The sequence below is a fragment of the Sus scrofa genome, chromosome 5, assembly GCF_054392235.1.
Source record: "Sus scrofa isolate SSC_HxYL_T2T_F1_AM1 chromosome 5, Sscrofa_HxYL_maternal_Yorkshire_Landrace_v2.0, whole genome shotgun sequence".
In the NCBI taxonomy this organism is placed as follows: Eukaryota; Metazoa; Chordata; class Mammalia; order Artiodactyla; family Suidae; genus Sus; species Sus scrofa.
In genome coordinates, this window is record NC_139387.1 from 54,316,533 (window position 1) to 54,380,844 (window position 64,312).

Sequence of the window (64,312 nt, forward strand, 5' to 3'; positions counted from 1 at the left end):
TATCACTCCTTCCAGGTGCCAGAGGAGAACATGATGCTCTCCCTAGACCAGATTCGGGTCCTAGGTAGTAACGATAATTAACATATGACACTCCCTGTGCTACTGTTATTGGTCCAGCAGTAGACATATGTCCAATGCTGGCTCAAGCCAACTGAAGGAATCTGATACCCCCTACCTGGGGAGAAGGGTCCCACTCTCTGCCACTAGATATGAACCAAGAAGAGTGTAGCTTACCTGGTGTTTGGCAGCCACCTAATGACCATAAAGAAACCAGACATGGGATGGTAGAGTGGAGAAAATGTGGGTCTTCAATGTTGTATGCAAGTCCCTGAATTAACCTTGGAGCATCTCTGAACTCAAAGCTTCCTGCTACATGAGATAATAAATTTCCCTATTGCTTAAGCTGGCGTGGTGGGGGATTTGTTTCCAAAAGGATTTCAAGGAGACAATGACCAACTGCCAAGTGCGTGGGCAGATAATAATTACTGTGAGAGTTCAGGATGGGGAGAGTTCACATCAGGCCAGAATGGTCAGGATAGCATTCAGAGAAACAGAGCCTTTAAAAATGAAGAAAATTTGTACAGAAAGAGAGGCCGGAGAAAGACACTCCGGGTAAAAAACAGGAGATGAAAGAAATTTGAGGATCAATAAAGGAATAGAGGGTGCAAAGTGAGAAAGGAAAGGTCAGATTAGATTTTAGAAGACCTTGAAGATCAAGCTAAAGTACCAGGGACTCTGATAAATAGGCATCAAGGCTACCATAAAGATTTTTGAACAAGCAAATTATCTGTCTCTGCCTGAGCATTTGAAGCCAGGTCCACCCACCAGCACCTTACACTCCTGCTGGCCCTTAAAAACATTTTCAAACATTAATGGGTGTTTTAAGCAAATGGCCCACCATGCACCACTGCCCCTTCACCCTCACCTGCCTACACTTTGGTCTCTTCTGTCTGGCCCCACACTCATAGCTCTGAGATTCTGACTCTGATCTTATATCTTTGACTTCTGCAGATTAGTTTCTCATCCTACTCACCCCATCATTTAGTGCTGGTTTCTTCTCTCTCATGAACTCTGGGGTAGGGTGCCTGCTGTGCCGAGTCCCGTTGTGTTCTGTGTTCATCACTGGGATGCTTTACTTCCTCACGGACAAATCTCTATTCCCAGGTACTCAGGAGAGAAGTAAAGAGGGGATGTATGTGTAACTGAGTCACCATGTTGTACAGTAGAAAAAAAATTTGTTTTGGGGAAATAACAATTAAAAAATTAGCAAAAGAAGAAGAAAGAAAGAAAGAAAGAAAGAAGAAAGAGAGAAAGAAAGAGAGAGAAAGAAGAAAGAGAGAGAGAAAGAAAGAAAGAAAGAAAGAAAGAAAGAAAGAAAGGAAGGAAGGAAGGAAGGAAGGAAGGAAGGAAGGAAGGAAGGAAGAAAGGAAGGAAGAAAGAAAGAGAGAGAAAGAAAGAAAGAATTTTCAGGAGTTTCCTTGTGGCACAGTGGGTTAAGTATCCAGTGTTGTCACTGTAGTGAGCTGGGTCTTTCTGCGGTACAGGTTCGATCCCTGGCCTGGGAACTCCTTCATGCCATGGGTGTGGCCAAAAAACAAAAAAAAAGAAAAAAAGAAAAGAAAAGAAGAAGAAGAAATAATTGTCAGAGGCTGTAAATGTTTCACCTGTAAGACACCTACTCCTTTAAAAAAGACAAAATTTTCAAAATATATTTCAACCTATCTTTTAGTCATTTGGTAGATTCTATATGATATGCTACTTCAAAGTGTGCTCTCATGTGGATTAGAAATATTAAAAGCAAATCTGAAGAGTAGATTTTTGTGACATTGCTTCTTAAAAAAAAAAAAGAGGGGGGGGAGGGCTTCAGGTAGAAATGACAGTGCAGAAGCGAGTCAGACATGGTTGTACCCATGGTTGTTTTAAGGGAAGTCATATCAGGAGTTAATATATGTACTATACAAATAGCTTTTAGACATTGTCAAGAAAGACACAAGCTACTCTAGTTTAAAAAATGTGTAAATGGCTAACCAACATGAAAGGGTGCTCGAATTCCTCGAAATGATGGGGATGCGAATTAAAAGAAAATGCATCACCTTACTAATACCTATTACTTTGGCAAAGTGAAAAAATAGCTCTACTACCTATTGCTGGTGGGAATGTAAGGCAAAGTACATGCATATGTTACTGTAGGAAATACAAAGACTTACAGCCTTATTTGGTGAGGGCAAAATGGCAATATCTCTTAAAATGAAAAATACATATAGCCTTCAATCCAGCGAGCTGCTCCTGTTTTACCCTCATAGAAATTAAAACAATCCAAGAGATGTAAGTACACATATATTTTGCAACGCTATTTGTATGAGGGAAAAAACTGGATAAAAGAGAATACTCATCAAAAAGAAGAACTGAGTAAATTATAGAATGTTATATAGCCAGTATAGTCTATTTGTGCTCTATCAGCTCATGTGGATGGAATTACATGAGAGAGAATAATGGCTCTGATTTATCTAGTACCTACTAAATGCTAGGCACAGTTCTAAGTGTGTCACATGTATGAACTCATTGATCCTCATAATAATCCTATGAACTAGGTATTACTATAAAGAAGTTGAGTAATTTGTCCAAGGAGGCACAGTTAGTAAGTGGCAGAGCCAAGATTTGAACACTTAGGAGTGTGGAGTTTCTGAAATGAGTGGAGTAGGGAGAATAAGAGGGGAAATCTAATGTAAAAACGAAAAGAAATGCTTCAGACTTCACTTTTTTAAAAAGACAGCAAGTACAACATAATAGCATTTATGCATTATAAAACCGTATCGTGTGTGTATAAAGAAAAGACTTTTTAAAAATGAAAAGACATGGAACCTTAGGCTTAGAAGGGAATATAAAAATCATGTAGCACAATCACCCATCTGAGGCTTGAAGTACTTCCATAGTATCTGTGCTCAGTAGTTGGCAAACATACTAGGATGAGAAAAAAATTATTTTTCAGATAGCCCCTATTTTCTTTGAATCTCTAATTTTATCAATTGTTTTATCTTTGTTCTATCACTTGGATATCTTACAGAATAAACCTGTTCTTTCTTCTACACAGGAGCCCACCAAAATGTTTTAGAGAAGATAATGCATCACCCCTAGGTATTCCCTTTTCCAAGTGTCTCATTTCTTCACTGAGCCTTCAACTTGGTTTTGAGTTTCCATTAAATAGATCATTCCTTTACAAATACAATTTAGTTTGTCTGTATCTCCTTTTCAAGCATGGTCCTCACAGTTGAACACAATACTATAGGTATGGCTCTATGTATTTGTTTTCAGATCCTATGTTGATGCAAACTAAGAGTGTGTTACTTTAGGTGATGACCAAACTGTTTAGAACTGTTGGTTCAAAATGATGTTACTGTCAACAAAAAGCACTTCTTTGTCACTGCAGAGCTCTCACACACACTTTACATCAAGTGTTGTTTTTCAGTTGCAAATGACATCATGGAACAATCCTTGTCGAGAGACTGGAAGTCAATTACTTTATCTAACCCCAGTTTCCTCAACAGTAAAGTAAGTACAAGAACTCCACTATAGATAGAACTGCTTTAAGGATTAGAAATAAGGAGTATTGATGCTAGTCCATATAAGTACATAATAAAAATAGTTTTTTGAAACAAGTGTATTGCCATTAATAGATAATCTAAAGCTCACTATAGCAGCCGGTGCCATTTGGGGTTGGGCTTATAACCTCTTTATGTTAACTCTTCACCCCTGCTTCCTAGCAGTTGCCGCCAGAAATATCTTCTGATTAATGTTCATCCTTTGGGTAAAATAAGCAACTAGTTATTTTTCTATCTAATTTTGCTTTTCTCCAGCAGTCCTTTGGCTATTTTGCTTAGAAAGAAGGTAGCTTTTTTTTCTTGAAGTCAGAACTTTTACCTATTGCCAACATTATTTTATTTTTTCGCAATTTCACAAAAGTCACCAATATTGAATTTAGTGATCTCATGAACCAGGAGAGTTCGGCTCATTTTGAGCATTTAAGGGAATCAGAGCACTTTCTCTCTAAATTCCCATCAATTTCACTTTCACCAAGACATTCTTCCTTGTTAAAGTAGCTCTCTCTGTCTCTCCCTCCACTTACTGATTGATGATTCTGTCAGTAGGGTAAGACAAGAATTTGTCACATGCTCTACTTTCAGCCAAATGAGACTCCCTGCAGATGCCCTCCTGGTTAGAGGAGGTTTCTAAACTGTGTTGAGATCTGAATCAAGAAAGTGTCCTTTCTGCCAGCTGGCCCCAAGTTTGTTCTGTTTCTTAAAACCACCCATATGCCAGTCTGGTGTTCTCATCCTCATACTTATACAATTCTGCACTTCTACAAGGGTGTACAGCTTCTTGAAAGGCAGGTAAACTGCATCTGCTTCTACATGGTTAGATCATTTTTTCATCTATCGAGCCCAGGAAAGTTTCACTATCCATCATCCCCCTTCATGTCCTTACTTCTCTCCTTAGTCAGGTTAAATTCTATTATTAAAACAACTCACAAGCATCTCAGATCTCTTCCTCTTTTTTTCCCTTCCTCATACTCACCTGGTTAAACTCCGGTCTTGATTACACCCTGCAGTATTGTGCCTATATCTTTAAGTCTTAACATTGCTGGGGTGGGGGGAAATCACAGAACCATGCTGAGTAGTCTCACTTAAACTCATGACCACAAACCTCAAGTGGGCACACAGCACTGCTTGGCACCACCACATCATTTCTCTAGTAGTAGATTTGTGACTTTCTTAGTTTATTTTTTCATACATCTCCTCACTCTTCAAATCCCCAATGTCCACTCCTCCTCCTTCCCACTGACCTTCTTTGTACTAATGCCTTTTCTGTCCATTTTTATTTGTTACTTCCTCTGCTTTGAATGCTCCTGCCAACCCTCTTAACTTCATGATTTATGCCTTCATTTTATCATATCTTTCTCAGGACTTCCCTAAACAATTTAGCTAGGAGGGCACCCTCCATCAACTCTTTTTCCTTTGTGGTATTTATTTCTACCTGAGTTGTGTTATAAATATATATTTTCTACTTTTAGCTGAAAATTTTTAAATTGTGTTCACTTTTATAATTTCCACATGCATATTCTTCATTCTTTCTGGATGTTCCATCATATTGCCATCTACAGAATCTACCCTATTGACTTTGGATACCTGTCTCCTAAGCCCCCCATCCTGCTGTACCAAACTATACAGGTTATTCTTAATGTAGGTTGTATAGATATTATCCTAAGGCTTCACTCTTCTGCTAAGATGAATCCACTCTTTTCTAGATAACATGTTTAGCTCTTTCATAGTTTACTCGCTCTTTGTGCTTCTGGGAACTAGAGCCTCTAGACTCACAGAGCCCAGAGTTATAGGGACAGGAAGCATACATTTTACAAATGGGTCACTGGGAGTGATGATAAGAAGGACCACTCCTGCCTCTCCCCTTATTTTCTAGACCCATTTATTCTACTTATTGGAGGCACACAAAAGTATAATAGTCATTGATTTATGGCAGCTATTCTTTAAAAGGATTCTCCATGATAATTAAGCCCTAGTACATCCATTATATATAATAAATTAACTTTCCTCCTAAGAGGGTAGTATAGAATTAGCTATGGATTATCCTTGAGAAAATTGTCACTCCAATAATTTTTGGTGTGGCTTCAATATCTTGTGGAATTCTGATTGAAAAAGACTGAAGGGATATCCTCTACCCCAGAGGATAACTTCTCACCTACAAAAGGTAGTATCTCCAAGCAGGCACTATACTTTCAAAAGACCAGTTTATTACTCTATCCAGCTAGCATCTTCTTGGTGGTACAGTATATGATACAACTAGTAGATGTTATGGTCAGATACCCAATGCCGCATTTTGCCATAAAAAAGTAGTTCTCAAACATTAGTGTGCATTAGAATAATTTGGAAGGCTTGTTGAAGACTTCTGGCCTGCACCTCAGTCTCATTCAAATTCTTGGGTGGGATCCAAGAATTTTCATTTCTAGTAAGTTACCAGGTAATGATGATGCTCCTGGTTCAGGAACCACACTTTGAGAATCATTGCTGTAAAGTGAATTTATTGAGCCAATGTATTGTTATACAAGATCCTAAGTCAGTGGATCAAAAACTCTAAAAATCTTTCGAATAGTAGTGCATGCAGGCTGAAGCCCTGGGAAAAGCAAACCCATACTCAGAATACATACGACAGTCCTTCCCAGGTGGAAAGGGTCCAATATAATCAACCTGCCATCAAGTGACCGGTTGATTCCTTGATGGATGAGATCACATGAGGGGCCTAGAACTGGCTTCTGTTGATAGCAGATTGGACATTTGGCAGTAGAGTATCTATACTGGCCTTAGTGAGAGGAAGTCCATATTAATGAGCCCATGAATAGCCTCCAACCACACTTCTATGGTACTCCATTCACACACCCATTGTGTCAGCACTGGAGTGACTGATTACAGAAGTCTGCTGATGTCAACTAGCTAAGTCATTCTGTCTAGTTGATATTTTGTGCTTTTGTGATTGATGCTATCTGGTATGTAGGTAATATATGATACAAAAATTTTCACACTTTGTGTTCACTCCCATAGATCTATCCAAATCATCTTCTTGAATTTGTTGAGATTTGTTTTATGGCTTAATATATGATCTAGCCTAGAAAATGTTTTATGTGGGCTTGAGAGGACTGAATATTCTGCTGTTTTATGAAATATTCTGTTTACGTCTATTAGGTGCATTTGGTCTATCGTGTGGTTCAAATCCACTGTACCCTTATTTATTCTCGGTCTGGATGAGCTATCCATTGTTGAGAATGGGACAGTAAAGAGAGAATGGGGCCAACTATTACTGCATTGCTATTTACTTGGTCTTTTAGTTCTGTCAGTATTTGCTTTTTCTATTTAGGTGCTCCACAGTTGGGGGCATAAATGTTTATAATTGTTATATACTATGGATGAATTGACTCTTTTATCATAATATAGTGACATTCTTTGTTTCCCATGACCATGTATTTAGCTTAAAATGTATTTTGACTGACGTAGGTCTCTGCTTTCCTTTGGTAACTCTTTGCTTGGAAGATTTTTCATTTCTTCAATTTCAGCCTAAGTATGTCATCATGGCTAAAGTATAGGCAGCATATTGTTGGGTCTTGTTGTTGTTGTTGTTTTATTTTCCTTTTTATGCACTCAGCCATTATATATCTCTTGATTATATAATTTAATTTAATTTACATTTAAAGTAATTATAGGTAAGAACCTAACCATTGCCGTTGCCATTTTGTTAATTGTTTCCTGACTGTTTTGTAGTTCCTTTGTTAGTTTTTTTTTTCTTGCTCTCTTCCTTTGCGATTTGATGACTTTTTGTGGCAGTATGCTTTGATGCCCTTATCATAATCCTTTGTATACTTACTACAGGTTTTTTCTTTTTTGCTATGGTGAAACTTATCCTATTTTAAGCTGAAATCAATCTAACTTTGATAGCATAAAGAAACTCCTATACTGTTACTTCTCCTCTCCTCACATTTTAGGTTACTGATGTTACAATTTACATCATTTCTATATTGTGTTATCTACTAACAGATTATTGCAGTTATAGTTTCTTTCTTTCTGTCTGTCTGTCTGTCTTTTAAGGACTGCACCCATGGCATATGGAGGTTCCCAGGCTAGGGGTTGAGTTGGAGCTACAGCTGCTGCCCTACGCCATAGCCACAGCAACTCTAGATCCAAGCCACATCTGCGATCTACACCATAGCTCACAGCAATGCCGGATCCTTAACCCACTGAATGAGGCTAGGGATGGAAGCTGTGTCCTTATGGATACTAGTCAGATTCATTTCTGCTAAGCCATGACAGGAGCTCCTGGTTTCTTAAGATATGTTTATTTTTTAACTGTTAAATTAGAATTGTAAGTGATTTGCACATCACCATTATAACATTGTAATTTTGACGCTCTATTTAGTTTTATTGATGAGTTTTACACATTCATATGTTTTTACAATATTACTTAGCGTCTTTTCATTTCAGCTTGAAAAATGCCCTTAGCATTTCTTAAAAGGCAAGTCTGGTAGTGATGAACTCCCTCGGCATTGTGTGTTTGGGAAAGTCTTTATCATTCCTTTATTTCTGTAGGACAACTTTGCCAGGTATAGTATAAAAATATATTAAAAATTTACAGTTTTTTCTTTCTTTCTTTTTTTTTTTTTTTTTTTTTTTTTTTTGCTTTTTTTTTAGGGCCGCACCCACAGCATATGGAGGTTCCCAGGCTAGGGGTCTAATCAAAGCTTCAGTTGCCAGCCGACGCCACAGCCACAGCAAAGCAGGATCTGAGCTGTGTCTGTGACCTACACCACAATTCATGGCAACACCGGATCTTTAACCCACTGAGCTAGGCCAGGGATCGAACCCACAACCTCATAGTTCCTAGTCAGATTTGTTTCCACTGCGCCACAATGGGAACTTCTCTTTCAGTTTTTAAATATATCATCCCACTTTCTTCCAGCCTGCAAATATATATATTTCTGCTGATAATCCACTGACAGTCTTACTGAGGTGCTATGTCTTCCTGTTATACTTAGAAAGGAATCCAAATTCCATTACTCTCAAATGATCAGAGCCTTGTATTTCTTTTTAACTTCATTTCTTCCCACATTCCCTTCACTTACTATCTTCTGGCTACTCTGGCTTATTTCCTGTTTGAAATTTTCCAGGTAGGGTTCTTCCTCAGGGCCATTGCGAATGTGGTTCCCTTTGCATGGATCATTCTGTCTCCATTTCTTTATGTTATGGATCCAGCTCATAACTCAGGACTTCATTCAAATAGTACACCCTCAGAGATGCCAACCTTGACCACCTCCCCATCAAGCGTGACTGCCCGCCTCACTACATCTCCAATGGCAGTCTCTCAATCTTATAAATTTTCTTCATAGTACAAATCACCATTTAAAATGTTCTTATTAATTGAATTTCTATCCTGTTTATAGTTTGTCTTTCTCCCTCCCAGTTCTTACTTAAGCTCCATTATTGAAGGGCTCTTGTCTCTTTTATTCAGCACTCTATTCTCAGCACCCTGACAAAATAAGCACTCCATTAATATATGTTGAATAAATAAATCAGTAAGAAACTCCACCTGATTCTTGAATCCCATTCCACCCAGATCTATTAATATGTATAAAATTAAGCCCAAAGATGTATTTATGGTTCAGCCATAGGCCTTCCAACAAGCCAACCTCCACTCATCACCTCCTAAGCACATACAATAGTTAGTCTGAAAATCCCTTGGCCATCTGGGGAAGATCCAGCCTACTTCTTGAACCCAGTCACTACAACCTGCTCTGGGAAATTCACAAATTGTTCCTGCCTCTCTACCTCCTGGCCTCCTGCCTTATTCCCCACCTAAGATGTGCACTTGCTTTGAAGTTTCCCCAGGCCCCTGTAACGGAGGACCAGATACCTGTGTCATAATCTCCAGCTCCCCTGGTTCTATTCACTGATATTGAAGCCTGATCTGCATCACACACTTATAACTCACCAGGTCTTTTCCCTTGCTATTTCTTCTTGCCGTGTGTCTGCCTGCCACCCTCCATGGTAACAGTTTTCTCAGGTTCATCTGACTATTTTTCTCCTTTCCCCACCATATGAGTTAAAAGATTCCTGGTTCTTTCAGTTTAGCCTCTAGGCAGACACATTCTTTCTGACTGTGAAATGTGAGCCAACCATGGCCAAGAACCCAGTATTCCAGTATCTTAGGCCAATGAGCCCCATATCCAAATCCAGTTCATCAACACTATCTAGACAGGCAATCATTGATCTCTTAGCCCTTTCTCTTTTATCTCGAATACACAGTCTCGGTAGAATTAAGTGATAACAGCACCTGTATCCCAAGAAATTTTTTGTTGTTGTTCAAGAGTTTATATTCTTCAAAGACTCTTTTCTGAGAACCTATGATTTCTCTGTTTTCAGACTCAAATGCTGCCTCTCCATTTTCTCTTTGTAGCAGCCAGGTTTCCTGTGGACAGGTCTGGGCTTTGAGCGTCTCTTCACAATCCATTCTGACACAGGCCAACAATTTCTTTGTCCTCATACTTTCATATATCTTAGAGATTTTTCCATCAGATAAACCAGAACTATCCATGCTTTAAAAAAAAATGTAGCTCCTTATAGAGTTGAAATCCTAGAGTCTGGAGATCTACAGGAGAGCTGAGGGAGAATGAGAAGGTGAGTACAAAAAAAGAAATGATAGAGGAAAATGAGCCCAGTTCCTAGGCAGGAATTAATGTGCCCATGGATTATCTGAAAACTTTTAAAGTATCCAAATGAAAATGGAAGAAGCAATGAGGTCGGCTCATGCACTTTTTGGCCTTTTATTGCATACCATAAACTTTGCAGAATAATCTGTCTCTGAATCAAAAATTTGTTGGAACATCTGCCCCATTTAAGTCATAGATACAATATTAAACGATAATAACTACTGGGAAGATAGAACATCAAGCTCTTTTCCAAATTGATTAGTCAGTTTATTTTATGTTAGTCAGTTTATTTATGTAATTATGAATGCAGCTAATGTCTCAAGCTGTAAAGCTACAGCATAAAGGTGTTTGAAAATACAAGTAGTTCGAAATATCTACCACCAAGAGAATAGAATCTAGCAGCATCGTGGGGTTTAGAATCAGACCTAGACTCAAATGTCAGGTCTATTGTGTTATTAGTCTATAGTATTCAATCTCTATGAACATTCTTAGAGTCATAAATAAGAATGAAAGTGAAGACCCCTCTCTGGGTTGGTCTAAGAATTTAATGACACATTCTATAGGAAAAAGCACCAGTACAGTGCTTGATACCTGAATACTCAGTGTTTGTTTACTCTTTTTCCTACCAGATGACCAGTCCAAACTCTGAGATTTTAGGCCCCCTATAAGTATGAGACATTCATAGCTACATCACTTTAAAAAACAGGAGGAAATTGTTTTGTTCTATCTCCCTAAGAGGTCATTGGTTAGAAGGACCCTTCTATACCTACTCAGTAGTGTTTAGAAAAGAACATCTCAAGTTTTGCTACCAGTGGAATGTATTTAATATTGGAATATAGGGGGTGTAATAGTATCAACATTTCAGACCAGTGAAAATTTCAATTTGGATTTCAAATCAGAAAAATCTTTTTTTTAAATGAATTATCTCCTTTGTTATTCATTCATTTATTCATTCATTCACTCATTTATGGCTGCACCCACAGCATGTGGAATTTTCTGGGCCAGGAATGGAACCCAAGCCACATCAGTGACAATGATGGATCCTTAGTTCACTGAGCCACCGGGGAATTCCAAACCAGAAAAATCTTAATCCCATCCAAAAAGCGAATACATAGAAGAAAAGTATTAGAAGTAGATGAATTGAAACTCAGTGAGAGCAAAATAATCAGGTACACTAATTCTGTTTGTTTTTTATTTTTTGTCTTTTTGGGGCTGCACCCATGGCATATGGAGGTTCCCAGGCTAGGGATCCAAGCAGAGCTGTAGCCACCGGCCTAAGCCACAGCAACGCAGGATCTGAGCTGTGTCTGCAACCTACACCACAGTTCATGGCAATGCCGGATCCTTAACCCACTGAGTGAGGCCAGGGAATCAAACCCACGTCCTCATGGATGCTAGTCGGGTTCATTAGCCACTGAGCCATGACAGGAACTCCCTGATTCTGTTTATTTGTGTAGTGATGAAGGCCTGGATTTTCATGTCAAATCTCACCCCATATCCTTAATTTGCTGTAAACAAATTTTGTTTTAAATTCATGTGAAGTAAAACGTAAAGCTATGGTTCTCATTTCAAATGAGGGGCTCAGTCATCTGCCCCAAAACATTTGGTTGTCTCCATAAAGTTAATGAAGCAAAACCTCAGGAAGAACAAAAACCATGGCCCTGGCCAGTGTGCCTTCAGTCTCCCCTCCTGGTCCCACAGCAGCCATCACGCCATGTTACTCATGCCCGCTGACCTCGGATGTGGTCTCAGAATTGCAGCCAAGGTTGTGGAGTCTGGCCCAGAACAAGGGAAAGCAGGTGAGCATCTCTGGTCACAAGTCTCCTGTCTATCTAGGTGTGCTACACGCCGTGTTGGTCAGGGGTAGAGATGGTTCTCACGGGGATGAGCAGAAGCATGCTCGATCAGAGGATGCCAATCCACATTTGCTCCTGATTGGCCCCTAAGAACTTGCTTCTCTGTTTATGCTCATACAGCTTGGACTTCTTCCCTCACCTCCCTGGATATCACTGACTTTGTTCCTGCTCTCCTGAAGGCCAGGTCTGTCCCTCTGTGGTGCACAGCTCTGCTTCTCCCCTGGCATCCATTTAACTCCAGACCTCCCTCCAGATGCTCACGCAGTGCTGCTTTTCTCCCCTGAACATAGGTCTCAGGCCTTCCCCGACAACCCACTGCTTTCTGCTACTCCTCCTGGGCAGAGCCTGCTGTGGCCTTAGCAGGCAGCCACTCTCCGCTGTCCTCACCTGGTCTGATTAACCCAGTTCTGGGAAGCTGCTCTGTGGGGCCCAGCCTGGCCTGCCCTGGCCTTGTCCGGCCTTGGCACTGGGGGGAGAGGAGGTCTTCGAAACCCACAGCTTTCCTCAAGGGACAGCCTGTACCTGAGTCAGCCCACGCCAAAAAGGCAGTCTCCTCTTCCTTTTCTGGATTTGTGGTTCACTCGTTATTCCTCAAGCCTACCACAGTTGCCTTGGCAGCAACACACCCTGGGGCCTGCTGGGAAAATTCCACACTCCGATTTGGCACCTGTTCCTGGGAGCAGACAGGCCTGAACTGCTGGCGAGGGAGGCAGGCATGATAAATTAGATACTGAACTGATCAGGAGTCCCTTTCCATGACAGTGGCCTGCAAAGCAGTGTTAGGGAAATGGCTTCTTTTCTTTCTTCTGTGAGCAATAAATCCCTGGGCCCCAGGACGGCCTCGACTTGGCAGGTTGACACCCGGATGATTTCTGATGGCCTACGTGCCGACCGCAAGGCAAGCCTGAGCACTGCCAGCTCAGCCCCCACAGAGAATCCCTTCTCTGGGGATGAGAGGTGCCGTTCCAAACCCCAGCGAGCTGGAATGTGTCCACCCCTACCCCTTGCATGCAGCTACAGAGAAGAGTGGTCAGCCGAAGCAGAAGAGCAGAGGCATGGCCTGTCTGTGCGGGAAATGTGAGTATGTGCTCTGAAATCTGAGACACGAAGGGAAATGTGGCCACGGAAGAGCTGTGGTTCCAACACTGATAAAAATGTTCCAAAATCCTGCTCTGTCATATGCTTGATTACACTGATGCTCAGGATGACAAATGAGGTTCCATCTTAATTACAGCTTGGGAGAGGATGCCTAGACGGTTCTTTGACTTCTGTTTTATTCTGTCCATTCCAAAAGAGCTACTTCCAAAAAGGAAGGAATGAGGAGACATAAATAACACTCCATGGACTGTCTCCTTTGCTCCGGAAAATCCCCTAAAAGGTTAATGTTGCGTCTCATGCTTCTGGGCACGTGTGGGTCACATGCTGGGAGCTGGGAAGCAGCTCCAGACTCCTGCTGTGGTGATGCCCAACCAGGCGGAGAGAGGAGGATACCAGGCAGCGCAGACGCAGGCTTTGGTCGGCCAGCGTTGACTGCAGGGTTACATCCATGACTAGCAATCACATGAGAGAATGCTCCATTTCCTTCCCTGGGAGAAGGCTGGAGTGAAAGAGGGAAGGGCAGAGTGATTATAAGGTTTTCAAGGTGTTGAGAAGGGAGAAAACCCCTCAGACAGTGAGGAGACAGAAGCCACTGTCTGCTTCAGGTGATGCTGGAAGCATCAGAATCCCCCAGGAAAGGGGGCACTTCCATTCTTGGCTTGGCACGTGATAAATTTCCAGGGCCAACATCCTGACCAAGCCATTCTGTGGCAAAGAGAAAGGAGAGGAGGAAACAGATCAAACCCCACTGGAGACTGTCTCATGGGAAAAAGCCAAATAGCTGAGTTACTCTATTTCCCTGTAGTCAGAGCCCAAGCCTTCCCACAACTTCACAAGCAGTAAGAGGCCAGGGGACTTGGCCAGAGTCTTTTTTTTCTAAGGGGCAGGAAGTGGCTACCTCCTACTAGAAGGTGTGGATTCCTTTGGTGAGGAAGTCAGTGGAGAAGGTATAGAACTCACCCCGAAAGTGCTAGAGACGGTGCAGAGAATGCAGAGAATGCAGCAGGAGCAGGTTGGAGACAAATATGACTTTAAAAGCATCTGCCCTAAGCAGGCTTATGCAGAAAGGGACCAAGGCCTCTGAGGGTAAGAAAAGCAACAAGATGGGGTTAGTTTAGCACCAGGGAAAACTCACACCCCGCCCCCTGCTTCCCCAGACGCCTCCCAGCCTCATGCGGTTCTCAGGCATCCACAAAGGCTCTTGGATCCTTATGGAATCTGCTCCCACTGCAGTTGGAGGTGGGCCGCGTGCCCGGATGCCCTATGAATCACCTGCAGCAGGAGGAGAGCGTCACTCTCCCATCTGCTGCCCCTGCTCTCAGCCTCCAAGTAGGGCCGGCAGCTGGGTGTGGGTCATGGACCTTAGCCTTCTCTGCTCTTCTGCCCCGCTCACCGGAAGTGGTGGGCAGCCAGATGGCTAAGCTTGCTGCTCTTTGGCTCCTCAGAGTAGGAGCTTTGTGGCTGGAGAAGACCCACAGCAGATGCAGTTGCTTGTGAATGCCATTAGAATGGGTCCCTTGGAATCAGGAAGTAAGCAGTCTGTCTGGGGACAACAGGACCAGCTCCCCTGGGGCTTGTGGCCCAGGGATGTAGCACAGGCGTAGCCATCGGAAGAAGCCTGTTTGTGTCTCTTTGTTTGTTTGTTGTTAGCCATTTGGGAGGGGCAGGCTGAGGCAAATTCCTATTGAGCTTTGGCTTCTATCAATATGTTTCAACCTGACTACATTTATTTAGGGAATCAGGGACCTCTGGGGGGCCTTCTGGCCTGGTCTCTTGCCTACAGGGAGGTCTGTGCCTTGACATCAAGAAAGAAGAGGAGTGATTTTTAGCAGCAAAGATTTGTCCTCCTCCCACCTCCAGCATCTATCTGCCAGATGCCCCGAAAATTTCACAGATGAGTTTCTCTATTGACAGTAATATGTCCTCAAATGAAATTAAATTTATAGTGGTGGCTTGGATTGATTTTTTTTTAAGTTATCGATTGCTTAGTATATCCCAGTGACCAATGAAACTGAGGCTTAGAGAGATTTATTAACTTCCCTGCCGACATAGCTAATATGAAGGAGGATCTGGCTTGGAATCTACATCTTCTCAACTCCTAATCTAGCACTCTTATCCTAATGCCATAAGGAAGGGAAGGAAATAAGAAGTCTGAGCTTTACAATCTTAATTATGAAACTTCTTTTAAAGTTAGGCACCATAGGCAATACATATTTGCAAAGGGAGTTCCCATTGTGGCTTAGTGGTAATGAACCCGACTAGCCTCTCCAGGGTTTGATCCCTGGCCTTGCTCAGTGGATTCAGAATCTGGCATTACCCTAGGCCGGCAGCTCCAGCTCTGATTGGACCCCTAGCCTGGAAATTTCCATATGCTGCAGGTGTGGCCCTAAAAAGCAAAAAAAAAAAAAAAAAAAAAAAATTGCAAAAAAATTTTTGGCCAATAAAATTTATATAATCAGTGCTTTTAAAACTTAGGAAAGCAATGTTTTACAAATGATGGGAGCCTGGTCCTGAAATCTGGTCTTCTGATACTCTGCTTAGCAAAACCCTTTTCTTGGTCACTCACATAATAATGAGTATGAAGCCAAAGAAGTGTGATCCTGGGGAAAGAGGCTCCTGGTCTCTCCTATGGTGAGGAAGGCTCACTAAAATGGTGATGTGATCCACTGACACAGTTTCTTCAAGAATCAGAAAGCACTTACAATTTCCTCGGCTGCAACTTTTGAGAGATGAGACCAAAGCCTCTTTTCCAGTTAGTCCTTCCCAGCACATCTCTTCCCTCAGAGTTGGCAAACCTGGGACTCCCACAGCCCTGACCCATGATAGTCAGAACTAATCTGGCATGGCTCCTTTTCCCGCTGACCTTTGGGTTGACTCAGAATCCTTCTCAACCCAGCACTGAGGACAGCAGTGTCAACAGAGAGAAGTGATATATGAGCTGATGCCCAGTTGCTGGCATGGTTTTACCTGCTCCCTTTGCCTCAGAGGGGCATCAGAAACTCCCACTGTTCTCTTCTACCTGCTTTCATTTGACTGGGGCAGGGTCACAGATTTACTTAGGGTACATGGAGATGTGTAGACAAACTGTAGTTTCATACTGTGCTCTAGTTGCTCCAGTGGACCTTGCTGGACAATGGGGAATGGACAGGGAAGAGTTCTGTACTTTAGACTAGTGCATCTCAAACTTTTATGTGCATCTGTATGAAGCATCTAGGGATCAGCTTAAAATTCAGATTCTGCTTCATGAGTTCTGGTGGCAGTCCTGAGTTCTGCATTTCTAATGAGCTCTCAGCTAACGCTGTTGATCTCAAGCCCACCCTTTAAGGACTAAGGCTTTTGGACACTATGATAAACTTAGTCTGGTAATAAATTCCAATAGTCTCCTCATATAACTCTTCAGTCTCTCTTACATTAAAGACTTAGTCCCTCAGAGGTCCGTTGGGACCACATGATGGGGTGGGAACATGATACCTAGAAAACCACATGGAATCTTCTGGATTATCCCTAGACTCTGTTGTGAAGTGGCTGGTCTGGGCTGCTCTACCAACTGGTGACCACTAAGGTTTAACTAGTTTCTTCTCTGGGCCTGATTGTGTTCAGACTCTCAGAAACAAATTTGATAAACTGATCTCGTGAAATGTTGTGAATGACATTGACTTTCTGTGCTGACATAGGGAATCTATGAGGATCTAAAGAATTGTAAGCAAGATGGCAGACTAAAGATTGGGGGGTGGGGGTGGGCTAATATCTCTCAAATCACAGGCAGCTACCTAGGGATAAGACCACACTAAGTGTTCAAGGGCTCCAAGCCTTAGTTTCTCTTTCTGTAAATCATAGCCATACTGCAAGGGTTTTGCCCTACACACACACTGTACTTTTTAGAGTCTTCCCACAGCTGCAAGGAAGCATAGTGACTCTGCTTTTGGTTTTACCTCAATCCAAGCAAAACTTGAACTCTGCTGTAGTAAGAGGATCGATGTCAACATTAAGTGTGCCTGAGGATCCTAAACCCCAAATCTTGAGAATTCCAGAGCTAGGGCAAAACTTAACGGTAGGTGACTTTCTATAAACCAAGACTTAGTCATCCCTGAATCCATTTCTTTCGCCAGAAACATTCATTAAGCATTTAAATGTGATACACGCAGATCAGGGCACTGGAAGTGAGTCGATCTTTTTGAAGAAACAGAACATATCAAGTTCAAGACCACAATTCAAAGACACAAATTTCTAGTTGCCTTAATTTTAAAAAGGAATATAGCATAATTTCATTCTCAAATAAAACTTAATTCAAAATGGTCTTAAGTCTTATTGAAAGCTCCTCTAAGTAACATGCTGAAGAGTCCCTGACATTTTCTCTGGATGCTGCAAACCAGAGGCTTTTAGAATGCTCTACAGATTGCTGATGAGAGCTCCCATTTACTTGCAAATTCACTTGACTATCAAAAGTGAAATGAGGAGAGGAGCCAAAATCTTGTAAATAGAAAGAGGTCATTATTGCACTGATGGAACCAAGGCGCTCAGACCTTTCTACCAAACTAATGAATTCTCCCTGCTCCTTTTTGGGTTTTTCACATTTTGGAAAGAAGGGGCAGACAGATTGGATGGCTTGCCCAAGGCCACAGAATGTGCCACTACTGGGAGTTTGGAATGAGACATATCGTTCCTGGCTCTCAGGACCTTTCTCTGACAGCCCTACCTCTTTCTGGCTGCAGGGATCCTGGGGTGGCTACAAAGACAAAAAGAAATGAATTAGAGAGAGTCATGCAGCTGTATTATTGTTACAAACCTGTTTTATGTGACATCTGCCCCTTGTGAATTTGCTCAGTAGATGAGGAAAGCTAAGGATTTTTCATTATGCAGACAGCACCAGTCCTGGAACTGATGGGAGGGCTGCCAGTCCTTGAGTCGTTGAAAAGGGAATGCTGATGGGCCTTGCCTGAAACCCTGTCTTGGCTTGAGCCAACCAGGTCAAAGGCAGGCAACTCAGCCCTCTACTACAGAGCAGGAAAGTAACTCAGAGTGCCAGCAATCCCGGTATATGGGGGTATGGGTGACATACTGTGAATGAGCAAGTGGATCTCATCCTTGACAACCCCCTGCCTCTCCTAAAATGTTGACCCAGTTCACACCATGAAAATGAGTCGCCTCGCACATTCATAACCCACTACAAGGGGAAGACAGTCCTAAGCCTCACATCCCTTCATCACCTCTGGCTAATCCCCAGTCTTTGGGACTGGATGGATTCTCGTCTTCAGGCAGTCAACACCTGGCTGGATCTGGGCCTGGAGCAGACAGTCCCACAGAAGCTGTGTTGCCCTTCACCTCCCTGCCCATCACTCAGGGTTGGGAATTCCCATAATGAGCACAGCCTGAGGGGTGGCCTCTCCCGGGCCCCTCAGTGAACCGTGCCTGATGCTCCAGTGCCCGTCCACTGCTCCGGACCCTGGGGCTCATCTGGTTGAGCTCAGCCCCTGTAGCTGCGTTGCTTCCCTTCCATCCAAGCCTTCGTCTCAGCAGTCTCCTCCTTCCCACCAGTATAACAGTTTTGGCACGTTTAGAAGGATGCTGTCTCCCACTTCAAAAAGGTCAGTGTGGAGCAAGGTGCAGGACTGTGTAACAGAAGCCATAGGAGTAGTGTGGGTGGTGGCAGAGTGAGTGATACAGGTTGCCTTCCCAGCACTGTACATGAGCTGCCTGGAGAAATGGCCTGTATTACCCTGTGAATAGAACATGTGCAGCTGGGGCCCCTTCCCTGGGTCCTGCTCTTTAGAGGTTGCTGCTGTGACCCTCATGTAGATGCATGAGGGTCCCCAGGTCCCAACAACCACACACACTGTCCCTTCTGGCCGCTCTCTGGAGCCCTGCAGGTCCTTTCAAACAGCTTAAGGACTATTTTCAGGACCTACCCTGGGTCTTTTCCCCAGGTCCAGCCCTGATGAGTGGATGCCAAGTGCTATGTGTGGAGGTGAGTGGAGGCGATCTGGGGTTATGGACAAGGGGCTGGGGTCTCCACGCAAATGCACAGGTGCCTCTCCTGATACGGCTTTAGAACCTCTGTGTGCATTCCTGCCCAGGAGCCCATGCAGGTCAGGGCTTAAGAAACCCCCAAACTTTCTTTTCTGGAATCATTTTCTATGGCGCATCAACTAGGTCAGCTCATCAATACTCATGGGTTATACTAGCTTCCTGCTAATGATGTTTTAATTTATACTTTTTTCTTTGTTGAACTTTAGCATATCTACTTGGTATTCCCAGTTAGATGGATCAGATTCTCAAACATTTCTTTTTAGGGCTGCACTTGTGGCATATGGAAGTTCCCAGGCTAGGGATCAAATCGGAGTTGTAGCTGCCAGCCTACACCACAGCCACAGCAACGCAGGATCTGAGCCCCACCTATAACCTGTACCACAGGTCATGGCAATGCCATATCCTTAACCCACTGAGCGAGGCCAGGGATGGAACCCTCATCCTCATGTATATTAGTCAAATTTGTAACCTGCTGAGCTACAACGGGAACTCCCTCAGATTTCTTGACTTCCCCTCCACCCCAAATATTGTGTTCCCATCTCCATTCTTTTTCATCTTAGTAGATGGTGTCACTATCCACACCACTGCTCTAGCTAAAGGACCTGGGAACATCCTCCCTGGATCCTCCTCCTTTCTCCCCTGTTGAATCCACTGGCAAATTCTATTGGTTCTGCCTCAGCTCTTTCCTTTCTCCCTTTCCACTGCCATCCCTTCCTTTTAAGTTAACATGGCTTCTTGCCTGGACAACTGAAATAACTTCCTAACTGGTTTTCCTGCTCCCACTCTTGGCCTCCTACAACCTCTTCTCCAGCGTGACAAAAGTGCTCTTCCTTCCATGTGAAATGAGGTCATGCCTGTCCCGGCCGGCGCCTGTGTATAAGGGGGCAATGGCTTCTCACGCCTTATGGATATAGCCCTTGCCTACTCCTCCATTCTTGACTCGTGTCCCTCCTTCTCTTTCTACCCAGGCCCTTCAGTTCCTCCAATGCCCTTGACTTTCCCACACCTGGTATGACCAGCATGCCTGGCACGACCAGCAGTATCCCATTGTGTGGTCTCAGTTTAAATATCACCTCCTCCAAGAGCCCTCCTCAGCAATCCAGCTCAAAGTGGTACCCACCCCTGCCCCCTGCATTGATTCTCCTTCTCAGGCCCTCGTTTTCTCCTTGTATAGCACTTATTATATTTTTAAGTATTATTTTAAATTATACATTTTCTTTTTTATTAAAATATAGTTTACTTATAATGTCATGACAATTTCTGCTGTACAGCAAAGTGACCCAATCATACTATATATATGTTCTTTTTCTCATATTGTTTTCTATCATGTTCTACCACAAGTGATTGGATATTATACAGCAGGCCTTCATTGCTTATCCATTCTAAATGTAATAATTGACATTTACTAACCCCAAACTCCCAGTCCATCCCATTCCCTTCCCCTTGCCCCTTGGCATCCACAAGTCTGTTCTCTAGGTCTGTGAGTCTGTTTCTGTTTTACAGATAGGTGTGTTTGTGCCATATTTTGGATTCCAAATATAAGTGATATTAAATAACGTATTTTCTTTCTTTCTTTTTTTTTTTTTTGTCTTTTTTCTTTTTAGAGCCACACCCACGACATATGGAGTCACAGCCATAGTAACACCAGATCCAAGCCTCATCTTTAACCTATACCACAGCTCACAGCAATGCCAGATCCTTAACCTACTGAGCGAGGCCAGGGATCAAACCCACAACCTCATCGTTCCTAGTCAGATTTGTTTCTGCTGTGCCACGACAGGAATTCTTTTTTTTTTTTTTTTAAATAGCATATTTTCTAACCCTGCTATCCTACTAAACTCTAAGCTCTTCAAAGGCAGGACCATGTCTGTCTAGTTCATAATTCGGTCCCCCTGTGACCACGGCCATGCAAGGCACATGCAGTCAGTGCAGGGGCAAAACTCATTGTAGGTATACTGAAGGCTAGGACAGGATTGACAGGTGTGAGAGTCACACAAGTAAGAATCACATCTTCTACATCCCTCAGGGACCCGGGCCTAGTCATTTTTCCACACTCCAAAGGTCAACCACTAATGGCTCAAGTTCCCTTTTCTCCTGATCTGTCATTTTGGTTTCTAGATACTCTGTATGTGTTCTCAGAGAGCCCCTTTTAATCCGTTTTTATAGAAAGAATGTAAGGTGATGGCAAAAGCTGAAGCTGAGAAATTCCACTGGGCCTCAGTTACTGAGAGAGACCCGTTCCCACCCCGAGAGCAGCAGGTTACAGCTCTGGTCGGGGGCAGCCCCGTCCTCAGAGAGCCTGCTGGGGTTGCTCAGGCGCAGAGCTTACAGAAAGCCTCTCTGTTTGGGGTGGGTTTTCTTCGCTTTGTTTTCTTGTGTGCTCCGTGGCTTGTTCCTAACTCGTGGCCAATCACCACACTGCCAGATGGTGCGAAAGATTTACCGGAATTTCGTTTTCAAATAAACCACAAGCTTGGATGAGCTAATGTTGTTCCACATAAAAAAGCCACAAAACTGGACAAATTAGCGTTGTTTCAAGAAAAGAAACTTGTCCAAGCCATCAGCTCTGCCCTTCCCAAAGGGCTCTGATAGCTGCAGTAAGACACTGGGGGCTGGGGTCATTCTCGTGGGAGGCCACCACACCAAAGGATGGGTGGGGGGGGCACCCCTCCCTCTCCCGCTGACTCTACAGAATAACTTGGCAGTGCCGTGGGGAATTTCATTCTCCCATGGAGCTGGATTGTTTCTGTCAAGTTCATCTCAGTTACACCAAGGATGGCAGGGGCTTCTTCCAGCCCGTCAGCAACGGCTGCCATGCCCCCTCGAACACAGACTGGGCTTTCCTGGACAACAGGTCATCTGATGGCTGTCCAGCAGGGATGTGAAGGCAGATGATTCATACACCACAGCTGCAGGGGGTGTTCCAGGTACCCCCACTTCTGCCCCCCACTCTCTTAGCAGTAATGGCAATATAGCCTGGTAGATGATGCTTCCAAGATCAGAATCCTAGAGGCTAACCCCAGCTGCACCACTTGCAGCTGTGGGGTCATAGGCAGGTTCCAAGCCTCTAGGGAACACTGTTTTCTCTCTCATGCTTTAGATAGAGATAATAATACTAAAACAACAGGGTCATCTTAACAATAAAATTCAGATCAAAGTGCCCGACATATACTGAGAGCTCCCTAAATATGGAATTTTTATGGGGTCACGAAGATGATGGTGCTGATTGTGTGGCTGCCCCCTCATCCTACAGGACTGAGATCCAGTCTCAGAGGCAGTGTGTCATCTGCTTCCTGTGGTCAAAATACCATGAAGTAAATCAAGCCAAGAAAGGAATCAATATCACTCAACCGAAAGAGCACTTCTAAAAGAATCTAAAAAAATGGCCTTGTCTTTTAGCCTTTCTTTTCTCGACCAGACATCACATGAGGTCCCTTGTGACCTTTATGTTAAATTAGAATTCTATGAAATGGCACCAACTCAGAAATTTTATATCCTGAATATATGTAGAAATACTCTAAAGGGATATCTGTGATCTGGGTCTTGGAACTTCATTTTGTTCCGTGGGATAGAGATATCTGGAACTTATCTAAGCAGAGATTCAGGTTCATGAACTTGACAATAATAACAACCAAAATAGCTACCATGAATTGAGTACTTTCCAAGCTAAAAAATTTTGTGCCCTTTATTCTATTGACTCTCCCTATAAATCAGCAATATTTTCCCCATTTTACAGATGAAAATACGAAAGAAAAATTGCACTGGTTGTTAAAAGGCCAGATCTGCTTGACTGTAAGCTCTGCTGGTACTGTTCCACCTCAGTATGATTTTGGGGAGTAGAAGTCACTAGAGAGGAACAAAATAATAATGATAATAATGGTAATAGTAATATCATTATCATTATTGAATGTTTAAAAATGATTTAAAATGAGCTATGAGTTTTGCCTTAGACCTCATAACCACCCTCTGAAGTGGTTTTACATTACAGATGAGGAATCCAGGCAGAGAAGCTAATGATACATCAAAGCCACTTAGCTGGTGGTAGGTCGCAAAGCTGAGATTCAATCCCAGGCAGTTTGACCTTGACCTCTGGTCACACAACTTGTCATAGGCGGGGCTCTCAGCCTCTGAAGCTTTGCACACTGAGGAAAACATTCTTTACCTCAGTCACCAGGTGGGACACCTTGAAGCTCTTGTAGCATCACCACAGCAGAAGGTAGACCCACCGACTCTGTAAGAAACCCCTGTCTAAGCACATGGCTTTGGGTTGTGACTTGCTGAAGAGGGACACTAAAGGCTGCGACTTCTTGCCGGACAAGTTGAACAGGAATCCCAGGGGGTGGGGAAGGGGGTCATGAGAAATCATTTCTTGATGTGAAAAGACTACAAAGTGTTACTGGATTTCTTAGAAACATGAAGAGGGACACATCTTTTCTGGTCCATTTTCCCCACGGGTTTGTTTGTTTTACCTCAGAAAGTGATAAACAATGGAGCATCTTAATTTCTTTTTTTTTTTCCTTTCCGGCTGAAACCAAACATTTCCGTGTCTCAGTTGGTATAAATAATGCCCCTCCCCCCACCTCTCAGATTTGTTTCATGTCTGAGGGTTCAAATGAGGTTTGGAGAAAGCTCTGTTCATTTCAAAGCCTCTGCCTTCACCCTGACATGTCTGGGGCCTACAAGAAGGTGCCCAAGAGAGAAAAATCCCTGTCAGGTCAGCCACAGGCTGAAATTAAGCGTCTCTTCTCAGACGGCCCAGGCAAGTTTCAAATGCCCCGAAAGTCCCTTCAGCAGCTCCACGTGGAGTCTGGTGGGGGCTGGCATTTCAGGGCCTTCTGTGGTGTTTTCCCTTCCCAGGGCTGACCCCACCAGCCACTGACTCACCACTTACCATTCTTTACTAGAAGTTCCGGATGAAGCAATGAAGGAGAGAAATCCACTGTTTCTACTCCCTAAATCTGACCATGACTCATTACTCAGCAAACACCCAATGGTTCCACATCCTCCTCCAGAGAAGGAGGCGCGGGGCCCGTTACATAAGCGGCCGTCTACAGCTGCTCTTGGGTAATTGAAAGTGAAGCCCTTCTGGCTGGGAGTCTGACTGGGAGGGACCTGACTCTCCTGAATCTCCTCACCCCGTGATACCCATCTTTAGAAGGGGAGAAACCCTCTCAGGAGAGGGCCCCCCAAACCACCGTGTGCTGTGGGGGTCTGTGTTTTGCATAGTAGCCCTGTTGTTTGGAATAGCCTTGTTAAAACAGGGCCCTGCCACCGTGTCTCTAACTTTATCTTTTGACAAGCTGGAGCTGAGCTTCGACAGGCAGAATCTGCCCAGCATGCTGAGCAGAGGAGGAAATGTGGTGGAGGTGGGGGGATGGGGAGTTTCTGTTCCCAGGGGACCCACCCAAGAAGGACCACCCAGGCACGAGCATTTCAGGGAGAGGATTCGCAAGAGCTGTTTTTGTGTAATAAGCTCAGCTACGGGGATCTTAGACAATCGAGCTACCTTGTGAAGCTCTGAGTACAGGAGACAGTAGTTTTTCTGCTTCAGGGAGAGTAGAAATTGTTCTTCAAAAGAAACAGGGATTCGATGAGATCTCTGGGCTCAGTAATCCTGTCTTCCTTCCCAGCCTGCAGTACAGAGGAATGACTTCTGAGGAATGGTGGGAAGCCAAACAAAGGCTGAACACCCGTTTCTAGAACCCACTTCATGCAGAGAGGTCTTGCCTACAAACGCCACAGGAAGTGCCCGCTGATGAAAGGAAGGCTGTGTTTTTGAATGCCATCCCCAAGGGGCTGGAGGCAGGGCGTACCTGGCTTCTTGGGAGAGACCTCAGTTCTCCTTCACTGGGCCTGGTCGTCTGCTTGAGTGGAGCTGGGAGGGGCCTGCAGGGGACGCATAGGTGAGGGAACACAGTGGCCTCCAGCTTGGCCATGCTGCCGTCCTCAGGAGGCATGTTCCAGGAAACAGCCCTGACACACAGAGAAATGAGACCCTGGAGAAGATTGACCAGAAATGCTCAGGAAGGCCAGTAAAGCTGGAGCCTTTGGTAGGAAGAAGAGATGGAATGGCATTGCTGGGTTATCTCAATGTGGCTTGTGGCCATGAGGGGGTGGGGCACTACCTTGAGATTCCCAGGCTTCCTGAAAGTCATAGACACGGTGTCCTAGGCTGAACTGTGTGTCTTCCCACCACCACCAGCCTGATCTGCTGAAGTCCTAGCCCCCCAGTATTGCATGATTATGCTTGAGATGGGGCCTTTAAAGAAATAGTCAAGAACACAACTAGTATCCATGAGGATGTGGGTTTCATCCCTGGTGTCGCTCAGTGGGTTAAAGGATCCAGGTGTAGGTTGTACATGTGGCTTGGATCTTGCATTGCTTGAGTTGTGGCTGGCAAAGGTCATACCCTTGTGTGGTATGACTGGTCTCTTTATAAGAAGTGAAGATCAGGGCATAGACACTGGCAAAAGGAAGACTAGGTGAGGACACGGGATGTGATGGCCACCTACAAGCCAGGGAGAGAGGCCAGAAGACGTTCATGCTGTCAACACCTTCATCCTGGACTTCTGGCCTTCAGAACTGAGAGCCAACAAATTTCTGTTGTTTGAGCCCCCCAGCCTATGGAACTTTCCTGGGGCCGCCCAAGCAGACTAGTCATGTGGTGATCCTGCTGTTCTCCTGAATTTGGAGACCTTGGGTTTTCTTTAGAGCTCAAAGTCCACCCCTTTCATGGGCAGTCCATGGAAGACAACCTAAGGCAGGCAGAAAGAGGGGTCTCCCTCCCCTCTTTTCGGTCCTGACAAGGAACAGAGCCATGGAGCCTGGATTCCTGAGCTCCCCAAGAAAAATTATAGAAGCTCCCAAGCCCTGAGTCAGTGAAAGGGAAGGGCTCCCTCGGCCCTTGTAAGGAAGCTCAGTTCTGTGGGCCTTCTCCTCTAGCACTTCCAGAACAGAGTGTTCTCAGCCCAGGGGCATTCTCCTCAGGCCCCACTTTATAGCCCCATTTACCCAGAACCTGGCCAGGCCCTCCGGCAGCTCCTTCTTGGTTGTCAAGAAACTGCCACCGGTCAGGGAGGGATGGATTGGGAGTTTGGGGTTAGCAGATGCAAACTATTCCATATAGAATTACATATAGAAGGGATAAAGAACAAGGCCCTGCTGTATAGCAGAGGGGACTGTGTGCAGTATCCTGGGATGAACCATAATGGAGAAGAATGAGAAGAATGTACATAGGTATGTACCTGAATCGCTTTGCTGTATAGTAGAAATTAACATAACATTGTAAATCTACTAGACCTCAACAGAAAATTGTTTTTTGATTTTTTATTTTTTAGGGCTGCACCTGTGGCCTATGGAACTTCCCAGGCTAGGGATCGAATGGGAGCTGCAGCTGCTGGCCTGTGCTACAGCCATAGCAACTCAAGATCCAAGCTGTGCCTGTGACCTACACCATAGCTCATGGCAATGCCGGATCCTTAACCCACTGAGTGAGGCCAGGGATCAAACCCACATCCTCATGGATACTAGTAGGATTTGTTACCACTGTGCTACAACGGGAACTCCCCCCCAAATTTTTTTTAAAGAGGGAGTTCCCAGGTAGCCTAGTGGGTTAAGGATCCAATGTTGTCATTGCTGTGGCTTGGGTTGCTGCTATGGGGTGGGTTCAATCCCTAGCCTGGGAACTTCTACATGCTGTGGATGAGACAAGGAAAAGAAAGAAAGAAAGAAAGAAAGAAAGAAAGAAAGAAAGAAAGAAAGAAGGAAGGAAGGAAGGAAGAAAGGGAAAGAAAGAAGGAAGGAAGGAAGAAAGGGAAAGAAAGAAGGAAAAAGAAACTGCCAAAGGAACAGTTTATCTATATGCTGTTTCAAGTGAAGCTAATTCAAGGCTTTGGCTGAGAGGGTCTTAGTGGACTCTTCAGAAAGGAAGCCTACCTGATACGTGGTGTTGGAATGTTGACACTTACCTTTGCTAGAGTTTAGTTCTATGTTTCCTCTCCTGAGAGGCGGGGCCTGGACATCAGTCTCAACAGGATAAAGTCCTTGAAGGATTCATGACTGTGCCCCCCCACCACTCCCCCGCAATTCCTCTAGTTTTCATCTTTACTAACCTTCTCTAAATCTGATACTTTATTGAAATATTCTGAGTTTGCCTTCTTCCTTCCTCTATTCCTTTTTTTTTGGAAAATCTCTTTTAATTAAATGCTCTTTGGCTCCCAGGAAAGCTAACCTCAGCGGTTAGGCCCCTGGAGTGGGCAGGAAAGGTTGAATTCTAGCGGTCTTTCAAAGCTGCCTCCCTTCCCGCCTACGCCTACTGAGGCTGAGGACAATAGGGTGCTGTGGGCCAGCGTCTCAGGACAGCTCCCCAGCCACTTCCCCTCACTCTGCTCTCCCCTCAGGGCTGGCAGGTGTGGGTGGGGCCTAAGGGAAGCTTCTAGCCTCACTGTTTTATCTGAGACAAAATTCAGAGGCGCATTAGGAAGAAAACAGTATCTTAGCACTTAAACTAGCATCTTAGCATGTGCTGCCATTGGGAGATGAAGTGCATTTTAGAGGAAAAATTCAACCCCACGACCCATAGGTAATAATTAAATGCTGACATGAATACCTCATAAACTTGGAACTTCCAACACCGCCCTGAGAATGCCTTGCTCTCCCACGCACTGACGGCAGGCCTGGCCCTTGGCCAAGGGGTTCAGTTGCAAAGCTGGAAACTCCCTGACTTAAAACAATGTCTGGGTGTTTTCTGCTTCATAGGAGCCCGGAAGGAGGGTAAAATGTTGAATAAATTTGTTGTTCAATGTGACTTTTCCTACCCTGCCTACCTATGTGTTTCACCTGCCTTCATTATCAAGCCTATCATAAATGTGCCAGCCATAAAATGCAGGCTGCAAACACACTCAGGGATTGCCTCATGGTTATTGTCCAGTGTGCCTGCTTATTGTATAAGACAAGTACCCTCCTCCAAAACATAATAGGGCATGGTCCCTGCTTTCTTGGAGTTGATAAACCGAGGAGTCATGAGAAAAGGCCAACCAACTCTTCAGATATTGTATGTCTCACAACCATTTTCTTTTCCTTCAGCTTTTTCTGCTCCTTCACCCTATCCTTTCACCTCTCCCTTGCCTTGTCCATTCCTTGCCCTCTCCTCCTCCAGGTCCTCCTTTGCTGGGCTAATGGTGAAGGGAACACAGCTCTTTCACTGCTCTCGGGGTCAAGGGTAAAAGGAAGTGACTTGGAGTTGTCCTTGTCTCCCCTTCTCAACCCAACTTCCAACTTCTCTTCACTGAAGTTAGCTGTTGGGTGGGGGCTGGGGTGGGGGGTGGGGGGCAGGCAGGTGCACCAGGAAGGGAAGAGAAGTAGATGTGGAAACACCTCATCAAAAAATATTTTCCAGCAGAGAAGAAAGTGGGTGAATCCATAAATGGGAAACCCCAGAATTCCAGAGAAGGAAGAGGACTTTGAGCACATCAAAACTCATGCCCTCATTTTGGATATAAGAAAAATGAGACCCTTGGAGTTCTCGTCGTGGCACAGTGGTTAATGAATCCGACTAGGAACCATGAGGTTGCGGGTTCTATCCCTGGCCTTGCTCAGTGGGTTAAGGATCTGGCGTTGTTGTGAGCTGTGGTGTGTGTTGCAGTCACGGCTCGGATCCTGCGTTGCTGTGGCTCTGGCGCAGGCCGGTCACTACAGCTCCAATTCAACCCCTAGCCTGGGAACTTCCATATACTGCAGAAAGTGGCCCTAGAAAAGGCAAAAAGATAAAAAATAAAATAAAATAAAAAAATAAATAATAATAGTAAAAAAGAAAAATGAGGCCCAGAAAGTTGACAACCTGCACAAAGAGAGAGTGTCAGCATCAAGAGGGTCTAAGACTCAGGCCTTTTTTTTTTTTTTCCTTTTTATTCTTTTCAAATGTGGCACTAATGATCCTGTCTATAAAACAGAAACAGATCATGGACATGGAGAGCAGACGTGTGGTTGGAGTGGGGAGGGAGGAGGAAATGGGATGGATGGGGAGTCTGGGGTTGGTAGATGCAAACTATTCCTTATTTTATTTTATTTTGTCTTTTTTTAGGGCCACACCCGTGGCATATGGAAGTTCCACTCCCACATCCTCATTCATGCTAGTTGGGTTCTTAACCTGCTGAGCCACAATAGGAACGCCCCAAACTATGACATTTAGAATAGATAAGCAATGAGGTCCTACTCTACAGCACAGGGAACTATATCCAATCTCTTGGGATAGACCATGATGGAAGATAGTATGAGACTGGGTCTTGTACAATGTATGACTGGGTCACTATGCTGTACAGCAGAAATTGCTACAATACTGTAAATCAACTATACTCTTAAAAAAAAAAAGGAAAGACTCAGGCCTTCTTATTTCTAAATCAACACTCCTTCCCTAGCTAGATTTCCTCTTAGGCACCAGACAGCATATGATCAGGTAGGCAATCAATGTGCCTAACACAACCCCACCTTCACCTTGGCCTGCAAGTTCTCTCTTATCCCATCACATTAAATGAAACTCCCCAGGGATGTCACTTTAAAAATTATGTCTTCATGTAAATGAGTAAGGTGAGAATGGTGGTTTAGAGAACACTGAGTTAGGACCGCAAGTCCTGACCTGCCTCCAGGGATCTGGCAAAACAACCTAGATCAATACTTTCCAACAGAGCAAAAATGTGAACCATGAAGGAGGGCCACTTGTGTCATTTTGAATTTTTTAGTAGTCATTTTAATAATATATTTTATTGGTCCTAATCTAAAATATCACATTAATGGACCATTGATTTCAAAAATAGACCGATGAGATATTTTACATTCTTTTGTTTTGGTACCAAGTCTTTGACATTGTGGATGTGTGTTTTGCACTTACAGCATCTCGTTTCAAACTAGCCATTTCAAATGCTCCAATTTGGTAACATGTGCTAGGGGTTACCAAATTGGATAGGGAAGATCTGGACCTGTTTTCTTATCTGTAAAATGAGAGGTTAAGACAATCAGGGATTTTCAAACTTCTCCGCCTTGAGTCCTAGAAATTCTTTTCCTTTTTAATTTTTTTTTTCTTTTTTTAGGGCCGCACCTGCAGCATATGGAAGTTCCCAAGCTAGGGGCCAAGTTGGAGCTGCAGCTGCCAGCCTACACCACAGCCACAGTAATTCAGGATCCGAGCCGAGTCTGCTAATTACACCACAGTTCACGGCAACCTCGGATCCTTAACCATTGAGTGAGGCCAGGGATCGAAACTGCATCCTCACGGATACTAGTAGTGTTCTTAACCCACTGAGCCACGATAGGACCTCCCCTAGGAATTCTTTAGAGGTACTATGTGAGTGTGAGTGTGTGTGTGTGTGTGTGTGTGTGTGTGTGTGTGATGAATCTGGGAAGGGTGGAGATGGCCAGCTTTAGATCATCTACTTTCTTTTATTACTCAGTGAATTTTATTACATTTATAGTTGTACAATGATCTGTGATCAACCCAATTTTATAGCATTTCCATCCCAAACCCCCAGCACATCCTCCCATCCCCCAACTTGTCTCATTTGGAAAACATACATTTTTCAAAGCCTGTGAGTCAGCATCTGTTCTGCAAAGAAGTTCATTGTGTCCTTTTTTTAGATTCCACATGTAAGTAATAGCATTGATGTTGGTGTCTCATTGTCTGACTGACTTCACTTAGCATGATAATTTCTAGGTCCGTCCATGTTGCTAAAAATGCCGTTATTTCTTTCCTTTTAATGGTTGAGTTATATTACATTCTGTTGTGTATATGTACCACATCTTCTTTATCCCCTCTTTGGTCGATGGACGTTTAGGTTGTTTCCATGTCTTGGCTATGGAAAATAGTGCTGCAATGAACATTGGAGTACATGTGTCTTTTTGATTCATGGTTTTCTCTGGATAGATGCCCGGGAGTGGGATTTCTGGATCAAATGGGAGTTCTATGTTTAGTTTTCTAAGGCATCTCCATACTGTTTTCCACAGTGGCTACACCAAATTACATTCCCACCAACAGTGTAATAGGGTTCTCTTCCACACCCTCTCCAGCACTTACTGTTTGTAGACTTTTTGATGATGGCCATTCTCACTGGTGTAAGGTGGTACCTCATAGTGGTTTTGATTTGCATTTCTCCAATAACTAGTGATGTTCAACATATTTCCTTGTGTTTTTTGGCCATCTGTATGTCTTCTTTGGGGAATTGTCTGTTTAGATCTTCTGTCCATTTTTTGATGGGACTGTTTGTTTTTTTGGTATTGAGCTACAGGAGGTGTTTATAAATTTTGGAGATTAATCCCTTGTCAGTTGCTTCATTTGGCAAATATTTTCTCCCATTCTGTTGATTGTCTTTTTGTTTTGTTTAGGGTTTCCTTTACTGTGCAGAAACTTTTAAGTTTGATTGGGTCCCATTTGTTTATTTTTGTTTTTATTGTCATTACTCTAGGAGGTGGATCCGAGAGGATGTTGCTGTGGTTTATGTCAGAGAGTGTTTGGCCTATGTGTTCCTCTAAGACTTATATAGTATCTGGTCTTATATTTAGGTCTTTAATTCATTTGTAGTTTATTTTTGTGTGTGGTGTTAGTAAGTGTTCTAATTTCATTCTTTTACATGTGATTGTCCAATTTTCCCAGCACCACTTATTGAAGGGGCTGTTTCTCCTTTGTATGTTCTTGCCTCCTTTGTATAGATTAGTTGACTGCAGCTGTGTAGGTTTAATTCTGGGCTTTCTATCCTCTTCCACTGATCTGTATTTCTGTCTTTGTACCAGTACTATATGGTTTTGATGACTGTAGCTTTGTAGTACAGTCTGAAGTCCATTTTTCTTTCTCAGGATGTCTTTGGCTATTCTGGGTCTTTCGTGCTTCTAAACAAACTTTAAAATATTTTGTTCAAGTTCTATGAAAAACGTCCTTGGTAATTTGATAGGGATTGCATTGAATCTGTAGATTGCCTTGGGTAGTATAGTCATTTTGATAATATTGATTCTTCCAATCCAAGAGCATGGTATATCTTTCCATCTGTTTATGTCATCTTTGATTTCTTTCACCAGCATCTCTAGTTTTCAGAGTACAGGTCTTTTGTCTCTGTAGGTAGGTTTATTCCTAAGTATTTTATTCTTTTTGATGTGCTGGTAAATGGGTTTGTTTCCCTAATTTCTCTTTCTGATCTTTTGTTGTTAGTATGTAGAAATGCCATCAATTTCTGCGTATTAATTTTGTATCCTGCGACTTTGCCAAATTCGCAGATGAGCTCTAACAGTTTTCTGGCAGAGTCTTTAGGATTCTTCAGGTATAGTATCATGTCATCTGCAAATAGTGATGATTTTACTTCTTCTTTTCCAATTTGGATTCCTTTTACTTCTTTTACTTCTCTAACTGCCATGGCTAGGACTTCCAAAACTCTGTTGAATAGTTGTGGTGAGAGCAGACATCCTTGTCTTGTTTCTGATCTCAGTGGGAATTCTTTCAGCTTTTCACCATTGAGAATGATATTAGCTCTGGGTTTGTCATATATGGCCTTTATTATGTTGAGGTAAGTTCCCTCTATGCCCATTTTCTGAAGGGTCTTTTTTTTTTTTTTAATCAGAAATGGGTGTTGGATTTTGTCAAAGACTTTTACTGCATCTATTGAGAAGATCATATGGTTTTTATTCTTCAGTTTGCTCATGTGGTGTATCACACTGATTGATTTGTGGATATTGAAGAATCCTTGCATCCCTGGGATAAATCCCACTTGATCAAGATGTACAATTCTTTTAATGTATTGTTGGATTCAGTTTGCTAGTATTTTGTTGAGGATTTTTGCATCAATGTTCATCAGTGAAATTGGCCTGTAGTTTTCTTTTTTTTCTGTTATCTTTGTCTGGTTTTGGTATCAGGGTGATGGTGGTGACCTCATAGAAAGAATTTGTGAGTGTTCCTTCCTCTGCAATTTTTTGGAATAGGTTCAGAAGGATAGGTGTTGGCTCTTCTCTGAATGTTTGATAGAATTCTCCTGTGAAGCCATCTGGTCCTGGACTTTTGTTTGTTGGAAGTTTTAAAATCACAGTTTCAATTTCAGTACTTGTGATTGATCTGTTCATCTTTTCTATTTCATCTGGTTTAGTCTTGGAAGATTGTACTTTTCTAAGAATTTCTCCATTTCTTCTATGTTTTCCATTTTATTGGAATATAGTTGCATGTCTCTTATGATCCTTTGTGTTTCTGTGATGTCCATTGTAACTTCTTTTTTTCATTTCTAATTTTATTGCTTTGAGTCCTCTCTCTTTTTTTCTTGATAAGTCTGGCTAAGGTTTTATCAATTTTGTTGATCTTTTCAAAGAACCATCTTTTAGTTTCATTGATCTTTTCTTTGGTTTTCTTCATTTCTATTGCATTTGTTTTTGCTTTGATCTTTATAATTTCTTTCCTTCTGCTAACTTTAGGTCTTGTCTGTTCTCTCTCTAGCTGGTTTATATGTAAAGTTAGATTGTTTATTTGAGCTTTTTCTTGTTTCCTGAAGTAGGAACTATAAACTTTCCTCTTAGAATGGCTTTTGCTGCATCCCATAGGTTTTGGAGTGTCATATCTTTGTTGTCATTTGCTTCGAGTTATTTTTTAATTTCCTCTTTGATTTCTTCAGTGATCCATTGGTTGTTTAGTAGCATATTGTTCAGTCTTCACATGTTTGTGTTTTTTGCAGTTTTTTTGTTGTTGTTACTTTCCAGTCATATAGCATTGTGGTTGGAAAAGATTCTTAATATGATTTCAATTTTCTTAAGGTTACCAAGGCTTGATTTGTGGCCCAGAATATGATCAACCTTAGAGAATATTCATGTCCACTTGAGAAGAATGTGTATTCTGCTGCTTTTGGATGGAATGTCCTATAAATATCTATTAGGTTGATCTGGTCTAATGCTTCATTCAGGGCCCATGTTTCCTTATTGATTTTCTGTCTGGATGATTTGTCCATTTCTGTAAGTGGGGTGTTAAAGTCTCCTACTATTATTGTGTTATTGTCAGTTTCTCCTTTTAAGGTTGTTAACAGTTGCCTTATATATTGTGGAGATCTATGTCGGGTACATGTGTATTTAAAATTGTTGGGAGTTCCCATCATGGCTCAGTGGTTAACAAATCTGACTGGGAACCATGAGGTTGTGGGTTGGATCCCTGGCCTTGCTCAGTGTGTTAAGGATCCAGCGTTGCTGTGAGCTGTGGAGTAGGTTGCAGACACGGCTTGGATCTGGCGTTGCTGTGGCTGTGGTGTAAGCCGGTGGCCACAGCTCCGATTAGACCCCTAGACTGGGAACCTCCATATGCTGTGGGAGTGGCCCTAGAAAAAGCAAAAAGACCAAATAAATAAATAAATAAAATTCATTTAAAAAATAAATAAAATAAAATAAAATTGTTATATCCTCTTCTTAGATTGATACTTTGATCATTATGTAATGTCCTTCCTTGCCTCTTAAAATATTCTTTATTTTAAGGTCTATTTTGTCTGATATGAGTATTGCTACTCCAGCTTTCTTTTGATTCCCGTTTGCATGGAATATTTTCTTCCATCCTCTCACTTTCAATGTGTATGTGTCCCTAGAAGTGAAGTGGGTCTCTTGAAGACAGCATATATATGGGTCTTGTTTTTGTATCCATTCAGTCAGTCTATGTCTTTTGGTTGGGGCTTTTAGTCCATTAACATTTAAGGTAATTATTTATATGTATGTTCTGATTGTTCTTACTGCCATTTTATTACTTGTTTTGTTTTTGTTTTTATTGCTCTTTTTTCTTCCTTTCTTCCCTTGTTCTCTCCTCTTGTGGTCTGATGACTATCTTTAGTGTTGTATTTGAGTGGATTTTTCTTATTTGTGTGTGTATCAATTGTAGATTTTTTGTTTGCAGTTACCCTGAAGTTTTTATATAGGAGTCTATATATATATATGAGATTGTTTTAAGTTGTTGGTCTTTTAATTTCAAGTGCATCTCTAGTGTCCTGCATTTGTACCCTCCTCACAATTTCTGATTTTGGTAGCATAATTATGTGTCAATGATTTCTTATCTTTACAGTATTTATGCCTTTACTGGTGATCCTTGTTATTTGTGGTATTTTTGTTTCTAATTGTGGTCTTTTCTGCCTAGAGAATTTCCTTTAGTATTTGTTGTAAAGCTGGTTTAGGGTTGCTGAATTCTCTTAACTTTTGCTTGTCTGTAAAGTTTTTGATTTCTCCTTCAAATCAGAATGAGAGCTTTGCTGGGTAAAGCAATCTTGGTTGGAGATTTTTTCCTTTCATCATGTTAAGCATATCATGCCACTCCCTTCTGGCCTGCAGAGTTTCTGCTGAAAAATCTGCTGATAACCTTATCCAGGTTCCCTTGCATGTTATTTGTTTCTCCTCACTAGCTGCATTCAATATTTTCTCTTTGTCTTTAATTTTGGTCAGTTTGTTTAATATGTGTCTTGTGGTGTATCTCCTTGGGTTTATTTTACATGGTACTTGTTGTGCTTCCTGAATTTGAGTGAGTGGTTCCTTTCCCATGTTAGGGAAGTTTTTGGCTCTTATCTCTTCGAGTATTTTTTCTGTCCCTTTCTCTCTCTCTTCTCCTTTTGGCACCCCTATAATATGGGATGTTGGTGTGTTTAATGTTGTCCCAGAGTTCTCTGAGACTGTCCTCATTTCTTTTCAATTTTTTTCTCTTTTCTGTTCCACATCCATGATTTCCACTAGTCTGTCCTCCACCTCACTTATTCATTCTTCTGCCTCCTGTATTCTACTGTTGGTTGCTTCTAATGATTTTTTTTTTTGTCTTTTTGCCATTTCTTGGGCTGCTCCCACGGCATATGGGAGGTTCCCAGGCTAGGGATCTAATTAGAGCTGTAGCTGCCAGCCTATGCCAGAGCCACAGCAACGCGGGATCCGAGCCGAGTCTGCAACCTACACCACAGCTCATGGCAATGCCGGATCATTAACCCACTGAGCAAGGGCAGGGATTGACCCAAAACCTCATGGTTCCTAGTCAGCTTCGTTAACCACTGCGCCATGATGGGAACTCCCTAATGAATTTTTTATTTCAGCTATTGTATTTTGCATCTCTTCTTGCTTAAGTTTTAAATCTTTTATTTATTTGCTCAATGTTTGCAGTAAATTACCAATCTTTGCCTCCAGTTTATTTCCAATGTCTGGCATCATCAGTCTAAAGCCTTTTTCCTGGAGGCTGATAATCTCCAGATCACTTAGCTATTTTTCTGAGGTTTTTCTTTGGTCCTTATCTGAGTTATAGTTCCCTGCCTCTTCATTTTTATAGTTTTTTGGTGTTGTGACCTTTTTGCAGAGTTGTAGCCTCTCTTACTTCTGATGTCTGCCCCTCTTGTGGCTGAAGTTGGTACAGCAGTTTGCTGTAGGCTTCCTGGTGGGAGGGACTGGTGCCTGCCACTGGTAGGTGGGGCTGATTCCTATCCTTCTGGTGAGTGGGGCTTTGTCTCTGGGTAAGAGTAGAAGTGGCTGTGTGCCTGGGGGGTCTTTAGGAATCTTTTTTACTGAAGGGTGGGGCTGTGATCCTGCCTGTATTATTGTTTGTCCTGGGGCTTCTCAGCACTGATGGGTGGAGCTGGATTTTCCAAAAATGGCTACCCCCAGAGAAACACATGCTGATGAATATTCCTGAAAGCTTTGCCTCCAATGTCCTTTGCCCAAAATGAGCCACAGTCACCCCCTGTTTTCCCAGGAGATCCTCCAAGAGCTGCAGTCAGGTCCAACCCAGATTCCTATGGAACCTATGTTTTGCCCTGGGAACCAGTACACATAAAAGGCTGTGTGCACCTTTCAAGAATGGGGTCTCTGTTTCCTCCAGTCCCATGGAACTCCTGCACACATGCCCACTGGCCTTCAATGCCAGATGCTCTAGGGTCTCTTCCTCCCAATGCCAGATCCCCAGGTGTGGGGATTTGACGTGCAGCTCAGAACTCTCACTCCTATAGGCAAGTCTCTGATACAGTTACTTTCAGTCTGTGGGCTACCCATCTGGCAGGTATGGGATTGCTTATATCATGTAATTGCCCCTCCTACCTCTTGATGTGGCCTCCTCTTTGCCTTCTGGAGTAGGATATCTTTTTGAAAGTTTTCAGTGCTTTTGGTTGAGGGTTGTTCAGCATTTGGTTGTAATTTTGTTGTTTTTATGAAAGAAGTTGAGCTTCAGTCCTTCTAGTCTACCATCTTAATCCTGCTTATCACTTGGGCAATTCTTAAAGTCTAACTGACAACTACAGATGATCCTTCTCTTCCTGGTTGTGGCAGAAAGCACGGGTCTTAGCTGCAAGACTAGAAGCTGATGACGTAGATAGAATCTTGCACTGAAACTGCACATAAAGGAAATCATGACGTTAATTGATTTCCACAGAAATCATCTGAGTGACCATCTGGGTTCTTGTCTGGGTACTTTCTGGCTCTTCTAAATCAAACGTCCTATATTCAGTTTCCTGTTAAGCTCCACCTTTAGTCATCCTCATACCTCGTTCAAAACTCCCTAGTCTGGCTTCAGGGGCAGCAAGTGGCCTTGAGGGACTGATCCTGCTGTGTAGCAAAGGAGAAAAAAGCAGCTACAGGACACGAGAGCCCCCACGTTGCCTTTCTGGATCATTTACTTTCACGTCATGCCAAATACTTCCAGAGTTAACTATTTTATTTTATTTTATTTTATTTATTTTATTTTTATCTTTTTAGGGTTGCTCCTTTGGCATATGGAGGTTCCTGGGCTAGGGGTCAAATCAGAGCTGTGGCCACTGGCTTATACCGCATCCACAGCAATGCAGGATCCGAGCTACATCTGCAACCTACACAACAGCTCACAGCAATGCCAGATCCGTAACCCACTCAGCAACGCCAGGGATCAAACCTGCACCCTCATGGATGTTAGATTCATTTCGCTGAGCCACAATGTGGAACTCCCAGAGTTAACTGCTGTAAATGTAGGACTTCAATGTGACACTTTGGGAGAAGACATTCCACAGCTAGATAAAGATGCTAAAAATTTGAACAGCATAACCTGTAAGCTGCACTGAGTACTCCAGCCTAGCTTCTGGAGGAATGGAAAAGGAGCAAATAGTTACCTGCCAGAAAAGAAAAAGGCCAGGTGACAAGCATGGGAGTGGCCCCACACTCCAGGTGGTTGTAAGACATATGGCCCCATGGCTGTGGCATGTGAACGATTGTGTCAAGCACAGACTGACTCCCTCCCACCTGGTCAGGTTAATGGATAACAATTTGAGTTATCAACTGGGGCTTTGTCTGGTAGGGCTGTCCGGGGTCCCTAACCTTTTCCATATGCCAGAGTGTCTGGAATTTGGGCTGATTAACACACGAAAGTCACAAAAGGACAGGCTTTTCGTGGAGCATAGTACCTTGGCTCTGTTGCTTCCTAAGCATCCCAGTCTGGGGATACTCTGTCCATGGGGGCTCCATATGTGGCTCCAAGGATCTTTCCTGTTCTCTTCATCTTAAACTGTAATATACAGGAAAATACATACAACAGCAAAACAGCTGCAAGATTCAAATAGCTATATCAGCAAAGGATACAGTGTTGGAGGATATCATTAAATCCAGGTTCAAGGCCAGCAGCCAGCACACCCACTCAGTTCCCAGGGCCAAGCCATTATGAGATGGAGCTCGTGGTCACAGTCCTTTGAAACTCAACTGCTCAGGAAATTCACACATTTTTGTTAGATTATTATTCTTCATTTAATGAGTTATTAAGTAGCTCCACTGAGTTCAGTTAGACACATGGTCCCCACCCTTCTGGAACTTCTTATATATTATGGTAAAATGAAAATGTCCTTCTCATCAGTTGGTTAAAAATTCCCAGAATCTTAGGCAAACTAGAGATAAAAATATATATATAGCAGTCTATGCCATGTTTATATTACCAAGGAGACAATTAAAAACATAGCCTGAAAAGACTATTTTCTCAAAAAATGAAAAATAGAACTTCCATATGATCTAGTAATTCCTCTTATGAATATTTATCCAAAGGAAATGAAAACACTAATTCAAAAAGATAGCTGCGCCCCCATGTTCACTGCAGCATTATTTACAATAGTTAAGTCATGGAAATAACCTAAATGTTCATTGACGAATGAATGGATAAAGAAATGTCACACACACAGACACACACACACACACTGACACATTATTCAGCCATAAAAAGAGAAGGAAATTCTGCCATTTGTGACAACATGGATGGACCTCAAGGGTATTATATTAAGTGAAATAAGTCAGACAAAGAAAGACAAATACTGTATGATCTCACCTATATGTGGAATCTTTAAAAAATGAGTTAATAGATTCAAAAAACAGGAGTTCCTGTTGTGGCTTAGTGGTTAATGAACCCAACTAGTATCCATGAGGACACAGATTTGACCCCTGGCCCTGCTCAGTGGGTTAAGGATCCAGCGTTGCTATTAGCTGTGGTATAGACATGACTTGGCTCTGGCATTGCTGTGGCTGTGGCATAGGCTGGCAGCTACAGCTTTGATTGGACCCCTAGCCTGGGAACCTCCATATGCCACAGGTGTGGCCCTACAAAGATAAATGACCAAAAAAAAAAAATAGATTCAAAGAAACAGATTGGTTGTCGCCAGAGCTGGGGTGGAGAGTGGGCAAAATGAATGTGGTCAAAAGGTACAAACTTCTAGTTATAAGATAAATAAGTAAATAAGTTCTGGAGATGTAAAGTATGGCATGGTGACTATATTCAATAAAACTGTGTGGTATATTTGGAAGTTGTTAAGAGAGTAGACCTTAAAATTCTCATCATAAGAAGAAAAACTTTTAACTTTGTATAGTGATGAAAGTTAACTAGACCTATTGTGATCATCATTTTGCAATATATGCATACATTGCATCGTTGTGTTGTGCACCAGCAATTATTATAATGTCATGTGTCAACTACATCTCAATTTTTTCAAAAAAAAGTAAGATCTAGTCCCATATCCATCCTTTAAAAAAAAAGAACACTTGTAATAAAGATGTTTCTAAGAAAAACAAAAAAAAAACATAGCCTGTCCATGCCCCACTTTCCAACCCTTCTCCACTTACTTACCTCTCTTTAGTGGTATCAGGGTCTTTGGATGGAGGATAAACCGAAACTCTCTAGATGCTTCTTCAGGTACAGGGGAAGATACCACCTAAATGTCTAGCAACATACAAACAGTAATAGTAACCATTTATGTGCTGTGTTGCACATTTACTCTGACAAGTTACTTCAGTTCATTTTACAAAAGCTTTTCATCAGTAGTCCATGAATCGTGAAGGAGAGAGTGAGGATCAGATGCCTCCTCAGTATGGCAAAGTCAGAGTATTGAAGAGCTGGGATTCTAACTCAAGCTTAGAGGACATGCCAGAGCCTCTGTGCCTTAACTAGCAGCATTATCTTGCCATCCAATAGGTGGCCCAATCTGTGCATTTTTATTCATTTACTTATTTATTTATTCATTTATTTTCTTTTTAGGGCCTCATCCACGGCATAGGGAAGTTCCCAGGCTTGGGGTCAAATCAGAGCTGCAGCCTATGACAGCCACAGCAATGCTAGATCTGAGCCACATCTGTAACTACAGCTCACAGCAACATCAGATCCTTAGCCCACTGAGTGAGGCCAGGGATCAAACCCGCATCCTCATGGATACTAGTCAGGTTCTTAACCTGCTGAGCCACAGTGGGAACTCCATGGGCATTTTTTTAAAAGAAAATTTTATAGAAATATATTGGTTCTAAAAGAGAATAACTAAGTATTTTCCTGCTCAGTATTTATTAATTTGGGAGGGGACATTAACTAAATGGTGTATACTTAGATTTGATAGATACAGAGGAGGCCCCCACAATTGTTAAGTATTATTGATCTGGAAAAACTCCTTGCTTCCTATAGGAAGCCTTTTTCCTCCTTTCTCAGAACAAATGTGTTTTCTTACCGCACTCCTTGATTCCTGCCAAGGGCCTGAACTTATGTCACATTTCTACAGGGGGAAAAAAATGGGCCAGGTGGGTTGATGAGTTGTTTTATATTAAATCTCTCAAAGCTTTTCAAATGAGTTACTCTCAGTTCTACGTTAACAACTTACTTTTCTTGAAAAAAATAAAATCAAGTCAAATCTAGATTTTCCAGAAAAATGGGGAATAAAAGTGTCATGACCTGAGGGATCTTAATCCCAGGGGCCTGATAAATTGGACACCTTCTGATACAAATGTGTTTCATGAGAAAGTCCATGGAACAGCATTCAGGCTTGTAAATATCTGCATTTTAATAGGATCCTCCTGAAAGTCAAACTTTTCTAGATCCAAATAATGGGACTGAAATAGTGGAGTGACCTGTGGTTGAGCTAATGTTTTGTGTAATAGTCTTCATTTTCCTAGGTGTTCATTTCACAACTTTAGTCTCCTTAAAACCCCAGTACTTTTTCTGATCTTCTCTTGCAGCTTATGACTTTTTCCTTATTTCACTGAGAAAATAAAAGCAATCAGAAGAGAACGTCCACAAATGTCAACCACATAATTGCATCTATCACCATGGATGCTGCCTTCCCTTCATTAACTAAGGATGAATTGTCTCTGCTTCTAAGTCCAAGCCCTGTCCTTTATCATCCTCTCTCATAAGCTCACAGACATCATTTAATCTCCTCTCTCCTGTATCAACATTTTTGCCTCTTCTACTGTACCATTTCTATCTGCATACAAAAATGCTGTAATTTCACCCATCTTTAAAACGAAAGAAAACAACAACCCAAAAATGCAGTTGACTTTATTTTCTTCTCTGACTGTGGCCATATCTCTCTATTCCTCTTTGTAGAAAATACCTCAAAAGACTTCTTTTTGTTCATCATTTCTTATACTCCTCCTCCTGTCTTCTCAATCCTGTTGCCCTCAAACTTTCATCTCTACCAATGATTGAAATAGCTCTTTTCAAAGTGACCAATAAACAAATTCACAGTTCTCTCTTACTTGGTCAATCTGTAACATTTAAACCAGTTGCTCCCCCTTTTCTTCACCTCCTTCACTTTGCTTCTAGGATGCCAAGCTCTTTGGCTATTGCTGTCTTTGATACTTCATTCTCATGTCCTCATTCATACCAGATGGCCTCAAGCTTGGCCCCTGTTCCTCTTCTGAATCCATATTCTCCTAGAGATGCCATCAAGTTTCATGGTTTTAAACACCATCTGGTATGAATGAGGACATGAGAATGAAGTATCAAAAAATAATTTACACTGAGTGTGGATATCCAGACCAGATCACTCTCCTTAACTCTAGTCTTGCATAACCAGACACCTGCTTGGCATCTTCCCACAGTTATTTCAGTCTTCTCGACCTTAACATAGCAAATTGACCCTGCCCTTCACATAGTCTTTCCTCTCTCAGTAAAAAGCAGCTTTATCCCCCCAACTTCTCAAAGCCAAAACTTTGAAGGCAGGATAAGGAGGACAAAAAAACAGTACCTATCTTATGGGCTTATTGCAAAGATTAAATGTGCCTGGCATACAGTTAGTACTATATAAACTTCTGTTAAATAATTATAATCAGTCATCATCTTTGGTTCTTCTCTTTCTCTCACACTGTATATCTCATCATCAACTAATCATGTTGGTTCTTCCTTAGAAATATGTATGAAACATGGTCTCTTCTCATCTCTCCCATGGCTCACACCCTGGTCTAAGCCACCATCGTCTCTTGCCTGGGTTATTGAAATAGTGTTTAACTGGTGTCCCAGCTTTTGCCTCTGCCCTCCTACAGTCAATCTCAACACAGTAGCCAGAGTATCCCTTTAAAACAGAAGTCATGTTGTATTAACTTTGCTCCAAATCCTTCAGTAGCTCCCATTTCATGCAGAGCAAAATCAAAGGTTTTAAAACACCCTGCAAGGCTCTTCATGCTCTACAAGTCACACTACTTCTACCTCTCTGAAGTCATCTCCATCATGTATCCCTTCCACCCCATGTGACACCACACACACAACCTTCATCCTCTTCTGTGTGTAGACCCAGACTGTTTCTTCCTATTCCTTTGTATGTTGTGTCTTCTCTCTGCCTGGGTTACTTTTTCCCAAGTTGGCTGCATGATCCTCTCCCTCATTCCCTACAGATGTACTAGATATCATCCTGTTAAAAAAGCTTTGGCTGTTCACTCCACATACCATGGTGACTGCCACCTCCACCATTCCCATTCCCCCTCTTTGCTTCTTTACAAGGTTTTTTAAAGCTCTTACAGACCAAACATCAGCAATTATTTGTTTAGTGGTTATCTCTCCCCCAAATGCAAACCCCACAAGGGCAGGACTTGGTTTTGTGTACTGCTGCATCTCCAATACCTAGAAGAGTGCTTGGCACAGAGCAGTTGCTCAATAAATATTGGTTGAAGAGTTAAAGGATGAAGCCTCATGACTAGTACAGTGGTCCATTTTCTCCCTCACAAGATTGGCTATAGTGTGCATCTAGCCCAAGGAACCCCATTCAGGAAAATTTCTGAAATGAAAATGATTTATTCTATGAATGTGAATTAAAGTTATCTAACTATATCTGATAAAGTCTGTTCAGCTTGTGACTACCCAACTGACACATTTCCCTTTTTACATAATGTGTCTCCCTCTCTCAAACTACCCTGAGGTCTTTTGATTAGCAATGAAGCTACAAGTGCCAAAAGTACCACCTAGTGGATGAGGGGCACAGCATGAGCAAAGGCTCAGAGATGAAAAACGGATACAAAAAACCTCTTTGAGGGCAAAAAGAGTAAATAAGAGAATATGTTGTAGCAACTTGAATGCCAGGCTATATATTATATAATCCATTGAACATCTTTAATTTCTGAAAGCTTTTGAATAAACTACTAAAAATTGGTTGTGCAATCTTAATGAGTTGTAACCCAAAGAGAACATAATAAAAATACATTTATTGGCTATAGCAGCTTCTACTGATAAGAATTAAATACCTTAGATTTTTTTAGTAAAATTATACCGAGGTATAATTTATGTACAATAAATTTACCTATTATAAACATACAATTAAATGATTGTGGTAAGTTTAGAGAATTGAGAAAGCATCATTACATTCACAGTTTGAAGAAATTCTCTTCTATTTTTAGTGTGTAGAGAGTTTTTAATCATAAATGGATATATTTTGTCAAATGATTTTTCTGCATCTATTGAGATGATCGTGTGGTGTTTGCCCTTTATATTTTAGATTGATTTTCAGATCTTGAACCAACTTTGGAATAAATCCTACCTTGTCTTCATTTTGTACGTTGCTGGTTTCAATTTGCTAAAACTGTCTTAATAATTGTCGTGTCTGTATTATAAAGGTTATTGGTCTGTAGTTTTCTTGTAATGTCTTTGTTCGACTTCAGTATCAGGGCCTCATAAAGTGAGTTGGGAAGTATTTTCTGGAAGATTTTCTGAGGAATTGTTATTACTTCTATAAATATTTGATAGATTTCACCAGTAAAATTCCCTGGGCCTGAGTTTGTCTTTGTGGGAAGATTTTTAATTACTAACTCAATTTCTTTATTTTTATAGATCTATCTCAATTTTCTATTTCTTCCTGAGTCAGTTTTGGTAATTTGCGTCTTTCCAGGAATTTGTTTATTTCATCTAAATTGTTGAAATATTAGCATAGAGTTGTTTATAAAATTCACTTTTAATCCTTTTAATTTCTGTAGAGTTGGTAGTGATGTCCTCTATTTTATTCCTGATTTTATAATCTGTGTTTTCTCTCTTTATTTTGGTCAGTCTAGCTAAAGATTTGTCAATTTTACTGATCGATTTAAGAAAAAATTCTCAACTTTTGGTTCCATGAATTCCGTTGCTAAACTGTTTTCTTTTTCATTGATTTCTACTCTAAGATTTATTATTTACATTTTTCTCTTTACCTTTTTGTTTGCTTTTCTTTTTCTGGTTTCTTAAAGTTAAAGCTTTGGTTATGGATTTAAAGCCTTTCTTCTTTTCTGATACAGGTTTTTAAAACTATAAATTTCCCTCAGATACTTTAGCTGAATCTTTTAATTTTTTAAAATTTTAATTATATTTTTGGTTTTGGTTTCATTAAGTTAAAATATTTTCTATTTTCATGTGATTTCTTCTTTGAACCATGTATTTATTATTTAGAAGTATGTTGTTTGGTTTCCCAATATTTGGGAATTTTCCAGATTTCTTTCTTGTTGATTTCTAATTCTGATGTGATTGGAGGGTATATTTTGTATTATCTTAATTAATTTAAATATATTGAGATTTGTTTTTGTCCCAGCATATGGTCACTCCCGGTCTAACCATATTTGCTTGAAAGAATGTGCATTCTGCAGTTGTTGGGTAGAATGTCTCCATATGTTGGTTAGGTTGAGTTGGTTGGTAGAGCTGTCAAGTCTTCTGTATGCTTACTAGGTTTTTTGTTTGTTTGTTTTTTGTTTCTTTTTGTTTTTTTGCCTAGTATTTCTATCAATTATTGAGAATGATGAATTGAAATCCCTAACTATAATTGTTGAGTTGTCTAATCCCTTTCAATTCGTTAGATTTTATTTCATGCAATTTGGGGCTCTATTGTTAGGTGAATTTACATGTACAAGTATTTTATCTTCCTGACGTAATGACACAGAGGTCTTGCCATTTTCTATTTTTAAGATTGTATTGTTTTGTCTTCCTAGTTATTGCCTCAACTCCTTAGAATTTGGATAGGGTTAATAATATCTATCAAGTTAGATTATCATAACAATTAATAAGTAAAATGGAAAAAATCAGCACAGTGCTAAGCTTGTAAGCAGATATGCAATAAATGTTAAGCCCTTTCTCATGTCCCTTTCTCTTTATGTTGTGGGATGTGGGTACAAAGTTGGCTTTGAAAACAATTCTAAAAAGAGCAATATAGGGAGTTCCTGTTGTGGCTCAGTGGTTAAAGACTCCAACTAGAAACCATGAGGTTACGGGTTCGATCCCTGGCCTTGCTCGGGGGGTTAAGGATCCGGCATTGCTGTAAGCTGTGGTGTAGGTTGCAGACGTGGCTTGGATCCAGTGTTGCTGTGGCTCTGGCGTAGGCCAGTGGCTACAGCTCCGATTGGACCCCTAGCCTGGGAACCTCTATATGCCATGGGTGCAGCCCTAGAAAATGCAAAAAGACAAAAGGTAAATAAATAAACAAATAAAAAGAGCAATATCTTGTTTCATTTTGTTTCTAGTGTTTATACTCCATAGTATAGTAGCATAAAGGGCAGCAGGCAAACTGATAGCTGAGAGCATGGCTTTATTTTTCATCACTATAAGCTTCTGGAAGCAAAATAGTATATCACTTTATTAGTTTCTGTACAATTTTTGCACACTATATCTTTCAATAAATACAAAATCCACCAAACTTTCTTGGGCAACTGTTGCTAGAGGTACCTCTCTCTAGGTGAGAAAACTAAAAAAACAAAGTGGGGAAATATTTACTACATAACTTAAGAAAATTAAAAATTAAAATTAAATAACAGTTACCCTTAATGTGAAAAGAATTGTTTCTAATGGGGAAGAAAATAAGTAAAGGCATGGGGTGTGTGAGAGCTTCTGGATACTGGCAATGCATTAAAAAAAAATCTTTGTGTTTGTTATCTATGCATTCACTTTACTATTATTGGTTAAACTGAATATTTACACTTTATGTGTTTTTATTAGTGTTTTATATTCTAGAATTTAAAAGCTAAAAATAAATAATTTTCTTCAAATTGGTTACTTAAGTGCTGAGAGGGAGATGAGCTACAGTCCTTGACTAATAATAATTATAGCTCTCATTTAGTAAGAGTGTATTACTAACAGGTATCATGAACAGAGCTTTACACCCACAATCTCATTTAGCCTGCCATGTACAGAATTATCAGCCATGTAATATTAAAATCATTCTAAGATAAGGACACTGGGAAACTGAAAAGTTAATCACTTGCCTATTCATTCACAAAGAGGAAATTAGAGATTAAAATTAGGTAGGAATTAAAATTCAGGAGTGTCTAATTTCAACACTGGTTCTCTTTCTTGTGGGACTGTTACCAATCCGTGATTATCACACTGACAGAGTTTTCCAGGAAAATGTACTTTATACAGTTATCTTTGATTTATTTTTTCTAATAAATAGAAAAATAGTATTCAAGTGTTTGCTAAAAAATCCTAGGTTGACTGCCATTTCACAGCTTTGAGGGCTAGTTCAAATTGAAGTGAAAGAATATTTCTACAGAGAAAGTAGATTCCTGCAATTTTTTCACATTATTGAATGACTGGATAATTTTATGGTATTATGAAAGATAATTTTTTGTCAAGAAGAAAAAAAACTCTATGCAAGAAAGTCATCGTCCAATGCAAAGTAAACTAGACTGACAATTTTTTGAGAAATTGATGACATGCAATTCAACATAGTATCCATTTGACCTTAATACTAGGAACTCTCCCTCAAAGAGCCAAGAAATTATGACACCGGACCTGCAGAAAAGAATACTTAATGCTAACCCATTATTTGGCACTGCTGTGAAAAACACTCCTATTTACATAATTGCAATTTGTTGGTTTTCAGCTTTTAGAATAAACATATTTAAATCACAAAAAAGTAAACATGATAACAATAGTAATAAAAATAGCAGTATTTATTGAGTACTTACCATCATTAATATAATTACTATGTGCTAGTCACTCTTCTAAGTGCTTTATATGCATTGTCATGTATTCCTCACAACACTGTGAAATAGGAACTGTTTTTCTGTCTCTAAAATACATATGAGGAAACTGAGTCAAAGAGAGATTACTTTGCTTGCCCAAATTTAATTAACTAATGTTAAGTAGAAACAGGTTCAAGAGTAACCAGTCTGCTACAGACTCTATTCTCATAACCACAACACTATGACTATTACAGAACAAAATGTAAAGGTTTTTAACCTTTAAAAGGTGAAAGTGAATGGATGGCTGATAAAAACTAGGATTCAGGAGACAGAGAAACCGGGGTTAAGGAAACAGCAAGGGTGACTTCATCTTGCTTGGTTAACATATTAGTTTTCTACTGCTGCATGAGAAAGTGCCAAAGACTTAGCAGCTTAAAACATTACCCATTTATTATCTCATATTTTTTGTAGGCCGGAAGTCTTGGTGTAGATTGGTTGGATTTCTGCTCAGTCTCACCAGGCTGAAATCAAGGAGTCAGCCAGTCTGCAAAGTGATTTTAGGCTGGGGTTCTCTTCCAAGCTCACTTGTTATGGCAGATTTCAATTCCTTTTGGTTGTAGGATTGGCCTTTGTAGACTACTCAACAGGCAGTTCACAGCATGGCTTTTTGCTTTCTTTCAGGCCAGGAGAAGAGCATCTTTCTGTGGCTTCACCTTCTTTTAAATGAATCACCCAATTAAGTCAGGCCCACCCAGGAAGTCTCCCTTTTGATTAACTCAAATTCAACTAATTAGTAACCTATTCACAGGGGTGATAAATCCTCACATTTACAAGTCCTGCATACACTTAAGAGAAAATGAATATTGAGGGTGTGCAACCCAGGGAATAGAAATTTTAGGAATTCCCCTTGTGACACACTGGAAATGAATCCAACTAGTATCCATAAGGATGTGGTTTCGATCCCTGGCCTTGCTCAGTGAGTCAGGGATTCGGCATTGCCATAAGCTGTGATGTAGGTCTCAGATGTGGCTCCGATCCCACACTGCTATGGCTGTGGCTATGGCGTAGGCCAGCAACTGCAGCTCCAATTCTACCCCTAGCCTGGAAACTTCCATATGCTGCAGGTATGGCCCTAAGAGATTACTTGGAAAACTAAAAATAGAATTACCATTTGATCCAGCAATCCCACTCCTGGGCATCTATCCAAAAAAAAAACCATGACTCGAAAAGATACATGTACTCCAATGTTGCAGCACTATATGCAATAGCCAAACATAGAAACAACCTAAATGCCCATTGACAGGGGAGTGGATAAAGAAGATGTGGTACATATACACAATGGAATATTACTCAGCCATTAAAAGGGAAGAAATAACAGGATTGATGGACCAACAACATGGATGGACCTAGAAATTATCATGCTAAGTGAAGTCAGTCAGACAGTGAGACACCAACATCAAATGCTATCACTTACATGTGAAATCTAAAAAATGGATGCAATGAACTTCTTTGCAGAACAGATACTGACTCACAGACTTAGAAAAACTTGTTTTCCAAATGAGACAGGTTGGGCAGTTGGGGGATGTGCTGGGGGTTTGGGATGGAAATGCCATAAAATTGGGTTGTGATGATCATTGTACAACTATAAATGTAATAAAATTCACCAAATAATCATTTCAAAAAAAAGACAAATAAATAAATAAGAAGCATTGAAGTCAGAAAGGGTTAATGTGGCTACCTCTGAGGAGGAGAGAGAAGTAGAATCAGCTTTCAGTCTAAACTTGTCTGTACCACTGGATTTTTCATATTAGGTCCATTTATTGAGATAAAAAATATTGAAGAGTTTATAGTGTTTTCAGTGAGTGAAGAATCAATGATTTCTATATCGTTAGTACTAATGCTTTACCAGCCAAGATGACCTGGATAGTATCCACCTTTTTTCAAAGAAGTCATATGTACTAAACAATGAAGTAAGTACTACAATTTCCCTGTTGCCACCTTCTCCTGCTATCTCACAGCTACTTTTACTACTTTATTTATTTATTCAGGGCAGCACATGCAACATATGGAAGTTCCAGGGCTAGGAATAAAATTAGAGCTGCAGATGAGGCCTACACCTCAGCCACAGCAACACCAGATCCATGCCATATCTGTGACCAAAGCCACAGCCACAGCTACATGGGATCCAAACTGCATCTGCGACCTACACTGCAGCTTGCAGCAACACCAGATCCTTAACCCACTGAGTGAGGCCAGGGATCAAACCCACATCCTTATGAACACTCTGTCAAGTTCTTAACCCACTGAGCCACAACAGGAACTCCCAACAGTTACTTTTTTTACAAAGCCAGCAAGTATTAATTTAGATGGCTTTTTAAAATAGGTTTCCTATGGCTGCTCTAACAAATAGCCACAAACTGGGTGGCATAAAACAAAAGGGATTTAGTCTCTCACAATTTGGGAGGCCAAATTGTGAAGCCCGTTTCACCACACCAAAATCAAGGCCTTAGCAGGCTTGCACTCCTTCCAGAGGCTCTCAGTAAGAACACATTCCTTGACTCTCTCAGCTCCAGTTGCTGCCAGCAGTCCTTAGCTTGTGGCCACACCCGACTAACCTCTGCCTCAGTGCTCGCACTGTCTTCTCTGTCTGCATCAAACCTCCCTCTCCTCTCTTATAGGAACACATGTGAATATGTTTAGGGCCCACCTGGATAATGTTGGATAAACTCCCCATCCAAGAGCTTTAGCTTCATCACATCTACAAAGTCTTTTTTTTTTTTTTTTGCCATATAAGGTAATGTTCATAGGCTCCAGGGATTAGAACATAAATCTCTGTTGGGGGCCAATGTTCAGTCTCCCCTATTTCTGTCCTTTAGAACTTTAATCATTGAGCGAACTTCCAATGTCTACTCAAATGAAAACTATTTCTAAGGTAAAGATAAAACTTAAAAATTTAACTTGTGGAGGGCTCTGAGTCATCATCGTGAAAGCAAAATATGTAATGGCAAGATGTATCTACATTTTCTGGAGTTAAGCATTTTGCTTAATTATCGTAGCTTCTCCTGCTATTTTATGCATACTCTACCTATCTTTTAAAATATTTGACTTCTTTTCCTTACTCCTTTAAAATATTTTGTCCTCATTATGTCTTCAAATTGGCAAAGGTTTAATATGATGAACTGATTAAATATATATCTACAAGTAATTCATGGTTTCATTTATCCTTCATTAATAGTGACTCTATTCAAGTCCATTATAATTTTTCTTCAGACATTAACTTTATTTCATAAAAACGTTTGTGTTTGACTTCTGTACATATTTGCTTTAGACAACAAGTAATTCTGAGGATATGCAGTCTCTGTTTACTTGTAGTCTGAAAAATGCCTCTAATCACTAGGTGTTTAAAACTTCCATCCTTTTACAAGAATAGCCTTATGTAATTTTAGCCATATTAGACATATTCCCAGGTCGTAATAAAAATTACCTCCCTTCTCTATCAGATTTTCCTTTCCTCTCATTAAGATTCTTGGAAGGAAGGAAGGAAAGAAGGAAAGAAGGAAGGAAGGAAAGAAAGAAAGGGAAAGAGAGAAAGAAAGAAAGAGAGAAACAAAGAATAGAGGAAGGAAAGAAAGGAGGAATGGAGGAAATAAGGGAGGAAAGAAAAGAATGAAGGGGAAAAAAGAAGGGAAGAAGGCAGGAAGGAAGGAAAGAAAGGAAGAAAGAAAGGAAGAAAGAAAGAAAGGAAGAAAGAAAGACAGAAGGAAAGAAAGAAAGAAAGAAAGAAAGAAAGAAAGAAAGAAAGAAAGAAAGAAAGAAAGAAAGAAAGGAAGGAAGGAAGGAAGGAAGGAAGGAAGAAAGGAAGAAAGGAAGAAAGGAAGAAAGAAAAATAAGTGACACTGAAAAGGAATATTTGAAGGAGTTTCATCAGCCAACATCCCAAACTTTACTTTGTTCAAGTCCTTTCATTGACTGGGTCTTCCAGCTTGATGCCAACATCCTGGAACAAAGAGAAACCATTGTGGTTAAACAATGAGTGAAACTCAAGGTTCTCATCTGGATCTCAGAGGGAGACCTGGTACTCTCTGCAAATGTGGATAAACCACGCCACTTGTAAATTACTGGTTATTGATTTCTTAAACTAAGTCGTGCCTTCTCTTCATAGACATGTAAGCCCTGGGGACTTAGTAGGGAAGCCATCTAGCTTTCTCCCCCCTGTCGTGTCCCTGTTCTAGCCATAACAAAATATCTTAAGAGTTGGCTTTGAAAGATTAACGTTCCCCATGACTTGTGTGCGGATGGCTCTGTTCCATTTTGGGTATTAAGTTTATAAAAGGGCTTCAAGGAAACATTTGCCTTATTTTCCAACCTAGCCCTTCCTCTTTCACTTCTGAGAAAGTTTTCATCCTTCTAAATATTAAGTCTAAGGTAATGTCCAATTATAAAAACATAAAACATTTTCATAACCCAAACTCGGTGTTTACCCTAATTACCTATCTTCCGTGTGTGTGTGTGTGTGTGTGTGTGTGTGTGTGTGTGTGTGTGTACCTATGGGTGTGTCATATATGGGGATGGAAACAGTGTTAAACTTCTTGTTGCTGCACTTCTTACGAACACTCCATGGGCTCCCAAACTTTTCCCTGGCCTAAAATCCCCTCTGGGATCTGACCCCAGCTTACCTCCTCACCCACCCATCTGGTAGCAGCCCGCCCCTCTGACACACTGATCAAGCTTCCCTCAGTTTCTTTCTCTTTCTCTGGTTGTCTGGCCTCATTCCTGGGCTTGAATTCTTGCTATTCCTTCTGCCTTGAATGCTTCCCCCCGCCCTAGATCATTGCACGGCTTCTTTCTTCTCCTTACTGAAGGGCCCAGATCAAATGGTATGTCCTGAAAGAGGTCTTCCCTTTTCCTCTCAAGGTTGCCCTGGCCCCTCACTCTCTCCCATAAGACTCTTCTTCTAAAATATAAAATGTTCTATTTATTTGCTTGTACTTCCATTGTCTCTTTCTCCCACATGACTGTAAGCTTTGTTGATCTCTACACATTCAGCTCCTAGAATGATGACTAACCCAAAGTAAGTGTTCAACACACATTTATTGAAGTATTAAATCTTTTCCTTTTCCTTTTTTTTTTTTTTTTTGTCTTTGTCTTTTCTAGGGCCACACCCACGGCATATGGAGGTTCCCAGGCTAGGGGTCTAATCAGCTACAGCCGCTGGCCTACACCACAGCCATAGCAACGTGGGATCTGAGCCGCGTCGGTGACCTACATACACCACAGCTCATGGCAATGCCGGATCCTTAACCCACTGAGCGAGGTCAGGCCTCTCCCAGCTCCCCCGGCCCTCATGGTTCCTAGTCAGATTCATTAACCACTGAGCCACAATGGGAACTCCTTTTCCTCTTATCCTGGGTTTTTAATCTATGACCAAGAGACACAGGTGTTCTGGAAAACCTCAGAGCATTCAAAGATCTATGGATCCAGTTATAATAAAAGGCACCCTGGGGCAGAAGACCTGGGAAGGACTTGGAGGGCTAAGATCTTGAATCCTGGGCAATTTGGCCATGAAAGCTAATACCTCCCCTTATATTCACCATATTCATTGCCATCCACCCACATTTCAGCTGGCCTAGAACAGCCAAAAAACATCTTCCCCCAAAGACCTTTGGAATATGGAGTACATAGATAATTTAATGATACAGGTGCCATTGGCCATTTATAAGCGGTGATCTTTGGGACAGTGTAATTAAGCAAGTGGGGAAGACGGCACACACCCCAACAGCTACATTACGAGCTCCCTGCCCTGTTCCCACCCTACAAGGGGCCGCTTTGCTGAGTCACTCTGCGTGGGGGTAAGGTTAGGCAGGGGAGCCAGCGGCGGGGCAGCTCCTTCTGGAGCTGTGTTTTTCTTGTCTCAGAAGAGGAGAGCTGAAATGGAAACTTTCTAGCTAAACAAAATTGGAAGCTGGGAAGCAGGGATGGTGGAGGTCCTGTCTTTCTGCCCCAGGCTGATTTACTCTCATTATTGCTCAACTTGAGTTAGCTTAAAAGCAGACAGATTGTCTTTGCAGCCTTTCCCCTCCTCCTTTAAGTAGGTATCCAAAAGTCTAGAAATCGATATAATTGAAAGTTAATGAAAGGAAAGTTTAGCAGCTGCATCGTATTTCATGCCATTCTTTCCTTCTCCTCGGTCAGGCCTCTCCCAGCTCCCCCGGCCCTCTGTTGTATTGCCAAGGGCACCGCATGGAGCTGAGGAGTCTGTTCTGAGGCTGTGGCAGGCTTCCCCATGGTTGACTTCACATTAGTCACTTACTTGACAGGAGATAAGGGGAGCCCGGTCCTTTTTGCACGTGGAGCAGCTGAAGAATGCTTCTGACTGTTCTGGCAACACTGACTAAAGATGGTGCTTGTTTCTGTCTTACCTGCTGACTCCAGAGTCCAGTGTTTTTAGCTCAAAGTTGCCTGTTTGATTTCTCTGTCAAATACAGTGGGGAAGGATAATCCTGATTGCTGTGGAAGGAGTTTAGACCTTCGCCTGCTTCTCCTGTCATTGCACGTGTTGTGTGTTTGCACTGGTGGTTGTGCAAAAGACAGAGAGGGAAAATCAGAAGCAACGGAAGGTTCTCCTGCATCACGGTTCCATTAGCATCATCTGGGATTCCCACATTATTGCTTTTCTTCCCAATATAAAATGGCCCTCAGGTTCTATTGGTGTCAGGCCAATTAATTGCCATTGGTAATTTCTGTAAGCTCTCCCCCCTGCTTTTCTGTGTGGTGTGATATTTTTTGAGAGGTCCACTGCAATCCCATTGAAGGCAGAAGGATTGGCACGACTGGAGGATCGATGATTTGATGAAGGAGAGAAACCTCTCACGACTTGCACATCAAACCTTTTCATGCATCTAGAAGGCTGGCTCGGCAATCCTGGTGTTCTTTGAAAGTGTCAGCATAGAGGTCCCCAGACTACACGTCCAGGTTGGCAAAGGATATCACTGAAGGTGTGGGAAGGGGCCTGGGAAGAAATAGCCAATGTATATTGACCAAGGAGCGTTCTAAAAGTCACCCCACATATGAAGATGTGAGGTTGGTGGGACTGTCATTCCCTGTTGCAGATCTGATGCCACCTTGAGAAAACTCAGTGTGTGTTAGTTGCAGAGAGGCTTCTTATAGTAACCAGAGATCAGACTTTGATCTAAAAGTTTGAAGGCTACCAGAAATTTCTCTAAGAAAGCACATTTTGGGAATTGCTGCCTATTTTGGATGTTAATGTGAGCAAGCATGCCTGGATGGTTAAAGCCGGGTTTAGGGAAAGAGAAAAGAGTCCTCCTGGTCCAGTCAAGCCATAGCTGTGTTGCTTTCCTGAGCACTTGGTCAGACATAGTAAGACAGTTCCCCTTCCTCTTCCATCTTTGGCCTATATTTTCAGATTCAAGTCAGGCTGGGAAGCAGAGTTGATAATAGGTAATGCCAATAATATGCATAGATTGAGCCTTTAGAATATTCCAGGCACTGTTTCTCATGCAATCTTCACAAGGCCCCTGTGAGGAAGGTTCTCTTAGCACTCACATTTTATGGATGAAAGAACTTAGGTACAGAGTAGTTAAGGAATTTGTCCAAATGTCTAGAGCTAGTAAATGGTAGCAAAACCTAGACTTGGACCCTTAGCAATATGACTGGTTCTGGAGTCTATTTTCAACAAAGGCCCATGGATGCTCCCCTGAGAATTCCAGTCACCAATGTCCTATAACCACCAGCAAGTGCACATTCTCAGAGGGGCTGCTTAGGTCCATCCCTCAGTGTTCCCCAGCTGTGCCTAGAGCTACATCTCTTCAGGTGGGCTCTCAGGTCCCCCCAAATTACCCTTTCCTTTCCTCTGCTCACTTGGGATCATTGAGGTTGGGAGCATATAAATAACTTATTTTATTATTTTATTTTATTTTTTAAATGTAGAAGAGGGAGTTCCTGTTGTAGCTCAGTGGAAGCAAATCCAACTAGTATCCTTGGCCTCACTCAGTGGGTTAAGTATCCGGCGTGGCCATGTGCTGTGGTGTAGGTCTGCAGATGTGGGCTTGGATCCCGAGTTGCTGTGGCTATGGTGTAGGCCGGCAGCTGGAGCTCTGATTCGACTCCTAGCCTGGGAAATTCCATATGCCATGGGTGTAGCCCTTAAAAAAAAAAAAAAGGAAACGAAAAAATGTAGAAGCGATGTCCTGGGATATATCACAAAAAGGAATGTGGGGTTTTCACCCTGTCTCGGGACATAGCAAGACCTTGCCTCATCTCCTTGAGAATATTGAGCAGGGGTTTCCAGTTTGTTGAGGTCAGAGTATGTGTCATTGCAGATCCCAACCAAACAGTAACATATGGCAAAAAGTAAAGGAAATAGAGAGAGGGAGAAGAACTTATGGAAGAAGAGGAGGAGGAAGGAGGAGGAGGAGAAGAGGAAGAAGAGGAGGAGGAAGAAGAAGAATGAGGAGGAGGAAGAAGAAGATGAGGAGGAGGAAGAAGGAGGAGGAGAAGAAGGAGGCGGAAAAGAAGAAGAGAAGGAGGAGGAAGAAGGACTTGTGCCAGAACAATAATGTTAGAGAGAGAGCAAGGTTGAACCCAATAACCTTGAACAAGTCACTTACTCTCTTTTGGCCTCAGTTACCTCTTCCGTAAAAGAGGCAAGTTAGATGAGAGCTTTCCTTCCAGCTCTAATGCAATGCAATGATTTTAAGATAAGTTAAATGCTAAGGAAAAAGGTTTGAGAGTAAACTAACTAAACTGTAAAATATTTTGTTTTCCTTTTCGTGTCTTTTCTTATTACAATAAAACAAATGTAAGAAATATTTTATGCTGTAAATAACAAGACTCAATATCAAGAGAACTTGATCGTGGACAAACACTTCTGCTCTTTTGATTTGTGTCCAGGGCAGCAGCTGCACTTGGAGAAAAACGTGTAGATGTAGGGTATGGACGGGAGCATAATCTGGACATCAAAGGAAAGAAATACTCTCTCTAAAAAAACACCTGAAAATCTGACTTCATTTTTTAAAAAATAACCCACCTGAAGCCTCATTCCTCTGAAAAAGGTACGTAGACCTTCAGTAAATCCTAGGTTTCCACAAAACACAGTGTAAAAATCCTGGTGATTCTCTAAGAGTTCCTCATATATGTATTCACTCTGATCATCCAACACTTGCATCTGGAACTGCTTTTGTAGAATAGGAGGAAAGGGCTCAAAACTCTTCAGGCAGACAGCCTATCCCAGCCCCAGCCCCGCCCTGGTTGTGGTGCATCTTCCTCTGCATCAAAGAAAAGCAGCTGAAGAGAGTAAACTCTGGGCAGGAGGGGAGGCAGTTTGGAATCAAGGGTGGAGTTGGCTCCACAGTCATAGGTCTACTACTCTTGGAGCAATGGGTGTGGCTTGGAGTGTCTGCTCGTGGGCAGATGAGATCCCATTACATTTTTCCTAAAGGCCAGGAAGGCATCCTCCCCGCCACCCCCAATGGGATAGTTTGCTCATGTCTGTGCTTAATTTCTATTTTTAATTCATAGGCATGCTGTGAATCTAAATCTCATCTATCTAACCCTTTAAGGTCCCCAAGATGTCAATTTATAGAACTCTGCTTTTAGGTTTGGACAGAGGAGGCTTGCATTTTAAGCCTTACTTCCGGCACCAGCCCTTCCCGTGCCCTCTGGTGCAGGCAAGGTGGCCTGGTAAGAACAGCTTGGGAAAGGTCCTCTGTGGGTTTTCTCTCTTGGATTCTAAGGCTGACCCTGGCTACTAGACATGGATTCCCCCAATTCAAAGATCCCAGTTTTCTCTGGGCCATCTTGGTGTCACACAGAGGTACCTACCAGGACTTTGCCAAGGTCCTGTTCCTGCATGGAGCCTGGTGTTGGACAAGGGGCTCGGAGATGGTGGATGGATAGGAAGAAAGCCATTCTGCCAGGAGTCACATGTATCTGTGCAAACACTTTATTCATAAACCCACCAGTGTCTCCAAAGCAGAGATGGTAGGTCATCCTCCCCAATGTGTCTTGGTCACTGTTGGAAGTTCTCTGTAACATTTTACACCCTTCAAGGCTATGTGAGGTTTTTCTTACACTTTCGAGTACCCTGTATCTGTGGGGGTAGAGGGGTGGCCCATGGGGTGGCTCTGGCTCTAAAAGTCTCACTCTGGTCCTGGTGTGTCACCCCGCAGGTCAATGAGCCTCAGGCTTCTCATGTGCCAGAGCATCAAAGCCTAGTGCTTACCCACCGAGTCAGGTTCATGGCTGGAAAATAAACAGAAAAATATCATCTGAGTTGCACTTCCCATGTCATCAAGGAGCAGAAGGATCACTGTTTTGTACTTAGGCTCCAGAAGATAGGAACTATTAATTTGGGTGTCTCTACACAGGGCTTTGCTATAGGAATTACAGGTGCTACCATTGTTTTCCTGGGTTCCTGATGTGCCTCTGAATTTCAGTTTGTTGCAGTTTATATGCATCATCATTGTCATCATCAGTTCCATAACATTGACCACAGGCACTGTTCTAAATCTACTACAGATAACCATTTATTCATTCCATCATTGGTTTATTCTTCACACAAACCCTGCTGTTATCCTTCAGATAAAGAAACTGAGGCAATGAGTGGAGGGAGGGGTTGCCCAAGGCCACACACTGGAATTCAACATAATTCTAGAACCATGTTCTTCATGACCATAATATATGGCCTCTCAAATTCATATATACACTGAATTCAAAGGGTCCTTAAAAATAGCATTCTGGGATTTTCCAAATCTAGTTAAACAGGACTGTGTTTTTGCATATTCTTTTCATGCATATACCTAAAACGTGTAGTCTAACCTTAAGGATTTTTTTCACTAAATTTTATTTTTATTGCTACCTTGAAGTAATAATTTGATATCTTAAACCTACTTGCATATGAAGTTCCCAGGCTAATAAGGGCTGTAGCCACTGGCCTACACCACAGCCATAGCAACGCAGGATCTGAGCCACGTCTGCGACCTATGCCATAGCTCACAGCAACACTGGATCCTCAACCCACTGAGCGAGGCCAAGGATTGAACCCTCAACATCATGGTTCCTAGTCAGATTCGTTAACCACAGGAACTCCCTCTCAGACCTACTCTTATCTACTTCCCTACTTTTGATTCTGTCTCGAAAATTCCCCAAGCCAGGAGTACATTTAGAGATAGGATAGGCCAGGGCACACATAAAAGGGGCCAATGACAACACTAAAAATCTGTTGGCTTGGTAAATTCCCATGATTTCCAGTTGAAAGAATTTCTTTTTCTCATAAATTTTGGGTAGGATTTGAATAAAGCCATTGTAGATCAAGAGTTGTATACTATGTTACTAATAAGCTTCAGATAAGATTATTTCATTTTCTGGAGGGATAGAGATCCTACAATTTCCCTTGGTAAGTTCTTCTATATCTTACACATCCAAAGTTAGGAATGTCATTCTAATATGTATTCTAAATCCTTCCTACATAGCAAGTTAGCATTAAAAAGGAAGATGGGTTTGTAATGACACTGCTGTGAGCTGTATTCAAGCGGCCTTTTGAGTTGTTTTTGCAGTAAAAGTAGTCCCCACCCATTTTTGGATGCAGGTTGTGTTCTCATAAAATGGAAATTCTCTGATTTTCTCATGTGAGGTAGACTTGAACTCCACTTTGTCTCCTGGAAATAAACCATAAGAAGCAATTTTTTTTTTTCCTATTTCAAGGTTAGTGGGACTTTAAAATTACATGCCCTAAAATGTCCCCCTGTAATGTAGGCAAGAAGCTGAGCTTCAGAGATCCTTGTGGAAACCACTCTTCTTAAGGCAACATGGAAGCCCCCTTTCAGCCTCAGCCTTTTCTAACTCAGTGAGCTGAATAGGCTGAGCCCTGGAGCACATCCGCACACGAGATTTAGCATAGCAACATTTCTTATATGCTTTGTTTGGCGGCTGCTGTCCAGAGATCCACACATTGAACTGGGTGGACCAGTACCTCCCCCCCTCCCTAGGCTTCCCGGGTCTGTTTCACAAGGCTGTTGGAGATAGCTGCACTTCACCAAGTTCAGGGAGAGATCCTTTTTGAAAGCTTGGCTGAGGGCTCACATGTCGCCGAGCAGGGACAGAAACGTGCTTCCACTGAAACTAATCACATAGCTGGTCCCAGGTGAGAAAATGTCTGCTGCAGAAAGAAGTGAGTAAGAGCCTTGAGGGATCCTTGAAAGACTATGAGGTCCATGGGGAAGAGAAAGCAAGCTGGAGCAGGCTGTCCTCCTCTTTCTCTCCCGCCTCTCCCCAGGGCTGCTCTGGCAGCAGAGCCAGATGGAAATGTCACCTAAGGCACAATATTCGTCCTGGTCGACACCCCTGCCTTATACAGTGAAAGCTCCTTGGCAACACCATGCAGAGGTTCTCCTCATTTTTAATTGAATCCTAAGAGGTATATATGTATATTTTTTTCTAGAGGTGTCAGTGTAAAGTAATTACTAGAATCCCCAACAGGGCTCATCAGAGATGAGAAGACCTTATCCAATAGGTTCCTGTCATCCTGCCCATCCAGGGCAGTGATCACAGTTCTTGGCATTGTGGGCTGTTAACAGGAGCCTTGAAGTAAACCTCTGCCCAGCTAGATAAGAGAAACGGATTTCAGCGCGTGGGTATCTCTCCTTGGTGACCCAGACACCTTCCATTTTCATCAGCTGTTTATCAAAATCAGATTAGTAAAAGTATCATCAGGTCAGAATTGTTTATGCGTGTCTCAATCTTGAATTACAAATGACTTTCGGATGCCGCTTAAGCCAAATACTGTGACCTATTTGTGATGAACCAAGCTTTGTATTTCCGGCACCTCGCCCTAAACTTAAAATCCCCCCAAGACCACAGTCGTTAAGTCTCATTGTCGATGATTGATCTGAGTGAGATAGGTGAGGCTCACTCTGTGGGGGCTGTGGCTATGCGGTGAACAGATTCCATCTCTGTGATAAGTCAGAAGTCACTAATGGGTTATTCTGAGCTCTCCCAAGTAGAAGACAATGGAGCCTTTAGTAGGTTGTGCAGTTACGTAAGACATCTCTTTCCAAACAAAGAGGAGGGCAGGACACCCAGCCAAAGGCTTGAGCACAGGAGGCTGTGTGGTCTGGTGGTTCCAGGGAGAGACGTGGGGCCAGGGCTTCCTGGGTTCAGCTACCAGCCGAGACTCTGACTCAGGGGGAAGCACAGCCAAGTCTCTTGGCTGATGCAGAAAGACTGCAAAACCCCAGAGAGAAAACCACAGGTCTGTGCTCAAGGACTCTGGGGGAAAAGCACATTTTGGAAATTTAAAAAAAAAAAAAAAAAAAATCCTCCTGTTAAGTTACAATTTGGGCCTTTTTCAACAAGAATTGAGCTTTTTTTTTTTTCCCCTGCTGATTGCCTGACACGTCCCGCTCTGGGCAGCAGCGTGAAGTCAAGCCAGGCTCCAAGGGTGTTCTGTGTGGGTTGAATACAGGAGCCCGGGGGTCCAAGCAAAGGCAGTCAACTTCGACGAGTTGTCACAAGCAAAGCTCAGGGAGCCAGGCACTGGGGGCAATGAGGTTCTGCAAGGATGCTTCCTTCTTCCTCCCGGTCCTGCCGGCCACAATAAAAAGTCCTCTGAGATGGTGAGAGGAGAAACCCTTCCTGCAGACGTGTGCATGCTTCCCTTCAGCAAGTCTGAGCAGGCATCTGCTCAACTGTAACCAGCAGCCTCTGCCTCGGCAGACCCACGTGGGTTCCCAAGCCATAGCCGGAGCCCAGGCCCAGGGGACGTGTTCTCCAAGTCCCACTGGCTCTGAAACTCTGCTTCCTCTGCCCAGATAGAGTAGGTGGCTGCCTACAGGGTTGAGTTGGAAGGACAGCTGGATGGGGCACCCCTTTCAGGCATCATGCCTCATTTCTCTGGACCTGAGATGCTCTCTGATCTTTAGGAATATCCTATGAACATGAAAATCATATTTCTAGAGCTCTCTGTATTTAAGGCCTAATCCTCAGCACCAGAGTTAACAATACCATAGTTGGGTCTCAGAGACATGGGTCAGGGGGTGGAGGTGGGGCAGGTTTTGCTGTGGAATGAGGTGTATGGTGAGTAGAGAGACCAGGGGACAGATGTACATCCCAGAAGTGGAGGTGGCCTTCCTTGTCATTTGACTATGAGCTGTCTGGGGAGACTTCAAAATTGGGTGGTGGTGAGTATGAGGGTTGTACCAGGATGGTTGCTTTGTCTAAGCCAAGCTATAGGCTCAATGGAAACCAGATTTTCACTTGTCATCATCCAGCCCCCAAATACACTGAAGACATCTCTCCTCCCTACAATTGTTCAAGGGCACTTAACTTTCCAGCCCCTGGTTACATAGCTAAGTTCAATGTCCCAAGTTCTAAACTTCTCTACTTTAAAATAAGTAAGCTCTCTCTTTTCAATTGTATGACCATCCCTTGGTCACTTTTGTTGCAATCTAAGAAAAAAAAACTTAATTAAAAGTTGAAGGAGTTCCCATTGTGGCTCATTGGGTTAAGAGCCCAACTAATATCCATGAGGCTATGGGTTCAATCCCTGACCTCACTCAGTGGGTTAAGGATCCAGCATTGCCATGAGCTGCGGCACAGGTCGAAGATGCTGCTTGGATCTGGTGTTGCTTTGGCTGTGGTGTAATGTAGGCTGGCAGCTGCAGCTTCAATTCAACCCCTAGCCCAGGATAAGCCCACATGTATGGCCCTAAAAAAGCAAAAAAAAAAAAAAAAAAAAAAAAAAAGTAAACCCACTCTTGCCCATAAAGGTGTCTGAGGGAACACTGCTTATTTTGTAAGAATAAGCAAATTCTATCCTGAGTAGAAAGAGAAGTAAAAAATAATTAATTGAGAGTAGTCACAACTTAAATTCCATCATTTTCAGACTTTGGTTCCTCTGCTCCTGACAATGCACCCTGACTGGCATACCACTTTCACACCCTCCCTGAGTAACCAAGAGTCTATCAACCACATGCCTAGGACGATGGAGGGAGAGAAATAGGGGGTGGGTTTCATGAGATGACAGTCATCTTCTCTGGTCACAAGTGCCACCGCCTTCTGTAGGCCTCCAGAGTCATCCTCTTGCTCTCTATAAGCATGCTTGTTGGGAACTACGGCACCCTGAACTTCTGGGGAAAAGGGTTTGGGTAGGAAGTCAAATTTAGTAAATGGAGCACCTCACCCAGAGAGAAGTCCATCCAAAGCATCCAGAATCAGAGACTCCAAGTGCCTGCTGGCATCTCATTGTCCAGCCCCTCCTCAAGTACTAGCCAAGCCTCCTCCACAGTTCCTGGCAGCAGCACCTTGAGGACCCCTGCCTCTTTCTCCAGCAGGATCCATGTGGAAGAGGAGGCATCAGCACAGGTACCATGGATGCATCTCCGCGTCTCCTCATCTCCCTCCCTCTCTCCCCCCTTCCCTAATCAGAGGATCTTGTTAAACAAAAGACTTCATATCTCAGTTGAAATCATGTATTTGGATTATCACCCTAGTATGTTTTTTTTTGCCCAGAGTAACAACTGTATCCTATATCCCTTTGATTAAAGGATCTTTCTGATGATTTTTCCTAACAGAAAAGACTTCCTCTAAGATCTCATGCTTGGAGAGGCATCGATAAACATATATAAATATTTGTTGGAAAGATACAGAAGAATAAATTGTTGTCTCCAAGCTGGCATCCCCATATATTAGTTTTATTTTCATTCCTTTAAAAATCTGAATTTTAAAAGTGCAATAGTCAGTGCTAGTTCTGCACTTCATAGAGACTAACTCGCAAAAGATGACTGTCATATGATAAAATAACATAATAATCTGTCATGAACTATAAAGATAGACTCTATCAAGGGGAAAAAAGTATATTTTGGGCTGTGTAACTTCAATATTTAAATTTGCCACAAATTTAAAGATATATATGACTGTTTTCCTATTCAGCCTAGAGAATGAAGCTCCAGCTGGTATTTTCTGACTATACTCAAAAGTACAGGATTCTTGAATGAAAATCAGTGATCCACAGAGTCAAGCATATTAAAGGTGCTTGGGGTTTTTTGTTTGTTTGTTTGTCTGTTTGTCTTTTTAGGTCTGCACCTGTGGCATATGGAGGTTCCCAGGTCAAAACGGAGCTATAGCTGCTGGCCTCCGCCACAACCACAGCAGTGCCAGATCTGAGCCACGTCTGCAATCTACTCCACAGCTCACAGCAACAGGAGATCCTTAACCCAATGAGACAGGCCAGGGATTGAACGTGTGTCCTCATGGATGCTAGTCAGATTTGTTTCTGCTGAGCCATGACAGGAACTCTGGCAGTTGTTTTTTTAAATAAATGAGGGATTGTTACCATTGGGGACTGACAATGTACCAAAGCTCAGTAAAGTTTCACTTTTAAAAGTTGGAGTCAAACATACTTCTGTTACATTAAATGGAAAAGGCTGTGAAAATCAGGAAA

At 42.1% G+C, this 64,312-nt stretch overlaps 2 long non-coding RNA genes across 2 annotated transcripts; one reads left to right on the forward strand and one right to left on the reverse strand.

Moving 5' to 3' along the window:
• Positions 1-21,399: 21,399 nt before the first annotated feature.
• Positions 21,400-27,765, reverse strand: LOC146403369 (uncharacterized). The gene is made up of 3 exons (XR_014845449.1): positions 27,210-27,765; positions 25,056-25,215; positions 21,400-24,873 (listed from the first exon to the last, which is right to left on the reverse strand). It is a non-coding gene; the product is annotated as an uncharacterized LOC146403369 (long non-coding RNA).
• LOC146403370 (uncharacterized) lies at positions 25,705-59,602 on the forward strand. The gene is made up of 3 exons (XR_014845448.1): positions 25,705-26,478; positions 56,805-56,927; positions 58,044-59,602. It is a non-coding gene; the product is annotated as an uncharacterized LOC146403370 (long non-coding RNA).
• Positions 59,603-64,312: the final 4,710 nt, after the last annotated feature.